Genomic DNA, 72,089 nt, shown 5'->3' with positions numbered 1-72,089 from the left:
GGACTAAGCACCCATTATGCTCAATATTAGTACAAGAACCAAAAGAATTAATTTCATGCGATCTGTGTGGACCGTTACCTACTTCAAGAGGTGGTGTTAAATATGTGTTGGCATTTCTCGATGTGTGTACGAAATACGTAAAGCTATACCCGATAAAGGCGGCTACAGCCAAAGTAATTGTATTAAGATTGATAAGGGATTATCTTCCACATGTTGGTACACCTAAGGCGATCATAACAGACAATGCTAAAATATTCACGGGACTCCGATGGAAGCAGACTTTGTCTCAAGTCGGTGTGAAACATATACTAACATCATTTTATCACCCACAAGGCAATTTGGTTGAGAGGATTTTTATAGAATTCAATAGATTTATGAGGACGTATTGCCATTATAAGCAAACTGCGTGGGCAAATTATGTGGAAGACTTTGAGCAGATATACAATAACATGCCCCACTCCTCAACTGGATATACACCTTGTAAATTGATGTTCGAAGCAAAAGAGGAAAACTTCTGGACTGACCATATCCCCAAAACTCAGGAAACTGAGATGCCTTGGGAAGAAAAAATAAGACAAGCTATCATAAATATGACGAAAAAGGCTGATCAAAGAAAACAACGATATGACAAATTAATCAAAAGGGTACAGAAATACACTCCTGGAAATTGAAATAAGAACACCATGAATTCATTGTCCCAGGAAGGGGAAACTTTATTGACACATTCCTGGGGTCAGATACATCACATGATCACACTGACAGAACCACAGGCACACAGACACAGGCAACAGAGCATACACAATGTCGGCACTAGTACAGTGTATATCCACCTTTCGCAGCAATGCAGGCTGCTATTCTCCCATGGAGACGATCGTAGAGATGCTGGATGTAGTCCTGTGGAACGGCTTGCCATGCCATTTCCACCTGGCGCCTCAGTTGGACCAGCGTTCGTGCTGGACGTGCAGACCACGTGAGACGACGCTTCATCCAGTCCCAAACGTGCTCAATGGGGGACAGATCCGGAGATCTTGCTGTCCAGGGTAGTTGACTTACACCTTCTAGAGCACGTTGGGTGGCACGGGATACATGCGGACGTGCATTGTCCTGTTGGAACAGCAAGTTCCCTTGCCGGTCTAGGAATGGTAGAACGATGGGTTCGATGACGGTTTGGATGTACCGTGCACTATTCAGTGTCCCCTCGACGATCACCAGTGGTGTACGGCCAGTGTAGGAGATCGCTCCCCACACCATGATGCCGGGTGTTGGCCCTGTGTGCCTCGGTCGTATGCAGTCCTGATTGTGGCGCTCACCTGCACGGCGCCAAACACGCATACGACCATCATTGGCACCAAGGCAGAAGCGACTCTCATCGCTGAAGACGACACGTCTCCATTCGTCCCTCCATTGACGCCTGTCGCGACACCACTGGAGGCGGGCTGCACGATGTTGGGGCGTAAGCGGAAGACGGCCTAACGGTGTGCGGGACCGTAGCCCAGCTTCATGGAGACGGTTGCGAATGGTCCTCGCCGATACCCCAGGAGCAACAGTGTCACTAATTTGCTGGGAAGTGGCGGTGCGGTCCCCTACGGCACTGCGTAGGATCCTACGGTCTTGGCGTGCATCCGTGCGTCGCTGCGGTCCGGTCCCAGGTCGACGGGCACGTGCACCTTCCGCCGACCACTGGCGACAACATCGATGTACTGTGGAGACCTCACGCCCCACGTGTTGAGCAATTCGGCGGTACGTCCACCCGGCCTCCCGCATGCCCACTATACGCCCTCGCTCAAAGTCCGTCAACTGCACATACGGTTCACGTCCACGCTGTCGCGGCATGCTACCAGTGTTAAAGACTGCGATGGAGCTCCGTATGCCACGGTAAACTGGCTGACACTGACGGCAGCGGTACACAAATGCTGCGCAGCTAGCGCCATTCGACGGCCAACACCGCGGTTCCTGGTGTGTCCGCTGTGCCATGCGTGTGATCATTGCTTGTACAGCCATCTCGCAGTGTTCGGAGCTAGTATGGTGGGTCTGACACACCGGTGTCAATGTGTTCTTTTTTCTATTTCCAGGAGTGTACCATGTCGGAGAGAAGGTACTAGTTAAACGACATACCAAATCATCCGTAATAAAGAAAAGTATAAAGAAATGGGAGTTACTATATACTGGACCATACATTATCCTACAAAGTCCGAATCCGGGGGCTTATCTGTTAGCATACCCGGGATCGAACAAAATAAAAGGGTTATTTTCTCATAACGACTTAAAAAAGTATAATGAAGATTAGAAGATAGGGAGGAATGGTGTTCCGAGTGACAGAAATGAACGCTCGTAAAAAACATAACAATAAACTGTGTGTGTAGTGATAGAAACCTTTAAATTGAAATAGTTAATCAGTGACATAGAGTATAGAAATAGTGACTAACTATTATTATCGAGTGTTGTAAAGAAGATAGTGGAGATAGGCTTCACCTGTGGTTTGGGTGAACATAGAACTTTACCATTGCTAATGTCATCAAGAATGATTAAGGATCTAACTGACCTTCAAGAAGAATGAAATGTTTCCCGCAAATGACGCGGAATAATCAAAAGAGGTTCCGAGTGAATATTCATATATAACCTCATGTGAACGCTTACATGTGTAAACGTGTGAAAGGATGTGTTGTGGTAGTGAATCGTGAGTGACGGTTAACGCCGCAAAGATAATTTCCCGCGCAAAACAGTTGACGTCGGCGCGAGAGCTAAAATCGATATAGACGATACAGATATGCTTTGTAAGAGACTCGCACCAAACGCGAGGATAAACTGATTCATGTTGAACTCTAAAAGGAATAGGTGTTATAATTAGAAGTTAAGAGTTTTTAATTTATTAATGAATGATTAAAGAAAGTAATATTCATAGATTCAGTAGTAATTTAATGGTTCGTGTTCGTTTGGGAATTTTGTGTGAAAAATCCATTTCCATATATGAGCATGGATGAACACCGTATGAATCAGAGAGTAATTGAAAGAAGCGAATCCGCATTCCTCAATGCTAATAACTTTTACATTTCAGCACTCAAGCGAAGAAATATATGTATTTAGAATAAAAAGTTTTGAGTATAGCTAAATTATATGACTTATCAAGGAAATATGGATGATGTCTTGGTATAAAATGAACTACACTTTCCATTATTCGATGATTTGAATCCAAAATCTATAGTAAGTTACATGAATCCTTTAAATTACGAAGAACAAATCAGTGATAGAAAATGTGTTAGAACTTTTGGACTTATAAGCACAAGTGGGGACGCAAAGTCAAAAGGAGTATTCAAAAGGGAGTAAATCGGATGATGCTTTTGGCAACATCATTAGTTAATGGTTGAATTCCTTGAAGTACGTCGTAACAAAAAGGATCCATGAAGCCATAAGGATTTTGCTTTCAAAAAGGAGAATCTTGGACGGTGCAACCTAATCAGTTCTCTTACAGTAGGAGTTTTCCTTTTGGTCATTGCTAAGTCTTTTGGAATGAATGTTGCATGTGGATTCGAGTATCCCTGTTCCTTCTACTCTTCCCATTGTGGGCCGCGTAGAAGATCAACTACAGAGGGGGCCGCGTAGAAGACCGACTACAAATGTGGACGTCGGGGACATGCAAGACCCGGGGGAGTTAAGCACCGCAAGATATTGTACCAGGAGCAAGATTGTAAAACGAGAATTCACGTTATTTATTGTAAAACGTTTTTTTTGCTAGAGGCACAAACCACTCTTCTCCAAATCGTGATACAAATTGATCCCTGTCTTTCCTTTAGAGATCTATTTCAAAATCATATTTTTTTTTTCTTCTATAGGCTTTCCTATCTTCTATGTACCGTAGGCTGGGGGTCTAGGCTTAAGGGGTTTTCCAAGGTTTCCCTGCTTAAGAAAGTTCCCGAATGGGTAGACCCTGACATCAGTTCATGAAAGATCATCTTCCTTGGTTGTGCACAGCAAATATAACACCTAGATGCACGTAAAAGCAATACAGCCGCGGTACCGGTCTCTTCATTTCTTCTGTCTTCAACATTTCTTTTCTTCGTCTGTCTCAAATATAATATTCTTTTTCAGTCGGAGGACTGAGAATCATCACTTCCGGGTTATCCACGCTAATAGATAGCTCGCGAAGTGTGTTCGGTGAATCAAAATTGAGCTCACAAACTTCGCTCGCTGCGAGGGACATTGTAATCTCCCCACGGAAAATTACCCTCTACCACGCAATAATTAATAATGGTCAACCAAATCATCCACATGTATTTACGTTTGAAAAGTATCTGATCAGATTTTCTAGTAATATATGCGCCGACAGCTCGTCGACACCAAGGTATTTTTCTAGTACGTTTATTCTTTGGAACAACAGAGGTACAGAAATGTATGCTCCATGGTTATTATAGAGAGAGAGAGGAACAGCTTCAGAAGTATCGGTTGGAAGATTGTCGGATTGCTGAAGGAGATTTATTTACTCTTCTTCGCGCTAAAGCGAGCTAGGAAAGTTTGTGCCGCTAGCGTGATAGATAAAGAGAAAGAAAAACCTGTAAAAGAAAATTACATGAGACTTGGAACCAACAGAAAACGGAACATGTACGGAAATGGATTCAATATACAATTTTCCTCAGAAATAAGGTTTGTGACCATTTTATTCTAGAGTGAATGACGAATGAGTTCTATGTCTGAACCATTGATGATTGTCTGGGCCCTGTAATTAATTGGGAAGTTTCAGCTGTGACGAAGAGAGCCTGAAATCTCTGAGTTTTTTTTGAAATCGTCCAAAAAGGCTTCGTCCACATCTGAAATTTTAGATCTGTCGTAAACTGAACGAATTGTTCAAACGATCGATTTTCCCAACTGAATGCAGCGCTTAATAATAATAACAAATGTAAAGATCTTTTCTAGCAAGCCAGCCGCTGAATATTAAGACGAAGGGCTCCACCAGAGATTTTACTAGGCTGATTTCACGTAAATAATATATTTAAACTGTACACAGATAAAGGACAGAGAGAGAGAGAGAGAGAGAGAGAGTGAGAGAATCCTCCATTAGCATAATTGTTTCTCTGTCTTTTCACGGATCAGCCTAACTAGAAAACACGAAGCCCTGACTTTATTGTACCGATTTATGTGTGAGAGGGAAAGAGCGATAAAGGCGACAGATACACTTCTGTACAGACAAAACATTACACCAAGTTAGCAGCAAGCTGCATTCACATAGACTTTCATCATTTACAAAAGCAGAGTAGAATTCATTATATATGGTTAAGGTAAAAATTTAATAAGGCATGAATTCTACAAGGTGGTAATCACAGCAACACACACATCGACCTTAGTGCAGAACAGTCCATATTCATTAACACTGCTGTAATAATTATAGCACACTGTTTTCTTTTTCAGAACGCTTCCCAGAAAGTTAACAAAACCACTGTATAAGTTGTAAAGAAAGACAAGGAGGCCACCAACATCCTCATGTCCAAAGGAACGACACCGTAAAGTTGGTGAGTGAAACTCTGGCTGCGGGCCTGGCGGCAGAAGCGGCGCAGCTCTACAGTTTCTGAGCTGCGGAGAGACGAACCCAGGAGTAGCCGGCATAGGGCAGGAGCTGTCTGCGCCGCATCCCTGGATAGCGCGTGCGAGGCCGCTATCGCCATTAACATCTGCAACGGCTGCCACGACAGAACCAAAATACGTACCACCTCTGGCCGTCTATGCCGCAGTGATAAGAATATCGCAACAACGTTCCAGGAGATATTTCACACTACTGCCACAATGAATGAAACCAAGAACGTCTCATGTGCTGAAAGAACCTCCTGGGACTGGTGGCACAGTGCTGAGTAGACTCTCCTCAGTTTCCGGTAGCGGTCTGCAAGTGGTCGCCGCTGGCATCTCATTTGCTCCGAAGCTCCCAGACACTTAGGTCGTCCTTCACCAGAAGAACAAGTCCCACGTACCTTAAAACAGCTGTTGGTACAATACTATTTGTGAAGAATATGGGGAAAAACGCCCAGACACTGCCGTTGCTCGGACGATCAAGCGTAACAACAGCTATAATCAGAGCAAGAGACACGACGTAAACTGCAACGCAGGAGGTCTGTACTGCCCCACTGGAGGAACGATGACACTCCAAGACGCCGCTGTCCCAATGAGACAGCAGAGTGAGGATCCTCTGGTATTTGCGGATGTTCAGAAAAAGAACTGCGACGACTGTCATCACGGTGGTAGCTGAGCATGTCGTGATATAGGCAACCAACCACACAAAGGTGATGGAATCCTTTTTTCTCGCGTTCACAGCTTGCAACCGTTTTCCCACAAGCGCTGGTATTACTAGCCTCATGACGAGAACAATAGCTGCGTACAGTGTACCAGCACTTGTCCTCCGTAGCTCACACCTCTCAGTGTCCGCTGTCAACGGCGTCAACCCGAAAACCCTACAGACGGTGTGGTATGGTGCTGCAGATCTTAAGAGGTCTCTTCTATTCGGCATGTCAACATCGGCTAGCATTCGAGGATACCATTGTTTCCAGTGATGAAAGAAAAAGTTCTGCAGTTAGAGTAGGTAAGATGCTTGCATTACATAGAGAATTAATCTAAGATTCTCGAAATAGAACTAGAGTAAACTCAGCCATAAACACTTCCACGACAAATCAGTTTCACTTAGCTCATGTTTTCACAAACCATTAGGAGAATATTACAGTAAGCATAGGCATACTTAATAAAAACCTTCATAGACATTAGTTTCCTACGTCTGAAATCGATACAAATGTACAACAGTTAAAACAAAGCAAAACGTTGACCACCCAGTACAGTTGCCGCATCTCTGCACAGATTGTGGGAATTGAGAACTCGAATCACCCTAAAATTGTTGAGTATGATGTATAGGTAAGTATTGCTTGTTTTACCGTAAAGTTCTTATGTTCATTTAACAAAAGTAATAAGAATAGCCTCTCCATAACACCTTTCTTAATTACTGCAAGTATTATTATTATCACGTAGAAACCACCTATCAAGCACATTACAAAGTCTACTGTTATGAATATCTTTAAGGAGAATTGCTTACATCTCCGAAAGAGCGTCAAGACTTTAAGCATAGTGGGTAAAGTTACTATATAAATGAAAATAAGTAAGACAGTAAACAAGGAAAGTTAAGAGAACATATTGGGTCATTATCAGGAACATTACAGACCTCGCATTAAGTCACTTAGAGATAGAAATGGCGGTTGCCATTTGAAGGAGTAGTGTCAACAGTCATCAAGATAAACCAGGCAAACCTAAATCATCTGGCAGGATAGAAATTCGTTTTCCGTTCCTCCCATATAAAAGTTTAGCAACTCAAAATTTATCTGAGCTTTTCTGTCATCATGTTTCCTTGTGGCATAATACTGTCTTTTATTTTATTTTTGCTTACGTGTAGCTTTTTAATATAAGTTTAGTCGTCTAAAGTGAGATTATAGCTATCGTTTCTTGCTATTTCTTGTTATTTATGTTAGATATAAAACTATTATTTTATTACGGTGTTCATGCTCACTTGTAAATATGTTTCTGAGTAAAATCAAATAATGAACTAACAACAATATGGGAAGAACAGATTGCTAGTCACCACATAGAGAATGCGTTGAGTTACAGGCAGACACAATGAAATAATAACGTAAATGCCGAGCTTGAGGACAAAGCCCCTCCCCAGATACAGGAAACACACACATACTCACACAAACACAGCCCACATAAATATGGCCATAGTCTTTGGGTACTGGAGCCAGACTCATGCTAAGTCGTGCTCCAGCACCTGGAGACAGTGTCCATGACTCTATGAGTTGTGCTTGTGTCTGTTTTCTATTACAAAACAAGAATTTTGTCGAAGGGCTCAGTATTTTAGCAGTTTTTCCGATGAAACCTCTCTGTGACTCAACGACTCCTCATGTGGTGAGTAACAACGTATCCTCTCCATATCGTTTATATTTTTGTGTTATTTATTCCATTCAGTGGAGTATAGCTCTTTATTTATCTCATAGGTCTTGTAATATTAGTGTGTCGTCTACATCTTGATAGAAGTAAATAATTTTTTCATCCGTTTCGGGTGGTTGTACGGAAATTAGTTCTTAATATGGTGTAGTAAACTATTATCTAGTGTAAGAGCAGGACAGTTTCCCATTACTGAAGTGTATTCTAGTACATGTAGTTGGTTACTGAAATTAGTATAGTTATGGGAGAGTTGTAATTCTATGTAAAGTAATAAAATTCCTCTACAACTATTGCGTTCATCATACGACGTCCGGGTATATTACGCTAGATATCTGTTATTGCCAGCATAGATATTACACATCCTTTTTCAGCCAACATTCATTCGAACACTTTCTGCATCATGGTTGCTTGTTCATAACTTCCGGCAATCCCCACTATCACCAGCTCATTATGCAAATATTCAGAAATAAGAGGTAGAAAAAAAGATAATTTGGCAGTGTGAAAATCTAAGATTTGTCACTTCGGAATTCCATCAATTTCATCATCTAATGAATTTTGTGACTAGAAAGAGTTTTGCGAAGGTCAGAGAGTCATTGTCCCATGACTGTATTCCACGTACAAAGCGAACATGACTGGACATTAAACATACAATGACGAAGAATAGCAAATAATTTAAGTGTACTTATTGAGTGTGTGCAGTGTAGGAGAAGAATATGTGATTATAGCTCTGTGATTTGGAAAAATGTAACATATGACATGTAGAAGACACAACTGTAGCCACTGAGAGCAACACTGGCTCTAAACGAGTCGAACTGAGCTTCAATGACAGATACAGGGTATGCCAGTAGTGTAGCGGTGGCCATGTATGATCCAGAAAATCGCTGTCATCAGTAGTGTCAGTTAACGGCTGATACAATTGTGCTTATTATATTGAACCTAAGGACATCACACACATCCACGCCCGAGGCAGGATTCGAACCTGAGACCGCAGCAACAGCGCGTTTTCGGACTTAAACGCCTAGAAGCGCTCGGCCACAGCGGCCGGCCTATCTGATCTCTAATAATTTATATGTTGAGGGCAACCCCCCCCCCCCCCCCATTTCACAATTTAGTCCCCTCCGTGAACTTCTCTAGTCACTTGTATTCCACCCTGAACTAAGTGACACGAAACATACTTATATTCCTACATGCTAATTAAGTCCTTAAAACTAACTGCTTCCCCGGCCAATGCTGGTCAATAACTCGACAGGTAATTTGTGTGTTGTCACGACTACAGCGTGTGCCTGCTTGCGTGTTACCCAGAAATGCAGCACGCAAAATCCTGCTAGAAGCACGCCACAAATGGTATCCGAAACGCTTACTAGTAACACTTCGTGCTTCTGTTGTTCCAGGAAATGGTGTAATATCCTGCCACATCTGTCCCATCGGAATTCTCCTTTGCTTAGACTCAAATGGTTCAAATGGCTCTGAGTGCTATGGCACTTAACATCTGAGGTCATCAGTCCCTTAGAACTTAGAACTACTTCAACCTAACTAACCTAAGGACAACACACACATCCATGCCCGAGGCAGGAATCTAACCTGCGATCGTAGCGGTCGAACGGTTCCAGACTGAAGCGCTTAGAACCGCTCGGCCACAACAGCCGGCTACTGGGACTCTTAATTTCTCCGACGAGTGCATAAGTTGAGGATTGAAAGTGTTGCTTAAATAGGTTAAATTCTGAATTCGGAGCCATTTTCGTCAATTTGCGACAGAACCTGAATCACTTTCCGAGCTTCTAACTCACGATAAAGTTCAAAATTTCTCTGCCTCTCGTGCTCTATTTCCTCTCTTTACGCATGCACTCACTTTCATGTTACTGGTAGCACGTGTTTCCACCATTTTCTGAACTGTGATTCTACCCTAATTCAAGTGTTTAGAAAAAACACACATATTCTCGTTTAACCATCCCAGACGCAATAATCTAACCACAAAGTAATTCTTCCAGCGAATTATCTACCATTTGCACTTCGTAGTTACTATCGAGATGACAAATTCGCCTACACTCAGAACAAGTAGAGTCTACAGCTGTGGTATACGGCAATTCATGCCCAGACAGATTACAAAATGGCCACCTCAATGGCACTGAATTATCGTGTCCATCATTACCCCTAAACAAATCCCCCCATCGTTATCCCTACACGGGCTTTCTGGTTTCACAAAAGTAAATCTAAACACTGTGTACCCTAGCTCACACAATTAACCCTGACACCGAAGGCTAACACTAAAAGTAACATAAATAAAACATTGTAGAAATGCAAATTTAATTAGTTGTTTACGTTTGGTTTGATAGGGCTGCTTTCTTTGAGTTTTTGGTTGGCTCCAGAGTTCAGGTGAAAATGGATTCATCATGAAGTTTCTTTACCACCTAAAATTTCAGTTTTAACTAGGAAAGGGCAGGGAATCAATTTTTGGTGTCTTTTTATGTGAACGATGTATCTTGGTGAATAAGCTTAACGTTATTTTCATAAAGTCCTTTTTGGACATGATTACTGCCGTAGCCCATTTGTTAGGTCTACTAATTTATCGCTTACAATTCCTGTTTATTGTCAAATAGTGAAAATATTTCCAATATTGAGGAAAAATAGCATTTCAAATTGAACTTACACCTCAAAACAATACAGTCCGAGAAAAAACATTATACACAACATAATATGATCACAAATACATCATCCTCTACCTCAGTCCTGTAAATTTACTCGACCAGGAGTTTATAAGTTGACATATGGGAGCTAAAAGAAAGTATACTTTAGAATAGACAGAAGGCATTTTCAAAACTTTATTTATACCACATCTGAATCTAATTGGCATGAAATTCTTTTCACTGGATCACAGTTGAAACAAGAAGTTTAGTGACATTACACAATGCTTGTCAGTTCCACCCACCAATGGTAAAGGATGTGTGCCAAATATTTTATAAGAAATAGAAAGTTTCATATGTATGATGAAATATACAGACATTATTTTTAACGAACAAGCTGAACCAAAAAAATTCATTGAAAATTTCACCAATGTTGTCCTAAATGTTTCATACTGAAATACATTCCTTTCCTTACATAACGTGGTAACATAGACAACATTATTTAGAAGTGTAATTATATACTCTGTGACTTAGCGACGTTAATCTTTATTTTTGGATGTAAAGCACTGTGATTCCAAATTGCACAATAACCATATCGATATGCTGATTACCCACCTGCTTACAGTCAATTAATACTAGATATGTTACTGGCTAATGTCTCTGACATGTCCTAAGAAATCAATATATTTGTGTTTATAAAAAAAAATAGTTGTCACGTGAACTAATAGGGAACACTAGGCACACGACGTAAAGAGATATTTTGTCTTCTGTAATGCTAGTAGTGCTAATGATGGACATTTGCGCTTGTTACTATATCAGCAATGTGTAAATAAATAAATTCTCTGTTGTTCAGTATATGTCAGTCAACCCCAGTATCCACAGCCACATACTTTCCGTAGCCCAGTACAAAACCTCCTTTTCCCAGTTCAGTTTTAATGATCACCATTTCCGAATGCACAAAGTAATCCCACAGAACTGCCCATCTGTCAGACTTTAATGTAGCACACTCGTCACGCCACAAGTGGAAACTCGGAATGATTCCCGTCCTGCCCAACTTAAATATTACGTACCTCCTAGTTCTTATATGCCAAAAAATTAGTTCCTTCTCTCACAAGTACAGAAAATCATTTTTCTTCTAGATTTATTCCCAATGCTGTCCTGATTATGGTTCATACTTGTAGCAACGAGCAGTCCCCAGTATCACCAACTTCATTCACTACGTAAATGAATGGAATAACTAGAAGAGAAAATGTAGGTGTACAAGATCTGAAAGCAGTACAAAACTATGCTTGATTCTGAGTAATGCACATACCACAGTAGACGTTTAAGCAACATAATAAATCAAAGTGAAAATTGATGGAAACCTTTCCAGGTCGGTACATTTATCGATTTCGAATACTAACAATTTCTACATGTAACGAATTTTTTGGCTAGAAAAAGGTTTTATCAGTCTTAGATGGGAATCAGGTAAGATTCCATGAATTCTGCTGCAAACCCAGAATATAGTAAGTGACAAATCCAGTGCCTTCAATAGAGGTCCATCGATAATAGCTACTTTATTTATCTGAAAGCAATCTTATATTATCAAGTAGGGAACGATTCATATTTATTCCGTCCTTATTCGTATACATTGTGAGGATCAAATCCGGCATGATTCCCTGTTCTGTACAATAAGCCACTTAAATTTGTACCAGTATTCCAACGTCGATGTCGCTGTCATCAAGCATTTGGCGGTTAAGGCGTCCAGCGCTGTTAATATAATACACTATAGCTATGAGGGTGTATTTACTTAACAGTCACTTGCCCCAATCCTGGTGATCAGAAGCAACAAAAATCAATTTTGATAGTGATCCGTGTAATTAATTTCCGCTAAAAAAGGTGGACATAAAACCTACACGACTGACAGCTAGCAGCACATCACAGTACCAGCCATAACAACATCAGGAAACTGGCAGTGGCAGAAAGTTACATCAACACAAAACCTGTGGACTAGATAAAAAATTCGATAAAGAGAAGATAGACTCTCGTGTAAAGTAATGATGGTTCTTAAGTTTCGGCGGCTAAGGTTTTTAATAACAACTGTTTTTCAGTAATAGTATAAGAGAAATAAATAAGAGACAATACCGTTGTTCCGTGGCGAAGAAGGTGAGGTCAGAATGTTAATAACTCACTGTGTCATAACTGTATCTCATGTACAGAAAGTCCCAGTTCTAATTACCATTAGTGCACATTGGGACTTTCAGTAAATAGATTATATGTAACAGTTGGTTTTTAAATGTTTAGACTTCGTTTGCAGCAACATACTTTCAATCATCGTACTAACTATTTTCTAAATTATATAGCCGATAAATGCAGGCGGGTTTTAAATATGTTGTTGTTGTTGTGGTCTTCAGTCCTGAGACTGGTTTGATGCAGCTCTCCATGCTACTCTATCCTGTGCAAGCTGATTCATCTCCCAGTACGTACTGCAGCCTACATCCTTCTGAATCTGATACGTATATTCATCTCTAGGTGTCCTTCTACGATTTTTACCGTCCACGCTGCCCACCAATACTAAATCAATACTAAATTGGCGATCCCTTGATGCCTCAGAACATGTCCTACCCACCGATCCCTTCTTCTAGCCAAGTTGTGCGACAAACCCCTCTTCTCCCCAATTCTATTCAATACCTCCTCACTAGTTATATGATCTACCCATCTTCAGCATTCTTCTGTAGCACCACATTTCGATAGCTTCTACTCTCTTCTTGTCCAAACTATTTATTGTCCATGTCTCACTTCCATACATGACTACATTCCATACAAATACTTTCAGAAGCGACTTCCTGTGAGTTAAATCTATACTCGGAGTTAACAAATTTCTCTTTTTCAGAAACGCTTTCCTTGCCATTGCCAGTCTACATTTTATATCCTCTCTACTTCGACCATCATCAGTTACTTTGCTCCCCAAATAGCAAAACTCCTTTACTACTTTAAGTGTCTCATTTCCTAATCCAATTCCCTCAGCATCCCCCGATTTAATTCGACTACATTCCGTTATCCTCGTTTTGCTTTTGTTGATGTTCGTCTTATATCCTCCTTTCAAGACACTATCCATTCCGTTCAACTGCTCTTCCAAGTCCTTTTCTGTCTTTGACAGAATTACAATGTCATCGGCGAACCTCAAAGTTTTTATTTCTCCTCCATGGATTTTAATACCTACTCCGAATCTTTCTTTGTTTCCTTTACTGCTTGCTCAATATACAAATTGAACAACATTGGGGAGAGGATTCAACCCTGTCTCACTCCCTTCAGAACCACTGCTTCCCTTTCGTGCCCCTCGACTCTTATAACTGCCATGTGGTTTCTGTACAAACTGTAAATAGCTTTTCGCTCCCTTTATATTACCTTGCCACCTTTAGAATTTGAAAGAGAGTATTCCAGTCAACATTGTCAAAAGTTTTCTCTAAGTCTACAAATGCTAGAAACGTAGGTTTGCCTTTCTTAATCTAGATTCTAAGATAAGTCGTAGGATCAGTATTGCCTCACGTGTTCCAATATTTCTACGGAATCCAAACTGACCCTCCCCGTGGTCGGCTTCTGCCAGTTTCTCCATTCGTCTGTAAAGAAATCGCGTTAGTATTTTTCAGCCGTGACTTTTTAAACTGATAGTTCAGTGATTTCCACATCTCTCAACACCTGCTTTCTTTGGGATTGGAATTATTATATTCTTCTTGACGTCTGAGGGTATTGCTCCTGTCTCATACATTTTACTCACCATATGGTAGAGTTTTGTCAGGACTGACTCTCCCAAGGCTGTCAGTAGTTCGAATGGAATGTTGTCTACTACCCGGGCCTTATTCGACGCCGGCCGGAGTGGCCGAGCGGTTCTAGGCGCTACAGTCTGGAAGCGCGCGACTGCTGCGGTCACAGATTCGAATCCTGCCTTGGGATGGATGTGTGTGATGTCCTTAGGTTAGTTAGATTTAAGTAGTTCTAAGTTCTATGGGACTGATTACCTCAGAAGTTAATTCCCATAGTGGTCAGAGCCATTTGAACCTTATTCGACCTAGGTCTTTCAGTGGTCTGTCAAACTCTTCATGCAGTATCATATCTCCCATTTCATCTTCATCTACATCCTCTTCCATTTCCATAATATTGCCCTGACGTACATCGCCCTTGTATAGACACTATATATACTGCTTCCACCTATCTGCTTTCCCTTCTTTGCTTCGAACTGGGTTTCCATCTGAGCTCTTGATATTCTTGCAAGTGGTTCTCTTTTCTCCAAAGGTCTGCTTAATTTTCCTGTAGGCAGTATCTATCTCACCCCTAGTGAGATAAGCCTCTACATCCTTATTTTTGTCCTCTAGCCATGCCTGATTACCCATTTTGCACTTCCTGTCGATATCATTTTTGAGACGTTTTTATTCCTTTTTGCCTACTTCATTTACTGCATTTTTATATTTTCTTCTTTCATCAATTAAATTCAATATTTCTTCTGTCAGCTAAGGATTTCTAATAGCCCTCGTCTTTTTACCTACTTGATCCTCTGCTGCCTTCACTATTTCACCCCTGCAAATGTCCTGCAATTTCAAACCTGGTTCCTAAATCTCTGTCTTACCATTATATAATCTATCTGAAACCTGTCAGTATCTCCAGGGTTCTTCCATGTATGCAAACTTCTTTTATGATTCTTGAACCAAGTGTTAGCTATGATTAAGTTCTACTCTGTGCAAAATTCTACCAGGGAGCTTCCTCTTTCATTTCTTCCCCCCAATCCATATTCACCTACTACGTTTCCTTCTCTTTCTTTTCCTACTATCGAATTCCAGTCACCCACGACTATTAAATTTTCGTCTCCCTTCACAATCTGAATAATTTCTTTCATCTCATCATACATTTCTTCAATTTCTTCGTCCTCTGCAGAGCTAGTTGGCATATAAACTTGTACTACTGTAGTAGGCGTGGGCTTCGTGTCTATCTTGGCCACAATAATGCGTTCACTATGCTGTTTGTAGTAGCCTACCCGCACTCCTATTTTTTTATTCATTATTAAACATACTCCTGCATCACGCCTATTTGATTTCGTATTTATAACCCAGTATTCACCTGACCAAAAGTCTTATCCTCTTGCCACCGAACTTCGCTAATTGCCACTGAATCTAATTTTAACTTATCCATTGCCCTTTTTAAATTTTGTAACCTACCTGCCCGATTAAGGGATCTGACATTCCACGCTCCGATCCGTAGAACACTTGTTTTCCTTCTCCTGATAACGACGTCCTCCTGAGTAGTCCCCGTCCGGAGATCCGAATGGGGGACTATTTTACCTCGGGAATGTTTTACCCAAGAGGACGCCATCATCATTTAACCATACAGAAAAGCTGCATGCCCTCGGGAGAAATTACGATTGTAGTTTCCCCTCGCTTTCAGCCGTACGCAGTACCAGCACAGCAAGGCCGTTTTGGTTAGTGTTACAAGGCCAGATCAGTCAATCATCCAGACTGTTGCCCCTGCAACTACTGAAAAGGTTGCTGGTCCCTCTTCAGGAACCACACGTTTGTCTGGCCTCTCAACAGATACCCCTCCGCTGTGGTTGCACCTACGGTACAGCTATCTGTATCGCTGAGGCACGGAAGCCTCCCCACCAATGGCTAGGTCTATGGTTCATGGGGGGGAGGGGGGGGGAGGATTTAATTTTATGATGCCAAAAATTCAAACAATATTCTCAACACTCTTTCGGTTTGATTTAACGTAGGTATAATTTATTTATTAACATTTGTGTTTGAATTATCGAAGCGGTAGGACTAATACGCCTTGAAAATGTTGACCAAACTGTGCACCACATTAACTAGCATGTACTCCCAGTAAACTACAAAATCTTTCTTTAAGTCCTACATTTTGTGTTGGATATTAAAAGGTTCTGCTATAGCTAAACTTCATGATATTATTTTAAGTTCAGCTTATGCTCAGTCTGTCCAATATGCGAAGATTGATTCATAAAAATATTCTCTGTTGCATCTGCCCAACTTGCAAGTATTCTTACAACTTCAAAACGCATACAGATTAATAAAAAATTTGCTAATTTCAAAGTGTCTAACTTGCATGAATTATTGCAAGTGCAAATCACTCGCTAACTCACGAAAATATTCTACGCTACTGGCCTTTAAAATTGCTACACCACGAAGATGACGTGCTACAGATGTGAAATTTAACCGACAGGAAGATGATGCTGTGATATGCAAATGATTAGCTTTTCAGAGAATTCACACAAGGTTGACGCCGGTGGCGATACCTACAACGTGCTGACATGTGGAAAGTTTCCAACCGATTTCTCATACACAAATAGCAGTTGACCGGCGTTGCCTGGTGAAACGTTGTTGTGATGCCTCGTGTAAGGAGGAGAAATGCGTACCATCACGTTTCCGACTTTGATAAAGATCGGATTGTAGCCCATCGTGACTGAGGTTTATCGTATCGCGACATTGCTGCTCTCGTTGGCGGAGATCCAATGCCTGTTAGCAGAATATGGAATCGGTGGGATCAGGAGGGTAATACGGAACGCCGTGCTGGATCCCAACGGCCTCGTATCATTAGCAGTCGAGATGACAGACATGTTATCTGCATGACTGTAACGGATCGTGCAGCCACGTCTCGATCCCTGAGTCAACAGATGGGGACGTTTGCAAGACAACAACCATCTGCACGAACAGTTCGACGAAATTTGCAGCAGCATGGACTAGCAGCTCGGAGATCATGGCTGCGGTTACCCTTAACGCTGCATCACAGACAGGAGCGCCTGCGATGGTACGCTCAACGACGAACCTGTGTGGACGAATGGCAAAATGTCATTTTTTCGGATGAATTCAGATTCTGTTTCCAGCATTATGATGGTCCCATCCGTTTTTGGAGACATCGCGGTGAACGCACATTGGAAGCGTGTATTCGTCATCGCCATACTGGCGTGGCGTGGTATGGGGTGCCATTGGTTACACGTCTCGGTCACCTCTTGTTCGCATAGACGGCACTTTAAACAGTGGACGTTACATTTCAGATGTGCTACGATCCGTGGCTCTGCCCTTCATTCGATCTTGGCGAAACCCTACCTTTCAGCAGGATAATGCACGACCACATCTTGCAGGTCCAGTACGGGCCTTTCTGGATACAAAAAAATTTTCTACTGCTGCCCTGGCCAGCACATTCCCCAGATCTCTCACCAATTGAAAACCTCTGGTCAATGGAGGCCGAGCAACTGGCTCGTCACAATATGCCAGACACTACTCTTGATGAACTGTGCTATCGTGTTGATGCTGCATGGGCAGCTGTACCTGTACACGCCATCCAAGCTCTGATTGACTCAATGCCCAGGCGTATCAAGGCCGATATTACGGCCAGAGGTGGTTGTTCTGGGTACTGATTTCTCAGGATCTATGCACCCAAATTGCGTGAAAGTGTAATCACATGTCAGCTCTAGTGTAATATATTTGTCCAATGAATACCCGTTTATCATCTGCATTTCTTCTTGGTGTAGCAATTTTAATGGTCAATAGTGTAAATGCACATGATTTGTTCCTCAAAAATTTGCTGTGTTTTCTGCAATCAACGCACCTATAATGTCAGAAGTCGACAAAGTTTTACTTGGAAGGCTACACTGAATTCAGATCGCGACTTACTCACGGCTCACATATACATACGTCTGCACTGCTCGAGATCTCCAGAACGACTGTTCCAAACCAAGACAGCCACCGACTACTTAAGCTCTTTGACCGCCGTTCCAAAAGATCTCATACAAAGTTATCCTTACATTTTACCTAACACATATCACATACTACACATGTACATACGACATACCAGACTAGACATAATATTTTTCACCTTTAACATAACGTACTTGGTTTTTTACATTTCTCATAAACTACAGTATTACCTATGTAATCATTAGCTTACAATATTTTACTGTGTCAAAATTATAAATATATAGGAAACAATACATTTGCAGAAAAAGCAGTATCCTAGTTTATCACTCTGCGACTACTTTCCTCACATTGTTACTTGTTTTGTGTAAAATTTACCTTTCTATAGTATAGAATGCATTTTCTGTCATATCGTTTAAATTATCTTGTACGTGCAAGAATTATTTTGATACTTTCTGAAGGAGCTCTTCCAATTCTAGCCATTGAGACATCGTTTATGCATCTCGCCCAAAACGTTGATTAGATATGAGTATCAATTTTTAAATATCCTATTATTGTGAAACTTAGATAATTCATACATTATAAACTACTTGTCTGCTGGAGGGCATGTTTAAAAGCACCCATCAGTCTTTTCGTTCTGTAAATGTGTTTAGTTACGTCACAGTTTTCTTTGATCAGGTTTTATAGAATACTGGTCTATTTAGTAAGTATAGTAGTGTCCCGTTTCCACCATGCTGACTAGAACGTCACGTTTCTCTCCACTGACCGAGTGCGCCTGGGTTTTCCCAGCCAACCAGTTTATCTGCTGCCCGCAACCGTACCGCCCTCCTACTGTCGAGGACACGTCACGTGACGTCGGGTATGCACCTACTGATCCTGTCGGTTCCGTAGTCTCATGAGAGTCGAGCGATTATGATCAACGCAAACAGCAGCAGCCTGGAACAGTAAGATGCAGTCTTCTTAAAACAAGATTCTGAGGCTATCGACATTTGGCAGGCACTGGTATTTCTACTTCTTACATGAGGCATATCTCAGTCATATCACAAACAAAGAACGTGGAATCACGGTTTGTGAATGAGGGACTCCATGCTCGTTCTTCAGTTATATTCATAGGAGGCTTTATTTCCACCCACGTCGTTTGTTTGTGCTGAAATGCTGCCCATCTGCGTGTAAGAGCATGTAATGAACTTGAGGCAATTTGCCGTTTGTTGCATGTCGCCTTCCTGATCATGATCCTGTAATTTTTAATGGCTATCGGTGAACATTTCTTTCTTCCCCATAAATTACAAACCACGTGCGTAGCAGTTATTCGTCACGGAATATTATTATATACGAAAGCACTAACCTGTTTCCCAGGAGTATGCAGTCCGTAGGCCTTGGCAGTTACGGTTGAGAGCTACTACTGTGTCGTCCTCGGTCTTTGTGATCGCTGAAATAACTGGGAGGTGAGAAACGACGCTGAAGGGTTGGGCTGTCTCTCAATTGTACTTTCAAGATGATTAAAACATGAGAAATGAAATGCTGCGAAACTGACATAGTGTAGGAACGAAGAAATATTTTAAGGAAGTAATATATCTTAAGGTGGCTGTCATTTTAATAGCCACTGCAGGAACTGTCAAATCAATACAGAAGACTAAAAGCCTCACGTTCCTTTTCTGCTCCATAATTTATTTGTTTGTCTTCTTCAGTATTTCGTATTTTCTGAAGACCTGTGGTGTCGATGTTATATTTTGTCGTGCTTCATACTATCGGCATTAATTACACAACAATTGCGTAACACCATGTAGGCTCATAGTCATCTAACGAGAGAAAAGCACTCGTGCAGGGAACAAACAGGTAGGGAGTTAGCACTCTGAATGCATTCTGTGAGAACCTGTTACTGGGTCACACAGCTGGAGCTACGGCTTTTTTTATCATAATTTACTTATTGAGCATATTTAGTCATTTATTTTAGCCTTAAGGTATCACATACGTCGCATGTGAAAATTATCATATAACACGTACTATATTTTGATGATATATTAAGATTCGTAATATATCACAAAACAGCAGAAAGTGACCTGGCCACAAATGCAGTCCGCCTATCCAAGGGCTTCCAGGGGCGACAAAAAATTAATTACCAGTATTTAGTGTAATTATTGACATACTTAAGCAGTACTGCCATATTAGAGTCATTACGAAGTATACAACTATTCTTACTTTAAATGTTTAGCACAATACGTCAAATATTAACTCATTTGTAAAGTAATGCTGAAGATGTTTTATACATGGGAGACTGATTCTTTAGCTAATAACGCTTTTTTTCGGGATGGGCGAAAATAGCAGATGGGCGTTACTTATATAAAAAAAATAAAGGCAAGTAGTGAGAATCGAAGAAGATCAAGAGGAATAAGATAAATTACTTGTTATGGAAAAAAATTAGTTTACTTACTATGGATTGTTCCTGTTACACGCAATTATTCAGATATAGAACTCAGAACCCGCACTATGTGCTAGCACGCAACAAAATTCTCCCCCTCTGCTAAACCACAGATTTCTAAATTTAGAATTCTGCAACGTAAACGTCACTGCTGTAGTGAGTAATGTAATATCTAGTTGATGCAGACGAATTTTAAAATCACATTTTTTTATTGTTTTTTGGCATGTTTAAAACAATTTCTACTTTCTTCTGTATTTATCAAAGCTCTTTATATAACAAAATAACATTACTGATGTCAAAGATCTGGCTGAGAATAATAACACTTACTTGTAATTTTTCTCTCTTGACCTTTTAAATGTGCGTTGCCAGTGTATGTACAGTTTTAGACATAAAAACTGACCGCTGGCCGGCCGCCACAGAGACTAAGTCCGAGTCGTTCACTTAAGGTGGCCAATAAAACCGACAGCACCTGACAACTGTAAGTCCAGCCATCTGCACAATCTGGCAACACTGTAAGATGCGGAAGTGTTAGGAGGAAGTGTTGTATGCTTCCGAGATACTGTCAGGTTGTGTGAGCCCGTGGTCTAGTGGTAATCGTCATGCATTCCAAACGCATAGTCGCGTGTTCGCGTCAAACTGTAAGTTTTTTTATTTTTTTTTACCACATTACGGTCTAAAGTTATGAGTCTGATTGAACATCGAACATAATTCGCTTAACACTATACCCACCAGAAATAACAAGTATTCCAGAAACAATTCCGCAGGACAGCTCGTGGCTGCGTCGCAATCATAACAGCTCACGCTCCAGCGTTTCCTCGCGCTGCAGCGGCTACCGGCCATCGGCCAGAAGCCACCCGCCGCTTGAAATCCGGCGACGCCCATGTGAATGCGGCGCCACGCTGTCAGTGTATGTATCAATTGTCATTTTCTAACTTGAAGTTCTAGTTATTATCATGCATACTTGAAAATCATTAAGCATTGTAAAATTGAGTCGCAAGTGGAAATAGGTGTAATTTCTGCAACACAACGTTTACTTTTGGTATAACAGAGGGGTGAATGCAGAGGAGGCAGCTAGAAAGATTTGAACTGTGTGTGGAGCGAGTGCTTTTGGGAAAAATGCGCCAGAAAAAGATATTCTTGTTACAGCAAAGATCGTTCTGGTATGAATGATTTTCCACATTAATGAAGTCTCGACTACTGATATATGTGATAGATTACCATTTTACCATCAAGCGACATTTGCGTTCAACAGCCAAATTTCAGAAGTCTGGTGTCGAAGCAACAAACATCAACGGAGTGACTATTATTGAACATCATCAGGTCGCTCATTGAGCATTCCTATGCAGTACTGTTACTGGTGACGTGTTATGATGCCTTTATCGTTAACTTCTTAAGAAGAAATGAATGGCTGAGCTCCACCAAAAGACGTAAACTCGAGCAAAGAGTAGTGTTAACATAATATATGACGTCTGATAGCTCGAAAAGTGTGTTTTGGGCTACGAATTCTGCCCCAAGGGGTGTGTGCAACACAGCTGGAATTTGTTGCCAACAACTGAGACACAAAGTGTAAGAAAGTCGTGCAACAAAACTACATCACCTGTGCTACTGCATGATAACGCACTCTGTTGATTTGAGAAATAAAACTATCCAGGAGATTGATAGGAAAGTCGCCTCTCAGGCACTTGTATTGATAGAGAAGTCCTCTCTCAAGCACTTGTCCCTCTCTTCATATATTCGTAAAATTTTACCTTTCCCACTCTTGATCGATCAACCGTCAAGGCAATTCATTTCTAGACGAAACACTCTTAAAACTACTCTGGTGAAATGACATCGTTAGAACCAGTAGGTTTCTACTGGGGTAGAATTTGTAAACTACTTTAGCATTGTCAGAACGCTTTAGATATCGTGAAAGAAAATTCTGCTGCTGATTAATTTCTCTTTGATGGTTACTGTTGCGTTTAGTAAACTAATGGAAAATGTAGCTAAAATATTCACTGTACTAATACCAATTAAATTCAGCTTACTACAGAAACATCACGACGGCAGTCTATCTTGATGAAGCATTAAGTGTCTGTAAGACGATTGAGCCTATTTTGACACGAATTAGTAGGATATTACCGACTTTTGCCCTCGAAAAGATCTGTATTTACTTCATTTCCTGTATCATACGCAAGTATTACGAAAATGTGGCATTTCATGGATAAAATTACGTATTCACAACAACAAAAAATATGTCAGCAGAAAACAAAAGTGGCATTATGAATTTGGCAGTACCGTAAGGTTTTCGCTCTGACACTAAGTGTTTCTGAAAGTAGCAAGAAGAATTTTGCTCGAGCGATGTCTTACGGTTCCCTTATTGAGTTTGTATCTGCCTGATTGTATCTCTGCTACAAAAGAATTAAAAATCTGGCTTTGAGCGAGTCTCGTAAGGCGAACGAAAGCAGCTAGCACCTGGTAGCCAAGCATTTTTGTTACCTGGGAACTGGTTTTTTCCTAAAGTGGGACGACATCCTTTGGAGGTTGAATTGCTGGCAAATGTCAGCCAGACGTATGCCGTTGGTCTAAGGGTTTCGGTGTGTTGAATTTGTACCAATGTGCGGTAGCGTTCTCGCTTCCCACGCCCGGGTTCCCGGGTTCGATTCCCGGCGGGGTCAGGGATTTTCTCTGCCTCGTGATGGCTGGGTGTTGTGTGCTGTCCTTAGGTTAGTTAGGTTTAAGTAGTTCTCAGTTCTAGGGGACTAATGACCGTCGCAGTTAAGTCCCATAGTGCTCAGAGCCATTTTTTTTTGTACCAATGATTTTTTTACAGGTTTTTTCTGTCCCAAATAAAAAGCTGAAGTCTCCCATTAGTATTTTCACGACACCTTGGTGAATTTTGCTCATAGTATTTTCGAGTGTGTTCCAGAATTTTTGGACATTTTCGGTGTTTTCCTTAATTTCGATGATGGTGGGGGCATGTGTATTGATGAGTGTATATTTTTTACTGGGGCTCTGGATGAGCACATTCATAAGTCGATTGTTGATGGGCGTGATTTATTGACAGATTTGATTATAGATCTGTGTTCGAGAAATGCAATGCCGAAGATTGGTACGCCTTTCGCTACCTTTTGTTGTATTTTGCTCTTGAAGATGCAATGGTTTCCGTAATGCAAGGTTTCATTGCCAAGTAATCATGGTTCTTGAAGAGCGAGGATGAGAAATTTTTGTCGGTCGATTTCTTTTGTAACTTCCCATCAATTTAAAGTACTTTACAGTCATATTTGATGCAATATTTATTGTTGGTTCTCTCTCTAATGTTAATAGTATTGATTCAGATTGTGCATGAACACGAAATCACAAACACACACACACACACACAGTCATTGATTCCAGTGAGGGTGACAACTACTGTGTGTTGAACAACACATGCACCAATTAGTTCCTCAGTTGGCGTCGAGTGGATGAGTTTTTTCAATATCCTTGCATTGCAAGAAATGTAAGGAGGAGCCTGAAAGTAAATGGACTTGTATGCTTAAGAGCTGCGACAAAGCAAAGCTTGACCGATATCAGACAACTGTCCACGTGGGTTTTGTGTAAGGGTACACTTTTAACAACCAACCCACCCACGATCATTATGTAAGATTTCTCGAAGGCGCAGGGGCATTGATTTCATTAAGTCGTCGACAGTGTAGCGTGATGGTTTACTTTCCACCATACGATTTCAATATTCGACAAAGGTCGCTTGCATTTGTAGGTCCACTTGGCAATTACGCTGTTACCTCTGCCCACATATTCACTATCTGGTTGATGTTCGGAGATCGTGAAACAAACGGCAATAGCTTTATCCTCTCTCGGCCCTGAAACCAATCTCGCACTGCTCTGCTATGATGAATGGGGCTCTGCTCTTGCAAATAAACTGTTATCTCGTTAGTTCATATATTTATATTTCAATAACGTATTTGTAATAAGCACATTCGATTATTATTTTCCACAGTGTTTAAGAATTCAGGCCCAGTCATAGATAAGTGACCTAGATTCAACAGTCCAATTAAGAATGTGGTTTACCCAGTCTATCACATGATGAGAGTCGTAGTCGGATATCCACATTAAGACTGACTGACTGAATCCGATTATAACGACCTGGTATCGAAATGAAATTACAGAAATCGGATAACTGGAACGTCTGTACTGCAGCAATGCTGCGCACATAAATTCCTATGATGGAGTAACAGGTAGCAACTGTCTAAGAAAAAGTGAGAAATATATCTTCTAGCAGCAATGTAACGTAATTATAACCCATATTTATGTGATGGAAATACTGAATCGAACAATACACATCAATTTCAGTGGTGGGAAGATACACCATATCGGATTTGCTGATGACATAATGACAATAACAATTATAATAATAATAATCCCGTGTGGCCGATAGGGGAAACCCTCCCCCATATGTGTGGTACCGAGGAAACCAAATACTTGGGGTGAACCAAATACTAACACAATCCTGAACGGCTACTCAATCCGCTGAACCCAAAATCCAGACACGTCTGAATGAAAATCACCGCTACTCTTGTCACCGTCTGTTAGCTCAATGAGCTGGGCGGAAAATATTTGCTTCCAAAGGCTTCAACACCCTCAGATCCTGCCAGGTCTTGGAATAACCCTGGCCAAACCAATGAAACACAAGCAAACATGAACTGAGCACGCAAAGTCAACTTTACGCCAGGTGGTACACAACCCGCCTGTCGACAGGCGGCAGTTGGATTTTCGGATTCTGGGGAGTCCAGGTTAGCACAGCAGAGAGTATCGAAAATCTCTGGCAAATTTACCTACAAGCAGAAAACATGCATTTGAAAACTAAACATCGATACATTGATCCAAACACGAAAACTAAATAATGTCACAAAAGAAATCGACCGACAAAAATTTCTCATCCTTGCTCTTCAAGAACCATGACTACTTGGCAATGAAACCTTGCATTACGGAAACCATTGTATCTTCAAGAGCAAAATACAACAAAAGGTAGCGAAAGGTGTACCAATCTTCGGCATTGCATTTCTCGAACACAGATCTATCATCAACTCTGTTAAAGAAATCGCGCCCATCAACAATCGACTTATGAATATGCTAATCCAGAGCCCCAGTAAAAACTATACACTCATCAATGCACATACCCCCACCAACATGGAAAATAAGAAAAACACCAAAAATGTCCAAAAATACTGGTACACACTCGAAAATACCATGAGCAAAATTCACCAAGATGTGAAAATACTAATGGGAGACTTCAGCTCTCTATTTGGGACAGAAAAAACCTGTAAAAAATCATTGGTACAAATTCAACACGCCGAAACCCTTAGACCAATGGCATACGTCTGACTGACATTTGCCAACAATTCAACCACCAAAGGATGTCTTCCCACTCTAGGGAAAAGCCAGGTCCCAGGTAACAAACATGCTTGGCCACCAGGTGCAAGCTGCTTTCGTTCGCCTTACGAGACTCACTCAAAGCCAGCTTTTTAATTCTTTTGTAGCAGAGATACAATCAGGCAGATACAAACTCAATAAGGGAACCGTAAGACAAGGCTCGAGCAAAATTCTTCTTGCTACTTTCAGAAACCCTTAGTGTCAGAGCGAAAACCTTACGGTACTGCCAAATTCACAATGGCACTTTTGTTTTCTGCCGTCATATTTTTTGTTGTTGTGAATACATAATTTTATCCATGAAATGCCACATTTTCGTAATACTTGCAAATGATACAGGAAATAAAGTAAAAACAGATCTTTTCGAAATCAAAATCAGTAATATCCTACTAATTCGTGTCAAAATAGGCTCAATCGTCTTACAGACACTTAATGCTTCATTAAGATAGACTGCCGTCGTGATGTTTATGTAGTGAGCTGAATTTAATTTGTATTAGTACAGTGAATTTTTTAGTTACGTTTTCCATTAGTTTACTAAACGCAATAGTAATCATCAAAGAGGAATTAATCAGCAGCAGAATTTTCTTTCACAATATCTAAAGCGATCTGACAATGCTAAAGCAGTTTACAAATTCTACCCCAGTAGAAACCTACTGGTTCTAACGATGTCATTACACCAGAGTAGTTTTAAGAGTGTTTCGTCTAGAAATGAATTGCCTTGACGGTTGATCGATCAAGAGTGGGAAAGGTAATATTTTACGAATATATGAAGAGAGGGACAAGTGCTTGAGAGAGGACTTCCCTATCAATACAAGCGCCTGAGGGGCGACTTTCCTATCAACCTCCTGGATAGTTTTATTTCTCAAATCAACAGAGTACGTTATCATGCAGTAGCACAGGTGATGTAGTTTTGTTGCTCTATTTTCGTACACTGCGACCGAAAGGTGTCTCATATGTTGGCAACAAATTCCAGCTGTGTTGCACACACCCCTTGGGGCCGAATTCGTAGCCCAAAACACACTTTTCGAGCTATCAGACGTCATATATTATGTTAACACTACTCTTTGCTCGAGTTTACGTCTTTTGGTGGAGCTCAGCCATTCATTTCTTCTTAAGAAGTTAACGATAAAGGCATCATAACACGTCACCAGTAACAGTACTGCATAGGAATGCTCAATGAGTGACCTGATGATGTTCAATAATAGTCACTCCGTTGATTTTTGTTGCTTCGACACCAGACTGCTGAACTGTGGCTGTTAAACGCATATGTCGCTTTATGGTAAAATGGTAATCTATCACATATATCAGTAGTCGAGACTTCATTAATGTGGAAAATTATTCATGCCAGAACGATCTTTGCTGAAACAAGAATATCTTTTTCTGGCGTATTTTTCCCAAAAGCACTCGCTCCACACACAGTTCAAATCTTTCTAGCTGCCTCCTCTGCATTCACCCCTCTGTTATACCAAAAGTAAACGTTGTGTTGCAGATGTTACACCTTTTTCCACTCGCGACTCAATTTTACAAATCTTTACTGTAGTTCATGTCCGCCCCTCGTGGTCTCGCGGTAGCGTTCTCGCTTCCCGAGCGCGGGGTTCCGGGTTCCATTCCCGGCGGGGTCACGGATTTTTCCTGCCTCGAGATGACTGGGTGTTGTTGTGTCGTCTTCATCATCATCATTCATCCTCATTACGGTCGGAGGAAGGCAACGGCAAACCACCTCCATTAGGACCTTGCCTAGTAAGGCGGTGCGGGTTTCCCGCATCGTTCCCCTACGCTCTGTAAAGAAGCATGGGACTTCATTTCATCTTCATACTGTAGTTCATGATTTTCAAGTATGCAAGATGATAACTGAAACTCCAAATTCGAAAATGACAGTCGATACATACACTGACAGCGTGGCGCCGCATTCACATGGGCGTCGCTGGATTTCAAGCGGTGGGTGGCGTCTGGTCGATGGCCGGTAGCCGCTGCAGCGCGAGGAAACGCTCCAGCGTGAGCTGTTATGATTGCGTCGCAGCCACGAGCTGTACTGCGGAATTGTTTCTGGAATACTTGTTGTTGCTGGTGGGTATAGTGTTAAGCGAATTACGTTCGATGTTCAATCAGACTCATGACTTTAGACCGTAATGTGGTTAAAAAAAAAAAACACTTACAGTTGGACGCGAACACGCGACTATGCGTTTGGAATGCACAACGATTACCACTAGACCACGGGCTCACACAACCCGACAGTATCTCGGAAGTAGACAACACTTCCTCCTAACACTTCCGCATCTTACAGTGTTGCCAGATTGTGCAGATGGCTGGACATAGAGTTGTCAGGGGCTGTCGGTTTTATTGGCCACCTTAAGTGAACGACTCGGACTTAGTCTCTGTGGCGGCCGGCCGGCGGTCAGTCTTTATGTCTAAGACTGTACGTTACAAGCACGTCGAGATTGCATGGGTGTCGCACACACAGGTTGTAGTGGATGTAAGTGCAGTGGTACCTCAATAATTACACTCGTCAATTTGTTGGTAGTATTTTCTCTCTGTCCGACTGTCTTCTCACAAAGATGTAACAAGCTTTGCGACTTGATGTTTTCTGCACTGTCTTAACCACACCACTGAGTGGACTACACATTTCGGTGTATACTAAACGTTTTGCGTCCTCGAGTCCACATTTTATCATCTGAGCTGCTGCTGCCTAGTGATAAATAAGCATTAATTGCTTGATCTTGCCACACTTACTAGGAGAGATGAACCAAACTACAACCATACGACTAGTGACAGCTACAATTATGAGACTGCAAATGGCGTGAATACTCACTTAATGTCGTTCAATACACCGTTCTCAGCCAACTGTAGGGATATCTGCACTTGCAGCCCTTATATGCTGTATATACCAGAGAGGTGGTCGACTCTCCCCAGGTGTGGCGCGTGGTGGGTTGCGCGGCCCGCCATTCGACCCTCTGTGCGTTCAGTCTTGCCGACACGCGACAGGCGTCAACTGCTGGATGCATTCTTGATGCGATGGTGCCATTACAGGGTTCCATGTCGAAGTTAGGTGATAGCGGTCGCCTATTGACGAGACGGTTCTGAAGTCATACTTCACTAAATTGTTTAATGATGCTCTCCAGCCGGCCGGAGTGGCCGAGCGGTTCTAGGCGCTACCGTCTGCAACCGCGCGACCGCTACGGTCGCTGGTTAGAATCCTGCCTCGGACATGGACGCATGTGATGTCCTTAGGTTAGTTAGGTTTAAGTAGTTCTAAGTTCTAGGGGACTGATGACCTCAGCAGTTAAGTCCCATAGTGCTCAAAGCCTTTTGAACCTTTTTTTTCTCTTGCTCTCCCAAAATCCACTAACTCGACACAACATATCTGATTTCTCAAATTCGAACGTACGCCCCTCGTGGAGGCTGTGTTAAGCCAGTGCTGATTTGTCTTTATGCCCCAAGCTACCGCATATAATGTGTTCCATCCACCATTGCGAGATACTGTGCTGCATTATAGCGTCATATTGGTGGCGACACTCGCAAGGAATGTCACACTGAAGCGCCATAGAAACTCGTGTAGGGATTTGTACTCAATTACAGAGATATGTAAACAGGCAGAATACTCCACTGTCGTCGGCAACGCTATATATGAGAACAAGTGTCCGGCGCACTTGTTAGGTCTGTTACTACTGCTGCAATGGCAGGTTATCAAGACTTAAGTGCGTTTGAACGTGGTGTTATAGTTGGCGCACGAGCAATGGGACACAGCATCCTTGAGGTAACTACGAAGTGAGGATTTCCCCGTACGACCATTTCACGAGTGTACCGTGAATATCAGGAATGCAGTAAAATATCAAATCTCCGTTATCGCTGTGGCTGGAAAAAGATCTTGCAAGAATGGGACGACGACGACTGAAGAGAATCGTTCAACGTGACAGAAGTGCAACCCTTCCGGATGTTGCTGCAGATTTCAGTGCTGGGCCATCAAGAAGTGTCAGAGTGCGAACCACTCAACGAAACATCATCGATATGGGCTTTCGGAGTCGAAGGTCCAGTCGTCTACCTTGATGACTGCATAACACAAAGCTGTACGCCTCGCCTGGGACCGTCAGCACTGATATTGGACTGTTGATGACTGGAAACATGTTGTCTAATCGGACTAGTCTCGTTACAAATTTCATCGAGCAAATGGATGTGTACAGGTATGGAGACAACCTCGTCAATCCATGGACCATGCATGTCAGCAAGGGACTGTTCAGGCCACTGGAGGGTCTGTAATGGTGCGGGGCGTCTGTAGTTTGAGTGATATGGGACACCTGATCGGTCAAGATACCTCTCTGATAGGTGGAACGTACGTAAACATCCTGTCTGATCACCTTCATCAATTCGTGTCCATTGTGCATCCCCATGAATTCCAACAGGACAATGCGACATTCCACATCTGCAGAATTGCTACAGAGTGGCTCCAGGAACTGTCTTGTGAGTTTAAACACTTCTACTGCCCACCAGACTCGGCAGACAAGACAAGAACATTATTGAGCATATCTGGGATTCTTGCAACGTGCTGTTCAGAGGAGATCTCCATCCCCTCTTACTCTTACGGATTTAGGGACATCCCTGCAAGATTCATGGTAAGATTTTTGAAAACATAGGCAGCGACCTTAAAAGTAGTTATAATTAAAATTTACAACAGTATTGATTGCAATATTGTTAATTTTTTTTTTTTTTTGGAGTGAGTGACCAATTTCGACTCTATGAAAGAGTCATCTTCAGACTCTGTAAAGGTATATTGCCAAAGTAGTACAGACGTTATAATAAGCATGTAAAATATATATAAAAACAAGATAAATAGTAATAAATTATACCCAGAGCGGTGGATGGACACTGCTCGATATGTTCTGTCGACCCTCGACGCTCGTGTAACTGCTGACTGTGCATGGAGGGAACGGGTATTAATTGGGCTGGTCACACCCGCAGTTCTGAGTGTGACATCATAAGTAGCCAATCAGAAAACACGTTCATGATTACATAACTTAAAAGATAACTACAAAGAAGCAGTTACAGTTGGAGTACATCGTAATGTCAATTTTGATCATTAATCGTCAGTGAATATAAATTATACTATTAAAATGGATCTTTGGTACGAAATAAGGCATCGAGTATGCTGCATTCTAAACAGAGAACTACAAAATCTGCACCAAAGATTGTCGTTGCCCCAGCGTTTACGTGGATTTTTGCTCTCTTCTGATGTCAGGGCCATGGAAAATAACTGTACTATGGCGGAACCACACCAACATTTCTGTAGTAACAGCGGAACGGTGTTACTAAAGTGCATCGATAGTTGCCGTGGAAACGGCCTCCTAGCCCGATTAGGCAGGCATCGGATGATCACAGATTATTGGGTACTGCGAAAGATGTCTCAAGGGTTGACAATTCGACCACGTAAACAGTGTTTGCATAGATATGTCGGCGGTTGCCATGGAAATAGCGTCTTATTCTCACTGCGACAATCTATGGTGCTGTAAGAAGGTTATAATTGCCGGAATTTGACGCCTTTTGTCACTATTAGCGTAGTATGCGTCATTATGACAAAATTATACGTCATAAAAGGATAAAATTATAGATCTGTAATCGGCTTAAAATTACGTTTTCTTCTAAAATCTGTTCACAAGAAATTGTCTGTCAGGTAGCACATAGTATAGTCACGTGTATGGTGAGTGACGGGAACCAGGTGCCTGATCCCGCTATGGCAAAGTACAAAGCGGATATCAAAAACAAGGGACGACTAGCATCCTTTGATGGAAAAATATGGATAACAAAATAAAAAATAAGAAAAGTGTGAAGTGATTGATTACAAGCTGTTGTGTTGTCGTTTTTAAAATAAGAACCAATATAAAAATGGTAATTATAGTTAAAACATAGTTGTAAAATACCAATTATAAAGCAAGCGTCAGCATAATATAAAAATATATAAAACGTAATAATACGAAAACGAAAGAGCAGTTCTTTATAATAGGTCTTCAAAAAGATCATAAAAATATTTTTCCCTAAAGTCTATCTGTTCATTGAGTAGTCCTAGGGGTTTACTTTTACGATGCGCATAGATTTCAATTTTCCTCAATGCATTAAGTAACGGTCCTTTTGGGGCAGAGTGAAGGATTTTTAAATTCGTATGAATTAATCCTTCGAAATGGTTGCAGTCATTCAAATGTTGGCTAAACAAGGATTTACTACGGCTGGTACCAGCCACATGTTCTTTACAACAAATAGAAAAGTTACGGACAGTTTGTCCGATATATTGTTTTTCGCAGTCGTCACATTGTATTTTATACACTCTTGAATTTTGATATTTAGTGTTGTTTTTTATTAATACTGTGCCTGAGTCTATTTTGAAGCTGACTGTTGGTACCGAATGCTATTGTGAGCTCGGTATTTTTAAATAATTTATTTATTTTATCGGAGATATGCCCCATGTATGTAATTTTGGAGTATTTTAGATGACCGGATTCAGGTGCACTGTGTGTTTCCTGTATATTATTAAACATGAAGTCAATGTCATTGGGATTGAAATCATTTACACTGGAAATCTGCTTCAGTATTAGTCTCTCTTTCTGTAGTTCCTGTGTGGTGAGTGGTGATTCATACACAGCCAGCAGTTACACCCAGCGTCGAGGGCCGACAGAACTCATCGAGCAGTGCCCGTCCACCGCTCTGGGTATAATTTATTACTATTTATCTTATTTTAATATATACTTTATATACTTATTATAACGTCCCCCCCTCCCCCCATGAACCATGGACCTTGCCGTTGGTGGGGAGGCTTGCGTGCCTCAACGATACAGATAGCCGTACCGTAGGTGCAACCACAATGGAGGGGTATCTGTTGAGAGGCCAGACAAACGTGTGGTTCCTGAAGAGGGGCAGCAGCCTTTTCAGTAGTTGCAGGGGCAACAGTCTGGATGATTGACTGATCTGGCCTTGTAACACTAACCAAAATGGCCTTGCTGTTGTGGTACTGCGAACGGCTGAAAGCAAGGGGAAACTACAGCAGCAATTTTTCCCGAGGGCATGCAGATTTACTGTATGATTAAAAGATGATGGCGTCCTCTTGGGTAAAATATACCGGAGGTAAAAAAGTCCCCCATTCGGATCTCCGGACGGGGACTACTCAACAGAACGTTGTTATCAGGAGAAAGCAAAGTTAGATGTAGTGGGAATTAGTGAAGATCGGTGGCAGGAGGAACAAGATTTCTGGTCAGGTGAATACAGGGTTATAAATACAAAATCAAATACGGGTAATGAAGGAGTAGGTTTAATAATGAATAGGAAAATAGGAATGTGGGTAAGCTACTACAAACAGCATAGTGAACACATTATTGTGGCCAAGATAGATACGAAGCCCACGCCTACTACAGTAGTACAAGTTTATATGCCAACTATCTCTGCAGATGACGAAAAAATTGAAGAAATGTATGATGAAATAAAAGAAATTATTCAGGTAGTGAAGGGAAGCGAAAATTTAATAGTCATGAGTGACTGCAATTCGTCAGTAGGAAAAGGGAGTGAAGGAAACATAATGGGTGAATATGGATTGGGGCTAAGAAATGAAGGAGGAAGCCGCCTGGTAGAATTTTGCACAGAGCATAACTTAATCATAGCTAATACTTGGTTTAAGAATCATGAAAGAAGATAGTATACATCGAAGAACCGTGGAGATACTGACAGGTTTCAGATAGATTATATAATTGTAAGACAGAGATTCAGTAACCAGGTTTTAAACTGTAAGACATTTCCAGGGGCAGATGAGGACTCTGACCACAATCTATTGGTTATGACCTGTAGATTAAAACTGAAGAAACTGCAAAAAGGTGGGAATTTAAGGAGATGGGACCTGGATAAACCGAAAGAACCAGATATTGCACAGAGTTTCAGGGAGAGCATAAGGGAACAATTGACACGAATGGGGGAAAGAAATACAGTAGAAGAAGAATGGGTATCTTTGAGGGATGGAATAGTGAAGGCAGCATAGGATCAAATAGGTAAAAAGACGAGGGCTGGTAGAAACCCTTGTGTAACAGAAGAAATATTGAATTTAATTGATGAAAGGAGAAAATATAAAAATGCAGTAAGTGAAGCAGGCAAAAAGGAATACAAACGTCTCAAAAATGATATCGACAGGAAGTGCAAAATGGCTAAGCAGGGATGGCTAGAGGACAAATGTAATGATGTAGAGGCTTATCTCACTAGGGGTAAGATAGATATTGACTGCAGGAAAATTGAAGTGACCTTTGGAGAGAGGAGAACCACTTGCATGAATATCAAGAGCTTTGATGGAGACCCAGTTCTAAGCAAAGAAGGGAAAGCAAAAAGGTGGAAGGAGTATATAGAGGGCCTGTACAAGGGCGATGTACTTGAGGACAACATTGTGGAAATGGAAGAGGATATAGATGAAGATGAAATGGGAGATACGATACTGCGTGAAGAGTTTGACAGAGCACAGAAAGACCTGAGTCGAAACAAGGCCCCTGGAGTAGACCAAACTCCATTAGAACTACTGACAACCTTGGGAGAGCCAGTCCTGACAAATCTCTACCATCTGGTGAGCAAGATGTATGAGACAGGCGAAATACTCTCTGACTTCAAGAAGAATATAATAATAACAATCCCAAAAAAGCAGGTGTTGACACATGTGAAAATTATTGAACTATCAGTTTAATAAGTCACAGCGGCAAAATACTAACGCGAATTCTTTACAGACGAATGGAAAAACTTATAGAAGCCGACCTCAGGGAAAATCAGTTTGGATTCCGTAGAAACGTTGGAACACGTGAGGCAATACTGACCCTACGACTTATCTTAGAAGAAAGATTGTACACTTAGAGAAAGCTTTTGACAATGTTGATTGGAATACTCTCTTTCAAATTCTAAAGGTGGCAGGGGTAAAATACAGAGAGCGAAAGGCTATTTCCAATTTGTACAGAGAGCAGATGGCAGTTATAACAGTCGAGGGGTATGAAAGGGAAGCAGTGGTAGGGAAGGGAGTGAGACAGGGTTGTAGTCTCTCCCCGATGTTATTCAATCTCTATATTGAGCAAGCAGTGAAGGAAACACAAGAAAAGTTCGGAGTAGGAATTAAAATCCATGGAGAAGAAATAAAAACTTTGAGGTTTGCCAATGACATTGTAATTCTGTCAGAGACAGCAAAGGACTTGGAAGAGCAGTTGAACGGAATGGACAGTGTCTTGAAAGGAGGGTATAAGATGAACATTAACAAAAGCAAAACGAGGATAATAGAATGTAGTCGAATTAAATCGGGTGATGCTGATGGAATTAGATTAGGAAATGAGACACTTAAAGTTGTAAAGGAGTTTTGCTATTTGGGGAGCCAAATAACTGATGATGGTCGAAGTAGAGAGGATATAAAATGTAGACTGGCAATGGAAAGGAAAGCGTTTCTGAAGAAGAAAAATTTGTTAACATCGAGTGTAGATTTAAATGTCAGGAAGTTGTTTCTGAAAGTATTTGTATGGAGTGTAGCCATGTATGGAAGTGAAACGTGGACGATAAAAAGCTTAGACAAGAAGAGAATAGAAGCTTTCGAAATATGGTGCTACAGAAGAATGCTGAAGATTAGATGGGTTGATCACATAACTAATGAGGAGGTATTGAATAGAATTGGGGAGAAGAGGAGCTTGTGGCACAACTTGACTAGAAGAAGGGATCGGTTGGTAGGACATGTTCTGAGACATCGAGGGATCACCAACTTAGTATTGGAGGGCAGCGTGTAGGGTAAAAATCATAGCCGGCCGGAGTGGTCGAGCTGTTAAAGGCGCTACAGTCTGGAACCGCACAACCGCTACGGTCGCAGGTTCGAATCCTGCCTCGGACATGGATGTGAGTGATGTCCTTAGGTTGGTTAGATTTAAGTAGTTCTAAGTTCTTGGGGACTTATGACCACAGCAGTTGAGTCCCATAGTGCTCAGAGCCATTTGAACCATTTTTAAAAATCATAGAGCGAGACCAAGAGATGAATACACTAAGCAGATTCAGAAGGATGTAGGCTGCAGTAGGTACTGGGCGATGAAGAAGCTTGCACAGAATAGAGTAGCATGGAGAGCTGCATCAAACCAGTCTCAGGGCTGAAGACCATAACAACAACACATTATAACGTCTATACTACTTTGGAAATATATCTTTACAGAGTCGGAACCGGTCACTCACTCCAATAAAAAAATACTTTAACAAGATTGGAATCTAGACTGTTGTAAACTTTAATTTTAAGATTCCTGGTGTCAGTTTCCCTCAGCACTGCTTCAGACATTATTCGAGTCCATACCACGTCGTGTTGCGGCACTTCAGCGTGCTCGAGGAGGCCCTACACGATATTAGGCGGATGTGCCAGTTTCTTTGGCTCGTCAGTGTAAAAGTGGTTTGTAGAGCCACTATGGATTTAGAGCTTGATGTGAGTGAGGAGGATGAGGCGATTGGTAGCTACTGCATTCTGGATGGGGTTAAGCCAGAAGATCGATTGCGCTTGTAAGCTCTAAAATAAGCCGATGACTTTTGCGCAATTAGATGGATTAGTGGTTAACATATAATTTTCTATTCGTTAGTGGAAAGGAGGGCCGTGGTCAGTTGTCAGGAAAACCGACCGGTGGGCAGGGAGCAGAGTGTGGTCGGTATGCTGGGTTGGTTAAGACCAAGCAGGCACTCCGTTGCGGTGATCCCAGACAGTCGGTGAATCGGCGTCCTGCACCATGTGACGCGTGTGTGGTCAGAAGACGCCAGAAGCGTGCGGGCGCTTTGAAATTCAAATCTCCTGTTGGATGCTACAGCGGGATTTTTACCCCCTGTTTACACTGTAGTAAGTCATGTACCCACGTGCATCTTAATTAATTGAGGCAGTAGCCTTTCATTGGTTGATGATGACTGGTATATTCGCAATTCCAGCATTTGTTAGTTTCCTTGCCTAAAACCGGCCTTGCAGGGATGTCGTACTGCCAATGGCCAGGTGTTGCTTATGAATGGTCTCTGTAAGGCGAGTATTTCTGTGCAAAGGTTTTCTCGGCCCGTTTAGCTCGTTATTGTCAAGCGTTACTGAAGTGGTGTTTCACTTCTCCTTGTTTATTATATTCCTCTAAATAAAGCCTGTAGAATTTCACCATTTATCACACAAAATCACACACTTCTTTGCGATTTTTAAAGTAATACACATAAATGGACTGTTAGAGAACTGACTTATACTTTCTGAAACCTTATACGTGTCTGTATCATGTAAATTTCCACATAAAACTAAATTCCAGTGCTTAAATTTTGGCGTAACATTCTTCAATAGTAGGTACAAAAACAAAGTCTACAAAATGGTTGAGGTGATGGTACTCACGACCCCAGAGAGTAGCGTACCACAATCGATAATTCGCTCTCGGAACACTCTTAGTGCACCAGCTGTATGGGTTGGCACTACACCCAGGACTGCCACTAGCCGCAGCTGCCATGTGTGGACAGAGATTGGTCGATGCCTCGTTTAATACTGGAGCACTGAGCTATGGCAGCCGGGACTTCGTTGCCTCACAGCTCGAAAGCTACACCCTTACCTTCTACTGCCCCACTGACATCACCCATGCCTCTCCCTCCCTCCAGAAGGCCATCACTGACGCTGAGGAAGACCATGTTCCTATCAAACTCATTCAAGCTCACCGCCCTATGCGTCCTCCACAGGCCGCACTTCTTCTTTGTGAATCCCGCAAGCTCTACCGCTCACTCCTCCACACCTGTGACAAGGATACACTCCTCCGCCAGTGGCAATTACAGCGACACATCTGGAACCTTCTTACAGCAAAGAAACGCCGGGACTGGCGCCACACACGCACACACCTCAACTGCACCCTCCCTGTCAATTCCTCCAAGCACTGCTCAGTCTTCCACCACATCACTGGTAGCCATCCCACCCCGCACTGCCCTATTCTCCACGACAATTGCCCGATCTCAGTAGGGCTAACCCTTTTGCTTCCCACCTATCCGAGTTCTCCATTCCTCACGAGCCCCATTTTGATTACTCCCTCTTCCCCACTGTCCTTGAACGCACTGACATCTCTGTCCCATTGCTCGTCCGTAGTTTCCAGTACTTGGGTCAGCTACCCTCTCAGACGTAAACACTCCCATCACCGCACACGACATTACACTCATCCTCTGCTCCAAACGCAACACCACCCCTGGTCACGATTACGTCACCTCTTGCCATCTCAAGGAATCCCCCCATATTCCTGGCTGCCCTTGCTACCCTGTACAACGTTATCCTCTCCACTGGCTTTTACCCTGACCTGTGGAAGAATTCCCATCTCCTGCAGTTCCCTAAACCCAACAAGCCACCCTCGGACACCACTTCCTATCGTTCCATATGCCTCACTGCTGTGTTCAGTAAGGTCTTCGAGTACATCCTCTCCTGCCAGATTCAGCGCCACCTAAACTAGCACCACCTACTTCCCCTTACCCAGTGTGGCTTCTGGCCCTCCTTCTCAGCCAACATCAAACTTCTTAACCTTACCAATCTTATTTCCCTCAAACATAACTCCCATCGCTCCATTATCTTTATTTCCCTCGACCTCCAGAATGCCTATGACTGTGTCTGGGACCTCAGGCTCCTCTTCAAACTCCAGACCTATGCTCTACCAATCAATTTCGTCTGTCTCGTTGCTTCCTTCCTCTCCTGTCGTCCTACTTATGTCACTATCCTCAATTCCCAATCCTGTACTTTCTAGCCCACTGGCGTGCCCCAAGGCTCCATCCTTTACCCTCTCCTGTATTTCCTGTATACTGCCAATATGCCCAAACCTTCCCTACCTGTCTATCTCCTCCAATTTGCTGATGACACCACCTTCCTCGCCCTTTATCTTAACCTTCAAAGGTAAAGGTCTCAATGTACACTAGAAACCCCCCTTGACCAGTTCACTACTTGGTGCAACCAGTAGTTCCTTCGCATCAACCCCTCCAAGACACAGGCAATCATCGTTGGCTGCACCACCCACTCCTTCCAACTCCATGATTTCTACCTAACCATTTATGGTCGTACTATCCACCTCACTCCTGCCCTAAATTACCCTGGCCTCAGCCTTGAACGCCACATTACCTGGACAAAAGATTCCTGTCCAGCAAGATACGGGGACTGTACCCTTCCACCATCCTTCACACCTAAAAGTCCTCAATCCACCCCATCCTTTGTCATGCCAGTGTCACTTGGATTTCCGCCCATTCCAGATTCTATAAGGCCTTCCAAATCCTGGAACGCTGTGCACTTCACAACGCCTTCCGTATCCGCCTTCCATCCCCCACGCGCATCCTCTATGACCTCATCCCCTTCCCCCACCTTCTTCTTCTCCTTGAACACATCTGCACCCTGTAAATTGCTGACTCGATACCCCCACCCTCTTGTGACCCCCTCTACAAGTTAAAAGAATCGGACAGAGCGAGACACTTAAAAAACAATGGAAGCGACCTAGCACTCACAGAGAATAAAAACAGTTGGTAGGGACCTACCGAGTGACTGGTGGCCAGCGAGGAGGGGAAATAAGCTATGGCAGACAACTTTCTTCTGTGCGCCGAGTCGTGTGCAGCTTCCAGTTACCGGCGAGTCTACAAGCTGCAGTGTTCGTCCGTCGCCTCCGGAATTTAGGCTCCAAAGGCATCACACGCCACTTCTGGACTCTACATAGGCATCACTCGGAGGCACAGTGACAGAAATTCAATATTTTCCAGGACTTGCGATAATTTCAAACGTCTAATTGTGCTGGACACTTCACAAGAAGAAGCATCGTTTAAGTCGAATATTTCTTCATATTTAATAAACACCATTTTATTACTATATGTTGAGAATCTTTCTGATAAAAGATAACCTACGCCTTCTTCTTGCAGTCCCAACGATGGATATTAAATGCTGGGATCTACAGAACTGCATTTGATTTTAGCTGACACACTAAGTACTTTATTGGAGAAACAGACAAATCCCCGCCACAGTTGTCCTGAGGTTCTTCTTCTGAATATTGCTCTTGTTCCACAGCAGTATTGTAATCACTGGCTATTGTACAATCATCTTTTCCGTCTATCAATGACTCATTTCTCTATCCACCGACTAACAACTTCATCAAACTCGAGGAAATTAAAAGTGTCACGTTCCTGCAACCAAATTTTGTAATACACCATACTGAAGAAAACAGGCACTTAGTTCGCGAGGCGGGATCTAGGAGACCCTAACACCTGTCAGCAACACGTGTAACAACAAACAAAGAAGTCAATAACGCAACCGACTGTAAAACATTGTAAAGTTGGCAATTTATGGAGGGTTGGGGACAATATAGAAGCATTCCATCACAGCTGAACTTACAGAGAGAGCTCGAAAATTTTCACTCCATCTGAGAGACCACACCTTATGAGCTGAGGGTTAAAGATCTTTTGGGCTGCGACTGAATTCAGCGTATTGGTTTTATCTTCTATTACGTCGACACGACGTTTTCTTTTAAATGTTACCACAACTAAAACTTCAAGTTGTACCAGTGTTTTCCTGTCAAAGGAACCAACGCCGTTACTGTGCAGGATTGTAAATTTTAGGCAGGTCATTTTGGTGATTGTGAGGCTGATGCAATGCTGCTCCTTATGGGCGAGTTCCTGGATGTCTTAGCCTACAAATCAGGTGTTACCAACACGATACAATATAGGATCTGCCTTGCTGACGATTTTCAGTGCGTCAACCCCCATATAGATTGATACCACCCGAAATGAAAATATTGCTTCAGCTGGTGGAGCGGATGCTCTGTAATGGGGTTATTAGCTCTCCTACCTCTCCTTATCCTTCTCTTATGTTTCTGGTTCCTATGGGTGAAGAATGCGGTTATCGACTGGTGGTTGATTAGACTGTTGCACCAGTGTTTCACCTGGTTTTCTGATGCTCGTATTTCTTCTATTCTCGATCTTAATCAGGCTTACCACCAGACCCCATTACCCAAAACCGTAGACAGGTTGCAGCGTTTTGTACGGATTGGAATTTATTAGAATTTATCCATGTACTATTTGGCTTATCAACTTGGGCTACTGTTCTCTCTAGACTTTTGGATAATGTTTCTGGAGATGTAAAGTTTAAATCTTAGATGACATTGTAATTTACAGTATTACCTTCCAATAAGATTTGAAACACCTGGAGGAGGTTTTGAGCCGAATTCTTGCCACTGGTATTGCTGTTAAGCCTTCCAAAATTAATGTAGCTAAGCAGAAGAATTCTTTTCTTGGTATTTGGTTTCTACTGGCGGGACCCGAGTGAATAGAGAGAGGACCAAGGTCTTACACAAAAACAGACAGAGACAGGTGTTGCTCAGTTCATTATCCATTACTTGGTGTAAAAATACTTCTATAGTAGAGGGAGATGACCATTCAGACTTAGCACAACTTTGAAATGTAGAGAAATTCTGATCACACAATTCTTCATTAAGCATCACGCATTTAAATAGTTTATCGTCAGACTCAAGTTGTGGAATGAACTGTACAAAAATTTAATGACGGAAAATACACGTAAGTGTGTATCTAAGCACATATTCCAGTATACAGATATTCAAAATAGTATCATACTTACATAAAAATCAAATGTCAGTACAAGTTCACGAAAGCAAGCACATGCACTGAATACAATACAAACCTCGTGTCATGTAGGCACATTTTTCAGTCCCATCGTCTATCGAACAGAACCAGTGCCAAACAGTTTGTGGCGATTGAACTTACAAGAGGTAAACGATGGCCAGTAGGCGGTGCTAGCGTTGACTGAAGAATACGAATCAAACGGTAAATATACTGACTACTGTACACTGCGAATAAATACGTGTCAGCACCGCGTGAACAAATTTGACAAAAAATTGTTACTCTTATAGAAGAGATACTCATACTAACGCCATGAAACGTTCGTCGTTAGGTAACATCGTAAAAAACGTTGGAGAGGTAGTCTATAGTCAGTAATCGAAATAGAAGACAATTTTAGCCATTAACTGGTGTGGTACAATATAAACGTGAAATCAATATGAGCAATAAGTAAAGAAGAAATAATAAGGAATAAGTTCACAAGCATCACAAAATAAATGTACATAATTACCACAAAATGTAATCAAATGACATAACGGAATGATTTAGGTGAGCCAAAATTGGTGGTTACAACTTGAAATGAGAGAAGTATTGTACAATAAATGGGTATTTTTTAATTTTTTTAATACTCTTTAACTTATTGTTAGATCGTGCAGCTGTGTAGCTATTATCAGTTTACAACTATATTAGTGAAAAATGTTAGATGAATATGACCGAATGCAATCACTACATTAGTCGAACAAACAATGAATGACATTCTGTGTAACCATTTAGGTAAGCCTAGATGAGTGAAACAATGTGAAGTGAACTATTAAATTTTCCTTTATTTTATAAGTATATTAAAACGCAAAGGTATAATATCAAGCATGTATAACAACCCTCTTTAAGCTGACGCCTGAGGACATCCAGAACGTCTTAGCATATTGTGACCAAATACGGGTGACAAAAATTGATGCCTAGGCAACCGTAATAGCTGTCATACTGTTTCGGACTTATACGGAATGCACTGTGAACGTGTGTAACAGTACGGGATTGTAGAGCTATACATAACAAAATAAGCTCTTTGAGTCGCTAACGAAACCCAAACCTTCATCTTTCGTAATTTTTTTTATATACTGTGATTTCAGTTCCATGGCCCCATATAGGTAGTTGATACAGTTGAAAAAGGATAAAACATACAAAAGGGGATGAAATGAGAGACATAAGAATATAATAAGGAGAGACAATGTGGGTTAAAATATACACTTACACAGAGACGTTCATTGCAGGACAGCTAAAAAACTCCACATAAAGATTTTAAAAAACCAGTTGTCAATTTATGTAACATATAAAAATACACTGAAATCACACAAACAAGTCAAACATTGGCCACAGTATTACAAAACGCCAAAACGATGACACTTTAAAAACAGCACGAGATGAAGCATACATGACAAAGATTAAAAAGTGCCAGGAGGATTCTGCCGAGGAAGGGGTGGCCTGAGAGGAGGGAAAGATGGGACAGAATAGAGCAGTAATGGAGGGGTTCTAGAGAAGGGGGTGGAAAGAGAAATTGGTCGCAGGGTGTACCAAGGGCCAGGAGACGAGCGAGATGGGAAAGGGAGAGAGAAGTGAAGTCAGGAGGAAGTGCAGAGATGCGAAAGAGATGCACTGGAAAGGGAGGGGGCGTGGGAGGGAGGAAACAACCACTCTAGGGAAGGGAAAGGAGTAAGAGCCATGAGGAGGGGGTGGATGGTGAAGAAAGAGTTCATAGCAGGAGTACACATAAAGGTGAAGCTCATCATCTGGGAGGGGTAAGCACCAGTAGGCACGTCAGTAAAGGAGGTTGAGAACGTGGAGATGGAGAGAGGGTGGCACACAACAGTAAAGGCACAGCCACAGGGTGTGGGTAAAGAGGATGGGAGACAACAGGGGTGGGAGCAATCCAGTCTGTGGACAATGTACAGGGTGTGGATGTGTTTGAGGAAAAGGAGAAGATGTGGGAAGCAGTTGATGTGATAGAGGATTTGTATGGGAGACGGGAGACCAATATGGAAAGTGGGGTGGAATGCATGGTGTTGAAGGACTTAGAAAGCTATATCGAATACGGGTGGGGAGAAGACCCAGGTGACGTTGGTATGAAAAAGGATGGGGCTGATCAAGGATTTTTAGCTGTGAAGGATGGTGGAAGAATGCAAGCCCCATGCCTTGCAAGACAAGAGTTTTGGAATGTGGAGTCTGTTGTGGGCTTTGTATTGGATCATAAAAGGATAGGTAGTCCAGGTGAGGTGACAGTCGAGGGTGAGGCCTAGGTGTATCATGGTAGGAGTGAGGTGGATAGGACAACGATAAACGTATGGTAAAAATCGTGGAGTCGGAAAGTGCGGGTGGTATGACATGGGTCTTCGAAGGGTTGATGTGAAGAGCCACTGGTTGCACCAGGCAGTGAACTGGTTAAGGTGGGTTTTAAGGTATACTTTGGGACTGTTAAAGGGGAGAATGCTGGGCCAGGAAGACGGTGTCATCAGCAAATCGGTAGAAGATGTAAGCAGGTGGGATAGGTTTGGGTATATCTGCAGCACAAAGGAGATAGAGGAGAGGGAAAATGATGGAGCCTTTGGACACACTCAGTGAGGGATAGAATACATGGGTGTTCGTATTGTGGATAGTGACATAAGAGGGACAACAGGAGAGGACGGACGCAACGAGATAGAGAAAATTCTTGCAAAGAGCGTAGCTCTGGAATTTAAGGAGAAGCCTGGGATGCCAGACGTGGTCATAGGCATTCTGGAGGTCAAAGGAGACAAAGAAAGAGGAACAATGGGAGTTGTGTTGGAGGGAATGTAGATTGATAAGATTAAAGAGCTGGTCATCGGCTAAGGAGGAGGATCAGAAGCCACACTGGGTAAGGGGAGGAGGTGGTGCTGGTTAAGGTGGTGATGAATACGTCAGGAGAGGATGGACTCAAAGACCTTAATGAACATGTAGGTGAGGGAGGCAAGATTATAGGAAGAAGTGTAAGAGGGTGGTGTGTCAGGTTTAGGGAACAGCAGGATGTGGGAAGTTTTCCATGTTTCTGGGTACACGCCAGTGGAGAGGATGACGTTGTCAAGGTAACAAGGAAGCCAGGAAAGAGGAGGGAGGATTTCTTGGGGTGGCGGTAGGTGACACTTTTGTAACGAGGGATGGCATTGCATTTGGAGTGGAGTATGAGTGAGTTTGATGTCATTTGCTGTAATGGGAATGTTTATGTATGATGAGGGTAGCTGATCCAAATATTGGAAACTGTGGGTGAGTGGCAGAACGGAGGCATCAGAGTGTTCATGGATGGTGGGTAAGAGGGAGTAATCAACGTAAGGATCGTCGGGAAAGGAGAAAAACTTGGAGTGATAGGAAGCAAATTGGTTAGCTTTACTGAGGTTGTCATGGAAAGGGTAGTCATTGTGGAGAAGGGTGTAATGTGGGGCAGGATGGCTACCAGTATGATGGTGGAAGACAGAGGAGGAGTTGACAGGGATGGTTGAGTTGAGTCACGTACATGTCTGGCGCAAGTCCTGCCGTTTCTTTGCTGTTAAGAGGTTGCAGATGTGTACTTGCCAGTGTCAGAGGAGGGTATCTTGGTCACAGGTGCATAGGAAGGAGCAGTAGGGCCTGTTGGATTAATGAAGGAAGCGTAGGACGTTGAGGGTGGATACGTTTGTTAGGAACATGGACCCCCATGGCATTAGTGATGATCTACTGAAGGAAGGAAGAGGTTTCAGTGATATCAGTGGGATGGTGATAGGTAAGAGGGTGGTTTTTGACTTGTGAGGCAATGGATTCCTGGTATGCATTCCAGTCAGCTATTTGGTAGTCATGCACTTGGAATGCAGCTAGCAGGGGTTTGGATTTGGGCAATGTGCTGAGAAGATGGTGAGAACCACTGGTAGGTGATTGCTGCCAAAGGGGTCAAGGACATCCATGGCGATATGACCAAGGAGGTTGGGGCAAGTGATGACGACAACTGTGAGAGGGGAACAAGATCATCATGGAGGGTATTGAGAAACGGATGCCACCACCGAAGGTAGCAGGGTCGCAGCTGACAATGTTGAAGTATGTGGTAATGACATACTTGGAGAAGGTGTGGCCAACATGGGAGATGAATTGATAGGGAAGAGGAGCTGCGGGTGAGACGTAGATAGTGCCACAGGTGATGATGGGGGGTGGGGGGGGGGGAAGAAAGATTCTGAGGATGAGGTGTTCGGTTGTCACTGAGCAGGGGTTGTGGCAGGACAGGGATATAGAGATATCCTTCAGGTGGCCAGTAGTGACCCCACCTCCCTCTAGCAAAAGATGATTGTCAGTGCAGTGAAGGAGGTACAGAGAGGTGTGAACAAAATTATGATATTGGAGGAAGCTTTCGGTAAGGATGAAGGAGTTGACCTGGTGCTGGGACAGGGTACACATGAAGAGGTATTTGTTGGCAGGGAGGGATCAAGTGTCGAACTATAGGAGATGATACTGTAGGGGCGCCAGGAAGGCAAGGGGGAGAGTGAGTGGAGGGAAGAGAGGGGCTTAAATGAGGGTGTCTAGGTGTGTGAAGATGAAGTGGGCCTGGTTGTGGGAGTATCTGGTGTAGGTATTGAAATGAAAGATGGAACAGGTGGCAAGTGAGATCTGCTGGAGGGTGTGGGGGCGTTGGAAGAGGTGGATATTCTGGAATATGATGGGCAGGAAACATATGATGTTGTCAGCCATCTGGAATGGGCAGAGAGAATTGATGGATTGGCTGGGCTGATTGCTGGGGTGAACGGGAACAGTTAGTTTGGGGTTGGTGGGAAGAGGTTTGGCCTTGCATTTGGAGGAGTATATGGGGTGGGATTCGTTGCAGGTGTTGCAGGAAGGAGGGGAGGCGAGGTTAGGACATTGTCTGAGGAAATAGGAGGCTTTACTGTAGGGGCAGGTGGGAGTGGGGGGGGGGGGGGAGGGGGTTGCAGCTTTGGGTGAGGCGGCCATTGTAGAGGTGACAGAATTGGCAATGATAATATTGAGGAGGAGAATGGAAGGGATCAATGGGGTGGCAAGAGATGATGTAAGAAGGTGGTGGACTCTGTGAACACATGCACCAAAAAGATAGGGCTGGAGTTGTTATAGATACATTGGGCTGAGCAGATTTCCAGGCCAGGGTGGCCATTCAATTCCGCCAATAACTTCACCTTCATTACCACAGGACTGAGCTTTGCAATCACAGTGGTGAGGGTTTGTGGATGATGAGGGAGTTAGGACTGACAGGAATAGGAGGGGGTAAGTAAAGATGTGAGAGACATGTGGGCTAAAGGTGATATGGGGAAATTTCTGGAAGAGGCCAGTGTGGAAAAAGAGAGAGAAGGGGATTGGATAAGGACAGAACCTCTGTGGGGCATAAGCTGAGCAATAGGGGTACTGGGGATACACTTGGAGATTTCTAGTGCATAGGCATTGAGGAATTTAGGATTGGGATTGGAAATGATGAATGTATGTATGGTGGGGGCTTGGGATGCAAGAGGGGTGGGCAGTGGTTTCTTGGAGGAGGGGGTGGAGGCAGGGTCAGCACTCAGGCATTTGGTGGTTTTTTGGCAGGGGTGAAGGAGGGTGAAAGACTGGGAGAGGTGGTGGAAGGCAGGCCCCTCATGAGAGGTGGAAGCACTTTGATGGGAGGTTGAGCGCTCTGTGAGAGCGACTGTGGAGCAGAGGGCCATGTCATGGGCAGAGGACGCAGAGGCAGTCATAGGAGGGCGAGTGAGGAGTGGATGAAAGTTATCCCTACACGTGGTAGTGGCGGGAATGGCGGCAGGAACACGAGCAGGAGCAGGGGGAGGAGGTACTGGTGGAAGTAAAATTATGAGGAGGGGTCGTGAGTCATGCTTGGGTAGCTCAGTGGTAGAGCACCTGCCCACGAAAGGCAAAGGTCACGAGTTCGAGTCTCTGTCCGGCACACAGTTTTAATCTGCCAGGAAGTTTCAAATCAGAGGCAGTAAACAGGTGGGGACACAGGGGATAGGACGATATGGAAGGGATGGAGTTGTGAAGGGAAGAAGTGGGGCAGATGGGGGAAGCTGGGAAGAGGGACTTGAGGAGGTAATAGTGGGGGCAGAGGAAGGAGAGGTGTATATAATCATTGTGGTTGGGGTGTCCATGGTGGACTTGCAGTCTAGCAGCAACAGGTGGCTCCAAGATAGGGAAAGAGAACGTCTAGCAGCAACAGGTGGCTCCAAGATAGGGAAAGAGAACTTAGATGCAGCATCTTTCGTAATTGTTTTGTCTTTATTGTAATTTCATTTGCTGGCCCCTTATTGGGCAGGTGAGGGCTGTTAGTGGCACAGTCCACCACTCTTCAGCCAAGTGACAGTACAAACATGAAGATGAAGAGGCACACATAAAATGTGATAAAAGGGGGACATAAGAACCGAAATAAGGAGAGACAATGGAGATTAAAATATACACATACTTGGAGGTGTTCATTGTGGGGCAGGTAAAAAATTTCGAGTAAAGTTAAAAAATAAGTTGGCGTTTCGTGGAGCACATAAAATACACTGAAGTCACATGCACAAGGTAAAAGCTGGCCACTCCAGCATGAACACACTTAAAAAATATCACTGTAAGCGATTGGGCACACACGACAGAGGATAGAATCTATCAGGAGGGACCGGCCAAGGGGGAGGAGGCCTGAGAGGAGGGAAAATGAGGAGCTGTGGAGTGGAGGGGGAGGCTGGATGGGGTGAGATGAAGAGAAAAAGGGTGGTTAGGGGGTGTACCAAGGGGCGATAGATAGAAGGGGTGGAAGATGGAGAGGGAAGTGTGATATAGAAACGGTGGGAGATGGAGAAGGAAGCCAAGTCAGCATGGGACACAGAGACACAGAATGGCAGCATGTTAAAGGGAGGAGAACCGCTCAGGAGAAGGGAAAAGGAGAGAAGCCCTCAAGACTAGGAAGGGGGAAGGTAGGGTTAGAGTTGGTAGGAGGGGTAGAGATCACGGTGAAGCTTGTCATCTGGAAGGGATAGGTGCTGGACGTTGTGTTGGGAGGGAAGGTGGAGGGTGTGGACATGAGAGAGGGTGGGACAAAACAGTAAAGACGCGGCAATAGGCTGAGGGTAGAGAGGATAAGAGACAACAGGGGATATGGGGGACCGAGTCGACAGATGATGTACATGATGCAGATGTGTTCGAGGAAAAGGAGAAGGCGTGGGAAGGCAATGAGGTCGCAGATGATCTGTGTGGGGGACAGGAAGTGGATCCAAAAAGCAAGGCAGATTGCATGGTGTTCAAGGATTTGGAGGGCGTTTCCAGAAAGGTAGGAGACGAGGTACTGGTGGAAGTAAAATTATGAGGAGGGGTCGTGAGCCATGCTTGGGTAGCTCAGTGGTAGAGCACCTGCTCATGAGAGGCAAAGGTCACGAGTTCGAGTTTCGTTCCGGCACACCGTTTTAATCTGCCAGGAAGTTTCGATTCGGAGGGCGTTATAGAATCTTGGAGGGGCGGAAATCCAGGCAACGCTGGCATAATAAAGGATGGGGTGGGTCAAGGATTTTTAGGTGTGGTGGGACAGGAGTTTCAGGAGGCAGAGTCTGTTTATTGTGGGCTTTGTTTTCTATCGTAAGAAGATGGGAAGTACAGGTGAGGTGATGGTCGAGGTCAAGGTATTTCAGGGTAGGAGTGAGGTGGATAGGACGACTATAACTGGTGAGGTAAAAATCGTGGAGCCGGAAGGACTGGGTGGTACGACCTATGATTATTGCCTTGCTCTTGGAAGGGTTGATGTGAAGGTGCCACTGGTTGCACCTGGCGGTGACTGGTCGAGGAGGATTTGAAGGATACATTGGGACTGTTGAAGGGTAGGACGAAGGGTCAGGAAGGCAGTGTCATCAGAAAATTGGAGGAGGTGAATAGGTGGGGGAGGTTTGGGCACATCTGCATCATACAGAAGATAGAGGAGAGGGGAAAGGACGGGGCCTTGGGCCATCTTTTGTAAAGCTGATCACAGAGTAATGTATGTGTACTGTCATTAAATTTACGCACCCATAATGTGGAATGCACTTTGAGAAAGCATGCACATGTTGCACTGGAATCGTAAAGTAAGTTATATGAATAGAATGAAGTATTAATATCGGTGAAATGCCTAAAGCATCGTCTGTAATCAAAGGGGCCTCACAGCGAGGCAGGTACTACGTGGTAGCGACCTGCGAGAACAGTGGCTCCTTCTCTCAGCGTAGAGGGAATCTATAGGGGAACCCTAACAAGGCAGCTACATCAGATTGGCCATGAAGACTGTGGAAACATCTAACAGGGCGGAAGATACAAACGTATATTCAGGTTGCATCGTAAATAGCACATGAATTCAGGTGATTATTGCTACTAAGCAACCTTAGAGAAATTGAGTGAAATTTGAGATACAATTCGTAGAGTGTTTTCAAATAAATCTAAGAAACAGTTCCTACTGAAAAACTCCTGCTTATTAAGTAATCGATGCGACTGACAGATGCGATGTGTACATATTTCGAATTCTTCAAAATATGTCTATCGACTATAAGGTGCGGCGTTCAAAACCTTGAGTCCTTTAGCTATTGGTAACAAGCCATGCTTTTCCGCTTTCAATTGTTTTCCCACAGCACTGGGATTGCTAGGGTATGAGTGCCTCCTGTGTCGAGTACTAAAAATTTATACCTGTCTTACCAACATAGAAATTATCGCAGTATAAGCTTTGTATCTTATAAACACCTAGTTTGCCAAAAATATTTCTTGGCTTCTGTACTACGCCATGTCTTAATAGCATGTGCTAATTACCTTTCGTTTTAAACAATACATTGATATGAGCTTTTCTTCAAAACTCTCGCAATTTTGTCACAGTGGGGGCCATTGTAGTTTAGACAAACAATAAGACCTTTCCTATCCTTTTTTTACTACCATGTATTTCTTCTTCTGTATAGAATAAAGTGATTTACGAATACTTTTTGCTTTACACCTATTTGCTACACCCAATTAAATAATCGTCTGTAACTCATTATACCTTCCCTCCTGATTTATATCTGATCTCAACGTTTAGTGTATGATGCAATGAAAATACGCCAATTTTTATGCGCTCAGATGACATGAATCTCTATTAATTATAAAATCAATACAAGAAGGTCTGCGAAATATTCTGAAAACAAGATTTATGTCTTTCCTGGCAATAGAGAGATCTAAGTAATTTAGTGAATCATTCAGTTCCACATCGAAAGTAAATTTAATATTAGGGTGCAGAGAATTTAAATGGGCACTTAACTTAAAAATGTCCTCATTGCATGTATCTCACATACATAAAGATGATTCGATTTAATTTTTGCTATGAACTCTGAATGTGATTAAAAAAATGCGCATTCTAGATGACAGAAAAAAATCCCTGCCAGGCTGCCAGCAAGTGAATTACCCATGGCTAAGCCATGTGGCTGTGAATAAAATTTATCATTGAAAGAAAAGACGTTGAAAGATGAGGACAGTTTCAGTAACTCAATTAATTCAACGACCTCACCATAGGAAAGTACATTATGGGCTAATAAGTTCTTTCTCTTTACATTAAGAGTTTCATTAACTGGTATACATGAATATAAGTTATCAACATCCAGTGAAGCTAAACGGATACCATCTATTCATTAATCCATAGAAATTTTTTATATTGAACGTTTTGAAAAGACTGTCTCACTCATAATGGCTTTTAGTTTCCTGCTTAGAAATATGTTAAGTTTATAATTAGGGCTAGTACAGATATTGAGAATAGGCCTTATAGGCGAAAGTTCCTTATGTGACTTTGCTTGATATCTAAGATCTAGCATTGTTTGTTTCATCCTAATAACGCTTTTCTTAACGAAATCAGTTTGAAACAAAAATTACTGTTTTTGACAAATACGTCTATGTCATTGTGAAACTTATTGACCGGATTGCGTTTGATCTCAACTGTTCTCGTGTTCTTGAAGAAATTTTCACCTGTTGTCATGGGTCAGACAGATGGACCACAGAGCTACGTTTATCTGCTTTCGTAAGAACGACATGCTCGTCGTGGACCTTTGTATTAAGCTGTTTTAAAATGCGATTACAGTCCATAAGATCCTTGGGTAAAGTGTTAAAACCTCTGCGTGCCCTACCTGTCGTTACCACTATTTTGACTTGTTGACGTTTAGAAGGCTTAGCATACTCACATACTACTTTAATCTCTGCGATTGTATTTTTTTACTAACTGTTTATTGATACGAGGAGCGAGGTTTAGTGTTGAGACCCTTACTCAAAATATTAAGATCATCTTGGGAAAATCCAACGTTAGAAGGACTGACTGTACGGTCCACAAATTGATGAACGTTCGTTCTATTGCAAGCATTGCATTTGTAGTAATCACACAATATGAGTAGTTTGCGTTCCTGTCTATCAATGACTTTATATTTTTCGTACTCAGAAGGATCAGATAACAATTTACTAATCTGAAAGAAATGTGAATGAGGAACCAATTGTTCAAGATAACAATGAAGATCGAATGCTGTCTCAGTCATAATGGCTTTTATCCTTCATCCATCACGAAGCTCACTTTTTACAAGAGCCATTCGAGACATTTGAATTACCCATGAAAATTTGCTGAAAGATTTTTATACTTCATTTTTTGCATAGTTAGGTGTAACGCTGTAACATAAACACATCTTATTAAAATGCACTTTCATTAAGGCCATCACTGCCTTCAGTCTGGAAGGAAAGTTTGGCAGTGGTTCTATTAGATAGACGACTGAACTGTCATATATGCCTACATGTATTGTATTGTTTATGTGCTCACATTCGTGAGCTTTATACTAAAATTTGATTTTAATGTAAGTACTTTACTATTTGATATTGTAAATAATTATTTATATATATATATATATATATATATATATATGTATATGATTATTTGTATTATTTTGTTTCTTTTTGTAATTTTTGTTGAACTGAATTGAGATGGATGGAAATATTTTTAAAAAATAAGTGAATATATTTTTACTACCATGATAAGGTGGCATCGGACATATACTTTGAGAATTTCGTCGCTGTAAGAAGGAGTCGTGGGCCACGTTATTTCTGAGCTAAAATGAGATAAATACTGAAAATACGGTTTACATATAATGTTGAAATTTTAGGATCATGGGTTAAACAAATAATGAAAATTAATAACAAATAGCTTTAATCACAACTATAATTACTGAAGTGCACTGCGCTACTTACATTGGAAATACAATATTATTTACTAGTGATATGTTGATTATCCGCACGTCGGTATCTCGTCCGTGCGCAGTGGAAATTTCCTTATATAATTACAAGTATGCGCCCTGCAGTACGCAGTGAATTTTTATAAAATTAAAAAGTTTAAATGAGAGCTGCCAGTCTAACGCGCGAGGCTCTCCCTCGACTCCAGTTCAGAACAGATAACAGAAGAAGTAATTAACAAAAGACTAGACACCCTTTCTGTGTCTCACCAGCGATCACATGCGACCGCGCACAAGATAACTTGCATTGGCTTTCATGCTTTATTAAACAGGATCCCTGATTTAAAAAAATAGATTTACATGCCATGGCTAAAAATGTGCCTTTAAACTTCAAGATAACAGTGAAGATCGAATGCTGTCTCGGTCATAATGGCTTTTATCCTGTATCCATCACGAAGCTCATGTTTTACAAGAGCCACTTGAGACATTTGAATTATCCACGAAAATTTGCTGAAAGATTTTTACACTTAATTTTTGCATACTTAGGTGTAACGCTGTAGCATAAACACTTGTTATTAAAATGCACTTTCATGAAGGCCGTCACTGCCTTCAGTTGGGAAAGAAAGTTTGGCAGTGGTTCTATTAGATAGACGACGGAACTGTCATATATGCCTACATGCTATGAGATTTGTATTGTATTGTTTATGTGCTCACATTCGTGAGCTTTGTACTAAAATTTGATTGTAATGTCAGTGCTTTACTATTTGGTGTATCTGTATCTGAAATACTTAGACACTTATGTATATTTCCTGTCATTTAGGTCTTGTACACTTGATACCACAGCTTCAGATCGACAACGAAATTTTGAAACGCGTAATGCTTAATAATTAATTGTGCGATCAAGACTTTTCTATATTTCAAAGTTATGCCATTTAACTTTGATGGCGAACCTCTTTCGAAAGTTCGTCCTTAATTTTGCGCCTGTAGCGGCGCACCTTGAACCTATTGAGTATGAAGAATCAGACATTTGAGTGGAGGGAGTCACAGCAGTCCCCTTTTGAGGCCATTGCAACGGCCTTGACTAACGCTCCAGTGCTAGCTTTCCCTGACATCGCCTGTGTGTTTTGCCGCGCTTGCCGATGGTTTCATTTCTAGTGTCGCTGCAGTACTCTTGCAGGGAGATTAGGGAGAACGTACACCAATTCACGCACGTTTCCATGTCCCTTTCGCCAGAAGTATTGGAGTACTCTGTTTAAGAGTGTGAGGGCCTGGAGGTAATGTTCGCACACGAAGAGTTTAAGTTCTACCTCAAGCAGCAGGAATTTTGTCGAGAAAGTGACAACCAAGCCTTAAGTTGGGTCCTGGGCAGACTCAGGAGACGGGGCCAGTTGCACAGTTGGCCGTGCGCAATCCTGCATTTCGTTTTTCCGTCAGACATATTAGGCGAACCGAAACGTCGTGTCAGACGCACTCAGACGAATGTCTGAGCAGGAGTATCGTCACCACAGTGAGGAACAGGGAATAGGGGAAACATGTAGGGCTGCTTTGGTCTTAACCGAGGTCCCCCAGTTATTTAATAATTTGGAGCACAAACAGGACCTAGACCTTACTCTGTGTAAGATTAAGCAAGCGTTGTTAAGCAGCAAATCAGTGCCGGGATATAACCCACAACAGGATGTATTGTGTTATCAGGGCAAGCCGGATAATCTGGCCAAGATTCGTCTTCTGGGAGGCTTGGTTCCCGCCATTTTCCATTACTTTCTAAAGTCTGTGGTTGGAGGCCATTTAGGAATTGGTAGAATCCTTAGCAAGGTTAGGGAATTTCCTATTTGGCTTACCTTGTTCAGAATAAGTGGCGTTTGGAGGGGGAGTGCTGTAACTGTAAGATTCCTAAACCCAATTTTAACACTCTTAGGGAATTTTTACAGTCTTCAAGAAAGCACTAACCCACTGATAAGCTCCTTGTTGCTTTTGTCGAGTCCCTGCCATCCACTTGTGATGGCAATCATTATATCCTGGTCGTGGTTGATGCCTCCTCCAGATTTGTTTGGTTCGTATCCAGCAGCAAGGTGATCGCTGGGTTCATTATATGTCATTTGTCTGGGATATTTTTCATTTTTGGCTCTCCACGTACCACAGTCACTGACAACGCTCCTCCACTCCTCTCACAACAGTTTAAAAGATTTTGCTACGACCATGTGATAACTCACTCCACGACTATACCGAACTGTCTGCAAGCTTCATTTACGGAGAGACTGAACTGCAATGTGAAGGCAGCCTCAATTATTTCCAATTCTCATTCACTCCACAAGGGCGGTTATTCAGTACCGGGACATATTTGGCGTTTAATTTCCTCAACCATGTAGCCCTTGAAACCACCTCCACTTCCTTGATGTTTGATCATCGTCTCATGATTTCCTTGCCCAGCTTGTGATCTGTTAGTGACCTGCTGCTTGAGAAAGTGACACCTAGCCTGATTAAGGAGAACTGGAGACAATTGCGGCGAAATATTAGCATCACACACAAGAGGCAGGCTTGCCATTTCAATCTTGGGAAAAGCGAGTTTAAAGTGAGTGTTGGTGATAAGATCTCGTCCAAAACCTTGCTCCCAGGGCTTAAGGTATAGCCAAAACATCTGATAAATTGGCAGCTCGCTTTGTAGAACCTTGTGAGGTTATCCAGGTCCTTAACCCAATAATCCTATTGGTACGTAACGTTGTTACTGCGTAGTTTTCAAGAGTACATGTCCCCATGGTCAAGGGAGGAAGCTAAATTTTCCGTTCCCTGATCGAGGTAAATTGGCGGACCTCCTGTGTTGAGATTTTGGTGGGGAAGGATCAGCCGTGGGGCTGGATTCGATACATTGCTAGTGGGCTGGTTTGCGATTCTTGCGTGCAAAACTGGCTGATTGATGGTATGAGGTAAGTCCGAGAGAGGTCGTGAGTGGTACGTCGGCAACGAGTGAGGCCAATGGATACAGAGTGGGCGCCGCACTGGGAGGAGCAGAGGCAGTCAGGAACATGGTGTGGCTGCGAGGAGTGGCATGTCTGGAGACAAAGAGAGGAACCATGAACTGTTCGCAGGGTATCTGCCTTCATGTTGCCGCGTGTGGTGTCTGGAAACTGATGTCACTGGCGGCTGGAGCGACAATTGTCAGGTGCTAATTTCTATTCCCCCCTCCCCCCCCCCCCATGAACCATGGACCTTGCCGTTGGTGGGGAGGCTTGCGTGCCTCAGCAATACAGATAGCCGTACCGTAGGTGCAACCACAACAGAGGGGTATCTGTTGAGAGGCCAGACAAACGTGTGGTTCCTGAAGAGGGGCAGCAGCCTTTTCAGTAGTTGCAAGGGCAACAGTCTGGATGATTGACTGATCTGACCTTGTAACACTAACCAAAACGGCCTTGCTGTGCTGGTACTGCGAAAGGCTGAAAGCAAGGGGAAACTACGGACGTAATTTTTCCCGAGGGCATGCAGCTTTACTGTATGGTTAAATGAGGATGGCTTCCTACTGGGTAAAATATTCTGGAGGTAAAATAGTCCCCCATTCGGATCTCCAGGTGGGGACTTCTCAAGAGGATGTCATTATAAGGAGAAAGAAAACTGGCATTCTACGGATCGGAGCGTGGAATGTCAGATCCCTTAATCGGGCAGGTAGGTTAGAAAATTTAAAAAGAGAAATGGATAGGTTAAAGATAGATATAGTGGGGATTAGTGAAGTTCGGTGGAAGGAGGAACATGACTTCTGGTCAGGTGACTACAGGTTTATAAACACAAAATCAAATAGGGGTAATGCAGGAGTAGGTTTAATAATGAATAGGAAAATAGGAATGCGGGTAAGCTACTACAAACAGCATAGTGAACGCATTATTGTGGCCAAGATAGATACGAAACCCATGCCTACTACAGTAGTACAAGTTTATATGCCAACTAGCTCTGCAGATGATGAAGAAATTGAAGAAATGTATGATGAAATAAAAGAAATTATTCAGATTGTGAAGGGAGACGAAAATTTAATAGCCATGGGCGACTGGAATACGGCAATAGGAAAAGGAAGAGGAGGAAACGTAGTAGGTGAGTATGGATTGCGGGTAAGAGATGAAAGAGGAACCCGACTGGTAGAATTTTGCACAGACCACAAATTAATCACAGCTAACACTTGGTTCAAGAATCATGAAAGAAGGTTGTATACATGGAAGAACCCTGGAGATACTAAAAGGTATCAAATAGATTATATAATGGTAAGACAGAGATTTAGGAACCAGGTTTTAAATTGTAATACATTACCAGGGGCAGATGTGGATACTGACCATAATCTATTGGTTATGACCTGTAGATTAAAACTGAAGAAACTGCCAAAAGGTGGAAATTGAAGGAGATGGGACCTGGATAAACTGACTAAACCAGAGGTTGTACAGAGTTTCAGGGAGAGCATAAGGGAAGAATTGACAGGAATGGGGGAAAGAAATACAGTAGAAGAATAATGAGTAGCCTTGAGGAATGAAGTAGTGAAGGCAGCTGAGGATGAGGCAAAAAGATGAGGGCTAGTAGAAATTCTTGGGTGACAGAAGATATACTGAACTTAATCGATGAAAGGAGAACATATAAAAATGCAGTAAATGAAGGAGGCAAAAAGGAATACAAACGTCTCAAAAATGATATCGACAGGAAGTGCAAAATGGCTAAGCAGGGTTGGCTAGAGCACAAATGTAAGGATGTCGAGGCTTATCTCACTAGGGGTAAGATAGATACAGCCTACAGGAAAATTAAATAGACCTTTGGAGAAAAGAGAGCCACTTGTATGAATATCAAAAGCTCAGATGGAAACCCAGTTCTAAGCAAAGTAGGGAAAGCAGAAAGGTGGAAGGAATGTATAGAGGGTTTATACAAGGGCGATGTACTTGAGGACATTATGGAAATGGAAGAAGTTGTAGATGAAGATGAAATGGGAGATATGATACTGCGTGTAGAGTTTGACAGAGCACTGAAAGACCTGAGTCGAAACAAGGCCCCGGGAGTAGACAACATTCCATTAGAACTACTGGCAGCCTTGGGAGAGCCAGTCGTGACGAAACATTACTATATGGTGAGCAAGATGTATGAGACAGGCGAAATACCCTCAGACTTCACGAAGTATATAATAATTCCAATCCCATAGAAAGCAAGTGTTGACAAATGTGAAAATTACCGAACTATCAGTTTAATAAGTCACGGCTGAAAATACTAACGTGGATTCTTTACAGACGAATGGAAAAACTAGCCGGCCGAAGTGGCCGTGAGGTTAAAGGCGATGCAGTCTGGAACCGCAAGACCGCTACAGTCGCAGGTTCGAATCCTGCCTCGAGCATGGATGTTTCTGATGTCCTTAGGTTAGTTGGGTTTAACTAGTTCTAAGTTCTAGGGGTCTAACGAACTCAGCAGTTGAGTCCCATAGTGCTCAGAGCCATTTGAACCATTTTGGAAAAACTAGTAGAAGCCGACCTCGGGGAAGATCAGTTAGGATTCCGTAGGAATGTTGGAACACGTGAGGCAATACTGACTCTACGACTTATCTTAGAAGCTAGATTAAGGAAAGGCAAACCTACGTTTCTAGCATTTGTAGACTTAGAGAAAGCTTTTGACAATGTTGACTGGAATACGCTCTTTCAAATTCTGAAGGTGGCAGGGGTAAAATACAGGGAGCGAAAGGCTATATACAATTTGTACAGAAATCCGATGGCAGTTATAAGAGTCGAGGGGTATGAAAGGGAAGCAGTGGTTGGGAAGGGAGTGAGACAGGGTTGTAGTCTCTCCCCGATGTTATTCATTCTCTATATTGAGCAAGCAGTGAAGGAAACAAAACAAAAATTCGGAGTAGGTATTAAAATCCATGGAGAAGAAATAAAAATTTTGAGGTTTGCCGATGACATTGTAATTCTGTCAGAGACAGCAAAGGACTTGGAAGAGCAGTTCAATGGAATGGACAGTGTCTCGAAAGGAGGGTATAAGATGAACATCAACAAAAGCAAAACGAGGATAATGGAATGTAGTCGAATTAAATCGGGTGATGCTGAGCGAATTAGATTAGGAAATGAGATACTTAAAGTAGTACAATATGTGAAGCAGTATAATATGTGATAGTGAAAATGTTATATATTTCGTACTGTTAGACAGATGCTGCACCGTCTAAGCCTCATATTCTACCTTGAGTTTAGGGGCAATATAGATGTTCCGCAAACAATATTAACTGCCTGACTTGTGGATAAGTTCCCAGTTTCTTGTAACTTACATTCAAAATATGGCTCTGAGCACTATGGGACTTAACATCTGTGGTCATCAGTCCCCTAGAACTTAGAACTACTTAAACCGAACTAACCTAAGGACATCACACACATTCATGCCCGAGGCAGGATTCGAACCTGCGACCGCAGCAGTCGCGCGGTTCCTGACTGAGGGCCTAGAACCGCTAGACCACCGCGGCCGGCCTTTAAATTCAAACCATTACTGTTCTGCAGTGACAGTATTTATGCGGACCAACAAAGGAACGTCACTCTCAGTTAGATCAAGTGCCACTGGTTTGCTGCCCATTTGTAATTGTTCATCCTTGTGTTTAACAGTTTGTTGATTTAGAATTTTATCCTATGTCATCTCCCCAGTTCACAGGCGAGAGTTCAGGCCAGGTTTCCGCTGCCCTGGTCGGCCGCGGGTCTGGCGCTGCTGTCTTAGCGACCGACCGACCGCCGTGTCGGTGTTGGAAAAGGCCGAACCACCTCATGTCGGTCTGCTTACACTTTGAGGTCGGAGCTGTAAAACAGTAACAACTTTATTGTATGTATCTCACTTTCTTAAACACATCTGGCTTTATTCTAATGGCTGTTACCGTTTAAGTTGGGAGATTACTTCGCACAAACCTGTTGATATTTAATCAATCATTTAATGAGCGCCATGGCGCGTTTTGATTTTAAATACTTTGTAACCTGAGTTGCTATCAATTAAAGACTCAGTGAGCGCTTTGGAGCATGTTCCTTAATTACAATTGGAAAGTTATTAGTAGTTTGCTAAGCGCGAGGTGAAATTTTTTCTAAAATTGAAAATATTATTCAAACTGTTTTAAAAAAGTAAATTGTTAGTGACAGATAGTTCAGTAAGCGCTAGCTGCATGCTTTCTTAAATCTAAAATTTACTGAAATTCTTACTAACATCTGTTTTACAGTGTGTCGTGACGTATTTTTCTTAGCTAAAATATGTTTACTGTCTAATTAGAATTTCATTCATGTATTTCACACAGGAAGAAATTTGCTTTTTTTGTGTCCATCCACTCACTGGTTAAACTGGTACAAATAAACTTTCATCATGCAAACTGTCAATGATAATGCTGTTGTTGGGTTAACCCTCCCACTCCACAGCATTGTGTGTTGACCTGTCCCAATCACAGTCTTTCCATTTAGCAATTGTGAGTTGTGAGGCATTGCCAGTTTCACTACTCCATGAAATATGGAAACGTTTCTATAAGTCTTTCTCGTATTCACAGTCCCAGATTTGCACCTGGAGACGAAAAATGAAACTAATACTTTTTCCGACGTCAGTCACTTCCAAGTAAACGCATTAGAATATCTACCAAGTTTCACTGCCGTACGATAATTACAGTCCACACTGCACTTTTACGGGCAGCTGTACTTTAGTTATAATCATCTGGTATTTTCCGCTCAATATTTCCACTGCGTCAGACAAGGAAACATGAACATCACAAATATAAGGCATATAATAACACAAAGAAAATTTGTAGAACTTACTATAGTAATATTGTGCTATAATTAAATTATTTGAATACTTTGAAATTTACTATTAGTGATAGAGTTACTTTGCTTTTACGTATAGGCTTTTAAAATTTATCTAATTTTTGTCTCTGAAATTGGGGGTGTATTTACGTGAATAACAATGCGTGATACAAGTTCGCCGAGTTGACGATTACTGTTGTTATTCATTCTCTTTTTTCTTGTAACTTGAGTTGGAAATAATAATCGGAAGATTGCAGCCTCTAGTGTAGACGTCGATCTATTCTCTAAACAATTACTGTAACCCACTAAACATGAGTAATAATATTTTAAAATACAATGATTCTGTGCCTAGAAGAAGAACAATTTTTGTGAAAAAATATCACAGAACATGTCCGTTTTCTTCGATGCAATACATAGTTTACAATATAGCTTTTCTCTAACAGTGCATTCTTTTTCCATCTGATGTTTGAACTTCATTTTAGTTGGTCTGTGTTAATGAAAGGTAATTTATACATTTTGAAATATACTCTAGTCAATAACTGTTACATTCAAGCATCTTAATTCGATCCTTACACAACTTCTCATGTTAGTTATGTCTTTATTGCTATGTTGCTTATTAAATACTGACACAATGACTGATACACATGTGCATGGACCCCTGTTCTCAAGTTGTTAGAGGAGTCTTTTGAGTGCGCGCTAAGGGGAATGTTACATTCACATTTGACGAAGTGCTATTGCGTTGCTTATTGATAAAGTACTGTCTTTCTCTTCCTTTGTGATACCATATTTTTATGTGTAGAGAAATTACTGTCCAGTAGGGCTGACATATTAATATGTTAGGTTGATTTCATGAAACGAGGGTTGTGCATAACAGTATTGAAGTGGTAAGTGTGTACTGGTATATTTTTATACTTTCTACTTGCGTTCAGTTGTGATGGGCAAATGTCACTGTGCCTTGCTGCAAAAGGAACTTGTAGTTGTACTGAATGGTCACATGTAAGTTGCTAGCTCACTGCGTCCTGCAGAGATTCTTTGTCAGGTTGGTGGAATTTAAGATTTTTTGAATGTTTAGTACGAAAGTGACATTTTGGAATTGTGAATGGCTCAAGAAATTTATCAGGATTAGCAAAGTTAGTGATACTGGTAGGTGTAGTTCGTCAGATAGTGATTTTTCGGTAGGTGGAACTCGTCGAATGATACTACTGATATTGGATTATACTTTCTGAACTTGTGAAATCACTACTAACTTAGTTCCACATTAAGAAAAAGTTTCTGGTAAATATTTCAGGAATCGCACGCTTCATTGGAGATCTATATTGATGTTCTGAGAGCAAAAACTTGTTTCGGGAAATTGTATGGTTTAAATGGTTTAAATGGCTCTGAGCACTATGGGACTCAACTGCTGAGGTCATCAGTCCCCTAGAACTTAGAACTAGTTAAACCTAACTAACCTAAGGACATCACAAATATCCATGCTCGAGGCAGGATTCGAACCTGCGACCGTAGCGGTCTTGCGGTTCCAGACTGCAGCGACTTTAACCGCACGGCCACTTCGGCCGGCGGAAATTGTATGAAATATTGTTATCTCTGAGATGTACTCAACTGTATGGGATCCTATCCTAAAAAGTTTCCAAACTAACTTACTGGAAGTGTGTCTGTGCCACTGAGCATTCTTATGGAGCTGCAGTTCATCTGTTACCTGTTGGTGATTTTAGTACATGTAATGAAACTTTTTACTAGCTTTCTGTTGACCGTCGCAACACACCAGTGTAATTAGAATTGAGCAGTAGGAGGATGTCTGACTGCCAATTTCATCGTTTTACTTTGCAGTGGTAAATGTTTCAGCATAGCAGAGTGCAGATTTGGACCAGTCCCCACCCTTCAATCATTTGGCCCTTCCGCCTCTCCAGCCTCACGATGATATTAACTGTGATATTGAAAACTTGATTTCATAATTTTCAAATTTCTTAAGAATGGTAAATGCGTACATTGCGATACATGGATTTAATGACTTCACTAAATTTACTTCTCCAGAGGAACTGTATTCTGAACTTTGTAAGTGTTGTCAAATGAGCCAGTTAATGTCAGAATTCCAAAGCACCTCAGACTACTAATACTTATTGCATACCGCTTGTGTCTGATATTAACGTCTTGCTGATTTATTACTCTGCCCTTTACTGTGCACCTGCGGAGAAACTAATACTGTTTTGTTTTGGGTAGGTGGACTGGATTCAGCTTAGTGTGGTTTATGATACTTCACTCCCGGAGTTATCCCTCTTTAGAAATTTGTTTGGAAATATTTAGGGTATGAAAGTTCCATGTTACAACAACAGACTGCACTGGACTAGAAAAAAATGATAAAACTAAAAAGATTCATAGCACTTGAGATGGGAAACCTTAGACAATTATAACTGTCAATAACTAGTCAAAAAGAAGTGCAAGAACAGGAGGATAATATTTGTGGATGAAGGGAACAATCCGAGGTACATGATAGACCAGGAGCTGCTCCAAGTCAGACTATAGTGAGTTAGGTTAACAAACAAGTAGTCATGCAACAGCTTTGTAATAGCTTGAACATGAAGTAGATGTACTGAAGGTCAGTACAGAAAATAACATTTCAGGAAACAGAGAATTTTCATGAACTTTCTACTGCTGTAGCCAAACTGGCTGCTAGTTTTAACCAGAGCTCAGATATACAGGGTCGTCCATTGATTGTGGCCGGGCCAAATATCTCACGAAATAAGCATCAAACGAAAAAACTACAAACCACGAAACTCGTCTAGCTTGAAGGGGGAAACCAGATGGCGCTATGGTTGGCCTGCTAGATGGCGCTGCCATGGGTCCAACGGATATCAACTGCGTTTTTTAAAATAGGAACCCCCGTTTTTTTATTACATATTCGTGTAGTACGTAAAGAAATATGAATGTACCACTAGTTGGACCACTTTTTTGGCTTTGTGATAGATGGCGCTGTGATAGTCACAAACGTATAAGTGCGTCGTATCACGTAACATTGCGCCAGTGCGGACTGTATTTGCTTCATGAAACATTACCTGTGTTAAAATAGACCGTTTACCAATGATGGATATCGTGTTAATGTATGGCTGTTGTGATCAAAACGGCCATAGGGCGTGTGCCATGTATGCTTCTCGGTATCCTGGACGACATCATCCAAGTGTCCGGAGCGTTCGCCGGATAGTTACGTTACTTAAGGAAACAGGAAGTGTTCAGCCACATGTGACACGTCAACCACGACCTGCAACAAATGATGATGCCCAAGTAGGTGTTTTAGCTGCTGCCGCGGCTAATCGGCACATCAGTAGCAGAGAAACTGCGCGAGAATCGGGTATCTCAAAAACCTCGGTGTTGACAATGCTACATCAACATCGATTGCACCCGTACCATACTTCTATGCACCAGGAATTGCATGGCGACGACTTTGAACGTCGTGTACAGTTCTGCCACTGGGCACAAGAGAAATTACGGGACGATGATAGATTTTTTACACGTATTCTATTTAGCTCTGAAGCGTCATTCATCAACAGCTGTAACGTAAACCGACGTAATATGCACTACTGTGGAAAGGAAAACCCACGATGGCTACGACAAGTGCAATATCAGCGACCTTGGCAGGTTAACTTATGGTGCGGCATTATGAGAGGAAGGATAATTCGCCCCCATTTTATCGATGACAATCTTAATGTTGCGATGTATTCTGATTTGCTACGTAATGTTCTACCGATGTTACTACAAGATGTTTCACTGCATGACAGACTGGCGATGTACTTGCAACATGATGGATTTCCGGCACATAGCTCGCGTGCGGTTGAAGTGGTATTGAACAGCATATTTCATGACAGGTGTATTGGTCGTCGAAGCACCATACCATGGCCAGCGCATTCAACGGATCTGAAGTCCTCGGATTTCTTTCTCTGGGGAAAGTTGAAGGATATTTGCTATTGTGATTCACCGACAACGCCTGACAACATGCGTCAGCGCATTGTCAATGCGTGCGCGAACATTACGGAAGGCCGTCCCAAGTGGCCGAGCGGTTCTAGGCGGTACAGTCTGGAACCGCGCGACAGCTACGGCTGCAGTTTCGAATCCTGCCTCGGGCATGGATGTGTGTGATTTCCTTAGGTTAGTTACGTTTAAGTAGTTCTAAGTTCAAGGGGACTGATGACTTTAGAAGTTAAGTCCCATAGTGGTCAGAGCCATTTGAACCATTACGGAAGGCGAACTACTCGCTGTTGAGAGGAATGTCGTCACACGTATTGCAAAATGCATTGAGGTTGACGGACATCATTTTGAGCATTTATTGCATTAGTGTGGTATTTACAGGTAATTACGCTGTAACAGCATGCGTTCACAGAAATGATAAGTTCACAGAGGTACAACTGAAATAAAATGTTCAAACGTACCTATGTCCTGTATTTTAATTTAAAAAACCTACCTGTAATCAACTGTTCGTCTAAAGTTGTGAGCCATATGTTTGTGACTATTACATCGTCATCTATCACAAAGCGAAAAAAGTGGTCCAACTAAAACATTCCTATTTCCTTACGTGCTACACAAATATGTAATACAAAAACGGGGGCTCCTATTTTAAAAAACGCAGTTGATATCCGTTTGCCCTATGGCAGCGCGATCTAGCGGGCTAACCATAGCACCATTTGGTTTCCCCTTCAAGTTACACGAGTTTCGTTCTTTGTAGGTTATTCGTTTGACGCTTATTTCGGCCCGGTCACGATCAATGCACCACCCTGTATATGATAACCACATCTACAATCAAATCATGTGTAAGAACACAGCACACTATCTCACTCATCCTCATAATTAAGAAAATCACTGTACACTCATCACTAGTATTACTGAAGAGTACCAAATTCTTCATCACATGTTGCAACTACAGTAATAATACTCGTATTGTGCAACAACCACATACCAGTCTTTCAAATACAATAGCTCCTGGAATATCCAGAAAATAACCCACCCAAGTACTAACGAGACCTGTCATTGCTGAACTTCGTTGGTTGTGTGAGATCCTATGTGGCAAGACTGTTGGATATATTGCTATCAATATGGAAGAAACCATCTAGACACTTGACTAATACCTCACTCATACAAAGAAACCTTTAAAACGTTAAAATATACTCAAAAGAGAACAGCCTGGTTACACAAAGAAACTTAACTAGGACATAAGCACAAACACTAGATATGTTACACTAGACACCTGAACATCAGAAAATATGGTACCTCCAAAGTACCATAAACGGAGGTCTGCATTGACTCTGCATAAATTCTATCTGATCTAAGACTAGAATAACTCGTCATTGACATTGAGGTCATTAGATATGGTCATGCATTGCGTAGCTCCTTTGTGTTAGGTCTAATTTGATGATATTTGATGATTGTATACCTTCATAATATGATTTTCGTGATTGTTTGATGTAGTGATACTGGATTTATATGAATAACCTATTGTATAGTGACAAGATACAAGGTAAGAACTTGGGTTTGTTGTGAGTCTGAAACTGTGACATGTGATTAGGAGGAAATATTTTCTATGTTGTGAGATTCAATATATGCTGTGAATGATATGTATGAGGATTTATGACTTTACTTGGTATTTTACTTGATGTTTCTTTGAATACGTGACATTCTTATTTGACAGAAATCAGTCATCATGGAAGATATGTGCAGGCACGATCTGACATGTTGTGGACATTTATATTCTTCAAAAATTTGTATTACACCTGTAGGATTCCACAGTTGTCAGGATGAAGAAGTGGTTCTGTCATAGTATGATGAAAAGTGAGACGAAGAGACAACCATTGCAAATCAGAACTGCGTCAGATGAGTATATGATGCTATTTGCCTCATTTCTTCGATATTTGAGACAGAGTCTACGTTTGGAGGATGAAAGTGAATCTTATGTGCAGTGAGGTTACCATCTTACCGCTCAGCGGCTTTTACTGACTGAGCATATGACGAGTGTAACAAGGTCAAGGTCACTCCTGACGAGGCAGTACATCTTTTGTCTTCCATTCCAATGATTCATTCGGGTCGCGTGAGACATGGTGGGTTGGATCAAAGGAAGTAATAATTGTGATTAAGGCCTCGATATGGACTCAGTTTCACTGCTGCTTGATAATGTTTAATTACGGTTTCTCCAACTGACGTGGTGTTTAAGATTGTGTTGGTCCCATTTCTCTATGGAACAAAGCAATTAGTAGTCCACGATTAACACTAGTATGATTTTTGTAGCGGTAGGTTTTTCGAGTGCGGCAACCCATATTTGACGTCCATCTGAAGACAGTGACGAAACATGGTATACACTCGCCTACGTCAGCTATTAACTGTGGCCTTTTGCTGTTAACCCATCTTGTACCTCCATTTAGCATTTGAAACTCTTTGTTAATCTTCTGTATTCTTCTGAGGAATACACTGTCCCCTCTAAATACATTCCAGTTATAGTTCCTGAACTTTTCTGTTCCACTTAAATGTAATAACTTATTATGTGATTCAAGAACTATAAATTGGTGCAATTTATATCTTTGTCTAAGTAGATCACTTCAGTCTTGCTATTAACAAGTACCAATTACCTAGAAGTCTACTGTAATGAAAAAAGTGCAGCAGTTTTGATTTGTCTCCTATGCTTTCCACCGATGGGATGCTACATGTTGGGTTGAGTGAAGGTAGCGACACTATACCTGGATACACTGCACAACAGACTTGATAATATCCATTTTTGTACCCCTTGGCTGTGTTGTGCAATACGAAGCTAGGGAAAATTTTGAACAAATAAGGTTTCTTTATTTACAACACTACACACTTTTAATAACTACCGGAGATTCTGATAAAAATTCATGTAACAGGCATGTATTCTACAAGCTTGTAATTATAGCAAAACTGTTATAGAATTTTACTGCAGAACAACTCATGTTCACAATACTCTTGTAATAATATTCAGCTCACTGTTCTTTTTATTTTCTTTTTTAGAACACTGTCCAGACAGTTAACAAAATCACGATGCACGTTGTAACGAATGGCAAGGAGGCCACCAACATCTGCATATCCAAAGGAACGACGCCGTAAAGTTGATGAGTGGGAGTCTGGCTGCGTGCGAGTCGGCAGAAGTGGCGCAGCTCTACCGTTTCTGAGCTGCGAAGAGACGAACCCAGGAGTAGCCGACACAGGACAGGAGCTGTCTGCACCTCCACCTTGGACAGCGCGTGCGAAGCCGCTGACACCATTAACACCTGCGACGACTGCCACGATATAAGCAAAAGATGTCTCACCACTAGGCGTTTCTGGTGATGCAATAAAACAGCGCAACTGCATTCCAAGATATACTGCACAGAGCTGTCACCATGAATAAAACTAAGAATATCTGGTGGGCCGAAAGAACCTCCTAGGACAGGTTGCACAGTGCGGAGTAGACTCTCCTCAGCTTGCGGTAGCGGTCCGCAAGTGGTCGCCGCTGGCATCTCCCTTGCGCTGGAGCTCTCAGACACTGGTCGAGTTGGCGTAACTCACTCTTGCCAGGTATGTGGCGCTCGTTTTTCTTGTCAACAGTGGGAAGTGCAATAAAACTTGGAAGCAGTGTTAACAAGTATGTCCATTTCATTTCGTAACTCAGAAATTTCAACGTCACAGCAGCTACACGCAGCGCGAGAGAGCCTGCAAACACCACTTTGCTGGAGATCCTCACCGCCGCACTGGAGAAATGGCGCGACTCCAGGATACCACTGTCCCGATAAGACGAAAGACTGAGAATCCTCTGGTACTTGTGGGTGTTTGGAAACACGTCTGCGGCGACCGCCGTCACCGTGGTGGCGTAATGTGTCATCATATAGGCAACCAACCACAAAAAGGTGATGGAATCCGTTTTTCTCGCATTTATAGCTTGCAACCAGCTTACCACATGTGCTGTTATTGCCACATTAATGACGAGAACAACAGGTGTGTACAGTGTACCAGCACGTGTCCTCCGTAGCTCACACTTCTCAGTGTCCACTGTGAACGGCGTCAACCCGAAAATCCTGCAGGTGGCGTGGTATCGTGGTACTCATCTTAAGACGTCTCTTCTATTCGCCATTTCTACATCGGCTAGAACTCCAGGATACCTTTGTTACCTGTGATGGAAGAAAACATTGCCCCACCTACAGTAAGCAAAACGCTTGCGTTAGAAAGAGAATTAATCTGAAAACATCGACATGTGACTGATTAACAGAGTACACTCAGCCTTAAGATAGCACTTCAATGACGAATGAGTTTTCCTTGACTCATGGAGTAAACATAGGCGTGATCAAACAGCGCCTTCATAGCCTCTGTTTTTCGAAATCTGAAATCGGTACAAAGATGCAACAATTATAACAAAACAAAACTTGACCAACCAGTACACTTGCTGCACCTCTACAAACCGAGAATAGTTAAAATTGAGAACTCGAATCACTCATAATTTCTTGAGTATGATGTGTAGATAAATTTGGGTTGTTTGGTCGTATAAGTTCTTATTTTCATTTAAGGAAGTGAGTTATCTGACCTTGCTATAAAACATTAATTATTTACTACAAACATTATTATTGCTACGCAAAAGCCATCTATCAAGCTCATTGCAAAATTTACTGTTACGGATATCTGTAAGAAGTCTTGCTTACATCTCAGACAGAGCTAGAAAGATTTAAACATTCTGGGTAAAGTAACAAAATAAATTAAAATAAATAAGGCAGTAAACAATAAAAGTTAAGAGGAAATGTTGGATCGTTACCTGGACGGTTACAGAGGGGGCACTAAATCAGCTGTAGAGGGAAGTGATGGTTGCCACTTGAAGGAGTAACGTCGACAATCATGTAGTTAATCCAAGCAAATCTAAATCATGTGGCAAAATGGAAATTTATATTCCGTTTCACTCATACACGAGTTTAGTAACTCAGAGTTTGTCGGAAAATTTTTTGCCAATATGGGATGACGGTAAACTGAGCTTTTCCGTTGTCATGTTTCCATGTTAACGTAATGCTGCCTTTTATTTTATTTTACTTCCACTTAGGTATAACTGTTTAATATAAGTTGTTTCGTGTAATGTGGGATAGTAGCAATCGTTTTCTGCTATTTTTTGCTATGTAAGTTAGACGAAAATATGTATTTTATTATGGTGTTCAAGTTCGATTGTAAATACATTTTTGTGTGAATTCAAACAATGGATTAACAATACGGGAAGAACAGATTGCTACTCACCATATAGAGGAGGCACTGAGCTTCATACATGCACAATGAAAAACCACCCTAAATACTGAGCTTTAAGAAAAAGTCCTCCTTCCAAAATAGAAATCACACACGTATTCAGACAAGCACAACTCTCGCAGACATGGCCATTGTCTCTGCGCACTGGGGAAATGAGAGAGGGGAACGACTAATTAGTTCCTGTAAATAAAATTCTTTAACAATGGGTAACACATTATTTGAACACCACAAAAGGAGACGTTACACCTGGATATCAAATTTGAATAAGGAAAGATATCAGTTGGACTACATCCTGATACAAAAAAGGTTTAAGAACTGCTGGAAGAATGCCAAAGCTTATCCAGGAGCGGATATAAATCCAGACCACAGCCTAGTAGTGGATGAAATAGAAGTGAAGTTGAAAAAAGTCTGGAGAGGTAAAGCAAAAGGAAGACTAAACATAGAAAGACTCAAAGAGGTAGGAAAGGCATCAGATTTGGAAAACATATCCATGGAAAAATGGGAATGAGGCAGTGTTGATGAAAGTGTTAATGACAAATGGAAAAATATGAGAAGCACTCATGAACTCTGCCTAAGAAGTACTAGGAATTAGAGTATCCCAAAGTACCAGGAAAGAGTGGTTAACAGAAAACATGTTGAAGAAGATGGAAGAGCGGAGAAAGTGCAAAAATGTAGAAACGGAAGAAGGCAAAGAGAGGTACAGGAAACTGAATAATGAATTAAGAAGAGAAACTAAAGAAGCAAGATAAAATGTATGAAACAGAAAGAGAGAAAATGGAGAAAGAGGGAAGTTATGAAATGATGTATACGCTGGCTAGTGAGATAGTTTCTGAACGTAAAAGAAAGAGGAATAACATGGAAATAGAAAGAGCGGATGATACTCTAGCAGAACAACCACAGGAGCTTTTGAACAGATGGCAAGAATTTACTAAATGTCTGTACAAGTGGTATGAAATGCGAAGCGAAATTGAAGAGGAGCAATATGTGCCGGAAGATCGAAAGGGATTCACCATCTTGGAAGCAGCAGTAGAAAAGGCGCTGAAGGAGTTGAAGAATAGGAAGGCATGTGGAATTGACGATAAGTCAGCAGAACTGGTGAAGAGTCTGGGAAACAATGCAGGAAAAGAAATAGTCTACCTCTGTAATGAGATATATGACGGAGGGGAATGGCCTGAGGACTTCCTGGCAACAGTTATGATACCAACAGAGAAAGGAGAAACACTAAAAAATGTGAAGAGCATAGGACCATCAGTCTAATTTCTCATGCAACTGAAGTGTTGCTGAGAGTGTAGAATAGAAGGCTATATGGCACACTGGATAGAGGGATTGCAGAGGAGCAGTTCGGATTTAGAAGAGGAAAAGGAATAAGAGATGCTACTGGCCTGTTAAGAACTATAGGGGAAAGATATATGGAAAAGGTAGAGCAATCTTCGCTGTTTTTACACATTTAGAAAACGCTTTTGCCAGATTTCAGTGGAATAAGTTGGTGGATATATTGAAGAGGAAAGGAATGGAATGGAAAGAGAGACGACTGATACGGAATCTCTCCGTATATCAGAAAATAAAGATAAGGATTGGAAATCAACTGTCAGAAGGATGCAGCATTGGACGAGGTGTTAGTCCCCACTGTTGTTTAATGAATACCTTGAAGAGATTATTGCAAAAAGCTTAGATGGGAAAAGAGGAATACGTATTGGTGGAAAAAGAATAGAATATATACGATTTTCTGATGACATGGTACTGTTGCAGAAAGTGAGCGGACACTGAATAACATGCTGAAAGATCTGAATGAAGCTTGTGTGGAATATGGAATGCAAATGAACACAGCAAAAACAAAAAGTATGGTCATCAGTCGAAGACGCAGACTGTCCAGTATTAAAATAGCACAAACTACCATTAGCCAAGAAAGTTCCTTTAATATCTTGGAAGCACAACAACTAAAGATTTGAGATGTCACCAGGAGGTGAATTGCCATTGCGAAGGAGGAATTCAACAGAATGAGGAGACTGTTTTGTAGCAAATTAGAAAATGCTTGTCAAATGTTTTGACTGGAGTATAGCACTATATGGGGCAGAAACACGCACGCTAAGACGAGAGGATGTAAGAAGGTTACAAGCATTTGAGATGTGGATGTGGAGGAGAATGGAGAGGATAAGCTGGATGGAAACAGTAAGGAAAGCGTCTTGAAAAGGGTTCGTGTGAGAAGATGACTGCTGGAG

This window comes from Schistocerca serialis, chromosome 6 (assembly GCF_023864345.2).
Source record: "Schistocerca serialis cubense isolate TAMUIC-IGC-003099 chromosome 6, iqSchSeri2.2, whole genome shotgun sequence".
Lineage (NCBI taxonomy): Eukaryota > Metazoa > Arthropoda > Insecta > Orthoptera > Acrididae > Schistocerca > Schistocerca serialis.
The sequence above is the reverse complement of the archived record's forward strand: the minus strand, read 5'-3'. Positions refer to the sequence as shown.